Raw genomic sequence first — 72089 nt, forward strand, 5'->3', positions numbered from 1 at the left:
ATGTTCCATGGCGTGACATCGGACTTCGCTATGTTGCCATTTACCACACCTTCCAGCCAAACCTCTTTGTACTGGAGACCAGCTGAGACCATCTTGTTATCTGTCACTGGGGACACTTTCATGTTGATTAGGTGATGGGGGTCAAATATGGACCTTTCCAGGGGGCGCCGTGGAGCCATTTTTATTTCAACTTTGGTGAATCCCCCAAAATACATAATTTTACACCAGGATTGATGCGTGTGCAAATTTTTCTGACTTTTTGAATATGAATATTAATTTTTGTGTTTCTCTGGTATCTCACACTCCAGTCCAGTAGGTGGTGGTAATGCGCCTGCACGCTAGTTACTAACCAGAAAAACACTAATCGAAGAAGTAGAGAAAGAAAAAACAGTTGGGCTGTAATCTAAACGGAAGAAATGTGTGTTGTTTTCCTTTTGTTAGATCCAGTGAACGTTGCTTTGTAAGGATGAAGCCGCCTCCTCGTGCTCGAACTAAACGAGACTGGAGCTCTCGATCAGCTGCGCCGGAGGCCCGTAGGGAAACGGGCTGTAAGTGGGGACGGGCTGAGCTAAAAAAGCTACTAGGCGCACTAAAAGCTCTAAGTCAGACCACCGGAGGACTGGAAGAGGTTGACCATGTTGTCTTGAAGAAACGGATTCCTACTCGGACAGTTTCAGAGGTAACCCCGTGACTGAGTCTAATACTGTAAAACGGAAATGATAACACAACAACGGGCCCTTTCCAAAAACCTGTTGCCTTTTGTTGTTTCGACTCTGGTACTGTCATAGCTAAATGTTTTGGCTAAGACAGACACTTCGTGTTTCTGTGGTTTACTAAAGAGAAAGGTGTTTTAAGGGCGTTTATTTGCAGAAAAATAAAGGCAGCGGTCTTTATTTAAAGACGAGACCACTTTCAGTGCTGGCACCTTATGGCTTGCCGAATTTATATCTTAATCTTAAAAAAGGAGAATTTAATTTATTAAATTCTACTTTATGTGAACAGAATTTCTTAGATAAAGTAAAATGACGTAGAGTTTATTCAAAATAAATAATGTGTAAAGTACAAACAACTACAAACACATTTAAAGTAAAAACATGTTTTTTTGCAAAGTATACCCATAAAGTTTCTTCTATAACCTTTGGGAATAGTTTGTTAAAAATGTTCAAAAACTGTAAAACCTTTTAATTTAGGTGTAAAAAATAGAAAGTAAATTATCAGTAAAAGTCGGTTCAAAGTATAATTTTTTCAGTGCACAGCTTGCTTAAGGTATAAAAAACATTAGGCTGACATCTAGTGGTAGTTCTTGTAAACCGTTCTAAACCAGCTCAGATCCACCAGTATGGAGACCCATTGTGGGCATCCAAGGAATGATTATTTCTTAGTGTCTGGGTCAACTGTAAGTGCATTGCGAGGGCTAGAGCTGGGCCACACCCACTTTGCAAACTAGAATAGGCATGTTGTGTACTTTTTCTTAAATGCATGAAAGTGTTTTTAAAGTACAATGGTGATTTGCAGTTATGATTATTTAATTATGAATATTTATCAAAAGTTAGAATTTATCTAATAATTAATAATTAATCATTTCTAACCAAAATCATTCACATTGTTTAAATATTCAAAATATGCTATCATATTGTTTGGTTGCTAGCACCTATTAATTGGAATTATTATTTCACTATTAACAATAATCACCAAACATAACTGCATTGTGAGACAGTTAACCAAAGGCCCCGATATGAGCGCGGGCCTTTGGCCAGAAAATCACTTCTATACAAAATAAGCACAAAACACTTCTCTTTATATGCGTGTGAATTTATTACCTACAATATTTCAGCCTTACAGTCAAATATCCCAGTTAATGAAATTCTCCACCTAAAACTGGCAACACTCACTAAACTACCCAATAAAGGAGAAATAATAATAACAATAGAGGTAAAATGGAAGATTAATTAATTGATGAGTAATGGACAACTGGAAAAATTATGGATTAAGGCTTTGGATCAAATGTGGGGAACCATGAAGAATACTGATACCATGAATAACACTTTAGCATAAAATGATTATGTCAGTCAATACCATTAATTTATGGGTGAATGGGAAAATATTTGGAGTTTTGGACCAAATGAGAAAATGAGAAGCAACAACAGCCCCTTTTCCACTGAAAGCCTCCGGATTCAAAGCCCCCAGGATTAGTTTTACCCAGGTCAAAGGAATCCCAGGGAATTGTGTAGGTAATCTTTCCATTGATCAGCAGCGCCACTGACCATTTATTTAATTCAGCTTAATGTCATAAGGGAAAGTTGTGAAGAAAACAGCAATACACCTTCATTCCAAAAGAGGGAATTACTCCTTTTAAAAGATTCTATGCCAACAAATTTGTTTTTGTTTCAACTGATAAATACACTGCCTGGCCAAAAAAAAAGTCGCCACCAAAAAAAAAAAAAAAGGTCACAAACTAATATTTCGTTGGACCTCCTTAAGTTTTGATCACGGCATGCATTCGCTGTGGCATTGTTTCGATAAGCTTCTGCAATGTCACAAGATTTATTTCCACCCTGTGTTGCATTAATTTTTCACCAAGATCTTGGATTGATGATGGTAGTCTGACTGCTGCACAAAGCCTTTTCCAACACATCCCAAAGATTCTCAATGGGGTTAAGGTCTGGATTCTGTGGTGGCCAATCCATGTGTGAGAATTATGTCTCATGCTCCCTGAACCACTCTTTCACAATTTGTGCCCGATGAATCCTGGCATTGTCATCTTGGAATATGCCGTGCCATCAGAGAAGAAAAAATCCATTGATGGAATAACCTGGTCACTCAGTATATTCGGGTAGTCAGCTGACCTCATTCTTTGAACACATACTGTTGCTGAACCCAGACCTGACCAACTGCAGCAACCCCAGATCATAGCACTGCCCCCACAGGCTTGTACAGTAGGCACTAGGCATGATGGGTGCATCACTTCACCTGCCTCTCTTCTTACCCTGATGTGCCCATCACTCTGGAACAGGGTAAATCTGGACTCATCAGACTATATGAACGTCTTCCATTGCTCCAGAGTCCAATCTTTATGCTCCCTAGCAAACTGAAGCCTTTTTTCCGGTTAGCCTCACTGATTAGTGGTTTTCTTAAGGCTACACAGCTGTTCAGTTGTTGAGTTCCCTTCACATTGTGCGTGTGGAAATGCTCCTACGTTCACCATAAAACATAGCCCGGAGTTCTACTGTTGCTTTTCTTCTAATTGATTTCACCAAATGTTTAAGTGATTGTCAATCACGATCATTCAGGTTTTTTTTCCAGCCACATTTCTTCCTCGAAGACTATGGGTCCCCACTATCCTTCAAGTTTTTAATAATGCGTTGGACAGTTCTTAACCCAATGTTGGTAGTTTCTGCAATCTCTCTAAATGTTTTCTCTGCTTGATGCATGCCAATGATTTAACCCTTCTGAAACAGACTGACATCCTTTCCACGACCTCGGGATGTGTCTGTCGACGTGGTTGTTTAAGAAATAAGAAGCAATTCATTGCACCAGTTGGGGTTAAATAACTTGTTACCAGCTGAAACATAATTGCCCCTGCAGTAATTATCCAATGGATGGCTCGGACCTATTTGCTTAGTTAAATCCAGGTGGTGACTTTTTTTTTGGCCAGGCAGTGTAATAGATGATGAGTAGCTTTAGAGTAATACAGTTGATTAATTCCTTAAGTTGCACTGGATCCATAAGCAGAAGAAGTTTAAATCATTTTACATAAATGTTTCTACCAACATGCAACTGGCCAGAGCTGTTGTTTTATAACTGCAAGTTCATTTACAATAACTATTAAACACTGATTATCATACTTATTTATCAGAGAACTACAGAAAAACAGTTTTAATAAAAATTGTATTTATTAGAATAGAAAAAAATCAGATAATCAGTCCAAGGAATTGATGCCTCGACTTACAACATCCGTAGACAGTGGAGTAGACAGCGGCAGGACACAAGGGTAAAGAGGATCACTGGGAACTTCTGGGAAACTTCATTCAAACCTGGTACTGTGGTCTCTCCTCCTGCAGAGATGTCTGCAAAACCTATAAAAAAAAAAAATTTGAATAAAACCTTCAAGCTCCATTAAGTTAGGTTTACATGAACATACAGCAGTATTCACTCATGATGAGCATGCATATAGTGACAGTGGAAAGGAAAACTCCCCTTTTAACTGGAAGAAACCTCCAGCAGAACCAGGCTCAGTGTACCAGGCTCAGTGTGAGCGGCAATCTGCCATGACCGACCGGGGGTTTGAGAGTTAGGAGATAAAGACAGCTAAGCAGATGAACTTTGAGCCAGTTTTCAAGTTTAGAGTGTATGAAGGAGAGCACATACAGTTAGTCACAGTAAAAGCATAGCTATGTCTAGGAGAGATGGGGTTAACCCCGAAAGACAGGGCCAAATGTATCATCTGTAGAAGTAGAACATTAAGTTGTTGGCAGCAGCAGCTTGCTCCAACCTTCAAAGCTTGGTCAGCTTTGACGGTTGAAGCCAACAGTCTAAAAGAACACCAAAAATAACACAAAACAATACTGGATCATCCTATTTTAACATAAGTTTTATCTCTTAGTTCTCCGAAAGTCCACCATCATCTCCAGTCTTGAGTGTGTTAAGTTCCATGGGGTTCTGACCACACCAGAGTCTGTATGCAGACTCATCACTGTTCTGGATTCGACCAATAACAGTGGTGCCATCTGCAAACCTCAGGAGCTTCACAGACGGGTCCGCTGAGGTGCAGTCATTTGTGTAGAGGGAGAAGTGGGTAGAGAACACACCCCTGTGGGGTGCCAGGGCTGATGGTTCTTGTGCTGGAGAAGATGCTGCATAGCATCACCTGCTGCTCCCGGTCTTCAGGTAGCTGGTGATCCACTGACAGTTGGAGGCTGGGACTTTGAGCTGGATGAGCTTCTGGTGGAGGAGGTCTGGGTTGATGGTGTTGAAGGCCGAGCTGATGTCCACAAACCGGATCCTGCTGTACATCCTTAGGGGGTCGAGGTGTTGTAGGATGAAGCGTAGTCCCAACGTAATTGCATCCTCTGCCAACCTGTTTGCCTGGTAGAAAAACTGCAGGGGGTCCAGCAGGGGGCCTTTGATGTCCTTCAGGTGCTTCAACACCAGTCGCTCAAAGGATTTCATGATCACACACAGCAGGGCGACAGGCCTGTAGTCATTTAATCCTGTGATGGTGGGGTTTTTGGGTACTGGGATGATGGTGGAGTGATTGAAGCACGAGGGAACCTCACACAGCTCCAGTGACTTGTTGAAGAACTCAGAGAAGATGTGGGGCCAGTTGGTCTGCACAGGCTCTCAGGCATGATGGGGAGACTTTATCAGGTCCTGAGGCCTTCGTTGTTTGCAGGTGCTGAAAGATCATATTTACATCTTCCTCTGAGATCCTAAGTGCAGGGAGGGGGTCTGATGGTAGGGGGGTGGTTGGTGTATGGCAAGAATTTATGTGAATGGGATGTGGAGGAGTTGGGTTGAGATGTAAACTACTGCTTTTCATACTTGTAGTAGAAGCTATTCAGCTAAATTGCCAGGCGAGGATTCTGCTCAGAATTGGGGGAATGGCTCCTGTAGGCAGTCAGGTTTTTCAAACCATTCCAAACAGCAAAAGCGTCTCCATCTAAGAAGCTTTTCTTTAGCTTCACACTGTAGGTTCTCTTCACTGCGTTGATCTCCTTGGTCAGTTTGTTCCTGGCCTGCTTATATGGGCCCAGTCCCCACTGCTGTGAGCCTCTTTCTTATCCCTTTGCAGCTGCCTCAGATGACAAGTGAACCAAGGTTCATTGTTATTATATGTGCAGAAGGTCTTGGTCTGCACACACATGTCCTCATAGAAACTGATGTAAGATGTCACCACCTCAGTAAGTTGATTTAAATCAGTGGCTGAAATTTTAAAAACAGTCCAATCTGTGCAGTCAAAGCCAGCCTGTAACATCTATTTGGACTCATCAATCCACGTCATAACAGTCCAAACCAAGGTTTGGACGCTTTTAATTTATGTCTGTAGGTTGGGATGAGGTGGATCAGCCAGTTGTTTTTCAGCATCTACTTTCATTTCATTTCATACATTCCATTTCATTCACCGAAAGAGTGAATGAAACGGAATGTTAATTTATGAGAAATGACTCCAGGTCAGGACTACATGTCTTCTTCAACACTTTGATATCTCTGCACATACCTTTGTTTATCTAAGAGCAGATTCCGCCTCCTCGCTTTAGCCCCGATAAGTCCACGTTGCGGTCAGCTCTGAACAGCTGAAAGCCCAGTATCAGATGTGCACAGTCCAGGGTGTTCTCACTCAGCCAGGTTTCGGTAAAGCGGAGGGCAGCAGATCTGTGGAGGTCCGAGTTTTTACAGGTGAGGAGGGCCAGGGATTCACATTTGCCATGTGGATGGAAGGCAGGGGTGAGCGTAGTCCTTGCTGTCGGAGCTTCACGAGCACGCTGGCTCTCTTCCCTCTCTGCCATCTCCGGTGGTATAGCCCATAGAGAGTCGCCGGGTTTACCCCAGTGGATGAGAGGGTCGCTTCTCTGCGCCTTCGGGTTGGGGACAAGTCACTGTGTTGTTTCGGTCCACGGGCCCAATGTTAGTGCTGAGTACCGGGCCTTCTTGGCATCCCTGTCGGGAGTGCTGCATAGTGCCCCTCCTGGGGACTCCGTTATTCTGCTGGGGGATTTTAACTCCCACGTGTGAAATGACAGTGACACTTGGAGAGGCGCGACTGGGAATGAACGGCCTCCCCGATCTGAATCCGAGTGGTGTTTCATTATTTTGTCCATAATGAACACTATGTTCAAGCATAAGGGTGTTCATTCGCATGTTTTTGGAGACTCGGGTGAAGAAAGGGACTGAGCTGTCCACTGATCACCACCTGGTGGTTAGTTGGATCCCCTGGAAGAGAAGAAAGCTGGACAGACTTGGCTGGCCAAAGCGTATAGTGAGGGTCTGCTGGGAACGTCTGCCGCAGCCCTCGGCCAGGGATGTATTCAACTCCCACCACCAGGAGAGTTTGATCAGATTCTGAGAGAGGTTGGAGACAGAGAGTCCCAGTGGACTATGTTCTTCGCGTTTACTGTTAATGCTGCAGCCCGTACCTGTGGCCGCAAGGTCTGCGATGCCGCGGTGTGGCGTCGGCAGTTCTCGAACTCTGTAGTGGACACCAGCAGTAAGGGATGCTGCTAAGCTGAAAAAGTCCTGTCGACTGTGGTTGGCTTTTGGAACCCCTAAGGTGGCTGATGGGTACTGTGAGGCCAAGCGTGCCATGGCCCGGGCTGTGGCAGAGGCAAAAACCTGGGCCTGGGAGGAGTTCGGTGAGTCCATGGAGAAGGATTACCGGTTGGCCTCGAAGCGATTCTGACAAACCGCCGCCTCAGGAGGGAGTAGCAGTGCTTCGCCCACACTGTTTACAGTGGGGGTGGAGAGCTGCTGACCTTGACTGGGGACATTATCGGGCAGTGGAAGGAGTACTTTGAGGATCTCGATCAGTCCTGCCATCACGCATTCCCTGGTGAAGGCAGAGTGGGGTGACCCGGGGTTGGACTTTTTTATTACCCGGGCTGAAGTCAACGAGGTGGTTAAAAAGCTCTGGACTGGCAGACCTAGGTGACGGTCCCCCTTCATACGAAGGGTGACCAGAGGGTGTGATCCAACTATAATGGGATTATACTCCTCAGTCTCTATGGTAAGGCCTACGCCAAGGTATTGGAGATGAGAGTCCAACCTCGGCTTCAGGAGGAGCAGTGTGGTTTTGTCCTGGCTGTGGAACACTGGATCAGCTCTACACCCTCTGCAGGGTACTCGAGGATTCATGGGAGTTGGCCCAACCAATCCACATGTGTTTTGTGGACCTGGAGAAGGCATTCGACTGTGTCCTTCGTGGTGCCCTGTGGGGGGGCTCCAGGATTACGGAGTCAGGGGCCCTTTATTAGGGGCCATCCGGTCTCTGTACAAGCGGAGCAGGAGTTTGGTCCGCATTGCCGGCACTAAGTTGGACCTGTTCCTGGTGCATGTTGGACTCCGGCTGGGCTGCCCTTTGTCCTGTTCATAACTTTTATGGACAGGTTTTGTAGGTGCAGCCAAGGACCGGAGGGGGTCTGGCTTGGCGGCCAGTGGGTTTTGTCTCTTCTTTTTGCAGATGACATGGTCCTGTTGGTCCCTGCTAGCCAAGACCTACATCATGCACTGGGGAGGTTTGCAGCCGAGTGTGAAGCGGCTGGGACGTTGTGCTGGTCCGTTGTGGTCGGTCTACGTTCCTACCCTCACCTAAGTCCATGAACTTTGAGTCAAGAACGAAAGAACAAGATCCAGGATACAAGCGACTGAAATGAGCTTCCTGCGTAGGGAGGCTGGGCGCTCGCTTAGAGATGGGGTGCGGAGCTCGGCCATTCGGGAGGAGCTTGGAGTAGAGCCGCTGCTCCTCCACATCGAGGTGGCTCGGACATCTATACCGAATGCCTCCTGGACACCTCCCTTGGGAGGTGTTCCAGGCATGTCCCACCGGAAGGAGGCCCAGGGATATGGCCCAAGACATGCTGGAGGGACTATGTCTCTTGGCTGGCCTGGGAATGCCTTGGGCTTCCCCGTGAGGAGCTGGAGGACGTGTCTGGGGAGAGGGAAGTCTGGGTGTCTCTACTGAGTCTGCTGCCCTCGTATACTGGTCCCAGATAATGCGGAAGACGACGAGTACGAGTAGAAATGATTAAATAGTTTATACAAAGTGCTGTATTGGTCATTCTGGACTTACATGTGTATATTTATTACAAGGTAAAAAGTCTCCATCATGTGAGTTTAGCAGTCTGAACCTTTTCAGTGATTCTGTTCAATGTTCTGTTCTTACCAACATAATACCATAGTTAATTTTTCATTATTTGTTTATATTTTTAATTGTTTCAAATAATCTATGTTTTATTAATATGCTGCCATTAAATGGCTATAGTTGTGAATGGCATTAAACTTCAAGCTTACACTACTGGTTATGTCTACTACAACTAATTTTGTGCTGCTTCACAGATCAGTGTTATGGTGGACTCTCTGAAGAAAAAAGCAATAGCATCTGCAAGATTCCAACTGCATATGAAGAACTCGGAGGAGAAGCAGATCAGGAAGTCTATCGAAGAATGGACACACATGGCTTCTGCTCTTGCTGGGACTCTTGAAACACCAATATCTGCTGCCTTCATTCAGGTATGCTATGATAAGAGCAGCTGATTCAAGTGATTTGTCAACCTAAAGATAATTGACTTGTGATCTATACAAGAGCCCCTTTCAGATCATAGTACCTTAATAGAACCCTACTGATCACGTTGTCCTTTTACAACTTATCATGGGCCTCGTGCTCTTTCATAGCATGCAGTTGGGAGGAACCAAAGTGACATGGCTTACAAGCCATGTTCAAGCCCGTGAGAGTGAGCAAAGGTCACGTAAAGGCTGATAGTTTAACAGTGGTGTACTTTAACAAGGTCTTTTTAGGTAATAAAAAGTTTAACCGTGCTACACGACACTGTCATTGACAAAGGCCTTCCCTTGCTTTGTGCCTTAAATATCTTTAATCTGCATCTGATTGCGGCTCAGTATCATAAAAACACTGTCAGAATGACAGTGTTTTTATTCCCTGTTGAGTCTCTGTTGCTGTCCCTGTTGAACTTTCTTCAAGTCCCTGGCTCTGATGCTGCTACTCCAGCAGATGATGGCAAAGAGATTAAACTCTCCACAACAGACTTATAGAAGATATGCACCATCTTGCTGGAAACACTGAAGGACCTAAGCTTCCTCAGGAAGTACAGTCTGCTCTGTCCCTTCTTGTAGATGTCTTCACTGTTGCATCTCCACTCCAGTCTGTTGTCCAGGTGAACACAGAGGTATTTATACTCCTCCACCACCTCCACTTCTTCTCCCATGATGGAAATAGTGTTTGACCTATTCTTGTTTCCCTTAAAATTTACAATCATCTCCTGAGATGAATTTTTCCATACCATGCCACAAAGCAGTCCACCACCTTTCTGTGCTCAGCTTGTTGTCCATGTCTGGTCCACCCCATGACTGCAGAATCATCAGAGTATATCTGCTGATGACAGGAGTCTGTCTTGTACTGGAAATCTGGGGTGTACAGAGTGAAAAGGAATGGTGAGAGTACAGTCCTCTGTGGTGCTTCTGTGCTGCTGACTACCTGGTTAGACTCACAACCCTTCAGTCTCTCAAACTGTGGTGTGTTTGTCAGGTAGTCTTTGATCCAGGAGATTGTTGAGGCCTCCACCTGAGTCTTCTGGAGTTTCTGACAAAGCAAATCAGGTTGAATTGTATTAAATGCACTGGAGAAATCAAAGAACATGATCCTCACAGTAGAGGATGACATTTTTTCAAGAATCCCGTGGGATGGGAGACAGCATTAAATTCAAATCTTTCCAAGTCTCTTAACACTAGAACTCCCAGAGCCGTCAATTTGACGGTTTTGAAAGTTTGACATGCCATAACGCTGGTTTATTAAAACTCTTATCTTCCTGGCATCCTGACTTTTTCTAAACCTGTCTTGTGTATTCCTCTGTCTCTATTTAAAAAAAATGCCAAAGTAAATAAAAGATCTAAGTATTTCTACCTCTAACTACCACAGCCGCTATTTTGACGGCTTTATTATATACATAAATTTTTTTTCCCGCGGCTCAGTATACGCGCGAGCGTTGCCCAGCAACCGTCACTCTAGAAAGCTGTCTGAGAAGGAAATCGCTAGCATCCTACAAATGGCTTCCAGATGGAGATTTTCTGCTCAAGAGGCATTGAAAATGCTTCGAAAATTAGATGAGTGTGATTCTGGGGGCGAGAGGGATTTTGACGGCTCTTGGTCAGTATTCAGCAGTGACGGCGAGTCAGAGAGTGAGCCTCCCCCGGCAAAAAAAAAGACGAGTCGTCCCATCTGCAGGCGGTGGTGATTTATTCTTTCAAGGTAGTAAATGACTAGTCTATGTAAGGATTTATCATTTTAGGCTATAGTTTACAGATTAGTAAACTAATAATCTATATACTATTTATATAGCAAGAGTGCCACAATCAGTGGAGGTTCAGAGACAGGGAGACGAGCCAGACGCCCAGTCCCCAGCTATAAATCCAGCAATCCAGCTCACTGGCAGGAGAGAAAACACAAATCAAGGTACTGATAATGGACAAAGAAAAAAAAACAATAAGTTAGGCCGTAGATAGCTATAGTAGCCTAGTAACAACGCTCTATTCTGCGCTTTACAGCGTCTTCATCATAAGACGAACGCACACCTGAGAGGGAGGAGCAGATAGGAAAGGATGGCACTGTGTGGACAGTGGTAGGGGAGGAAGAAGAGCAAGAATATGTTGACAGAGGCAGAAGGACCCACCACATACGCAAAGCGCCAGATCCAAGATGCCCAGACCGCATTCCTCTGCTTGGTGGATGCCGAAATGCTCATCCACATTCAGCGCTGCACTGTAGCTGAGGCCCGCAAAGTTTTAGGTGATGATTCCTCCTGGGACATGAGTGTGGATGAGCTGAAGGCGTTTTTAGCGCTAGTTTATTTAAGCGGAGTGAAAGGGGGGCGTAACATGGAGCTGTCCAGCTTTTGGTCAGATGACTGGGGCTTTCCATACTTCCATGAAACCACGCCGATTCACAGATATAATGCGCTTTCTGCTCTTCGACAATAAAGAGAGCAGACACGCATGTCTCCAAATTACAAAGTTTGCTCTTGTGAATAAGGTGTGGGAATGTTTTGTCAACAATTGTATGAGCTGTTACAAACCTGGTGCTGATATCACCATTGATGAACAGCTCCTCCCGACCAAAGCGAGATGTGCCTTCCTCCAATATATGTCCAACAAATCTGACAAGTTTGCCATCAAGTTTTGGCTGGCAGTGGATGTCAACACAAAGTACATGTTGAACGGCGCTCCTTATCTGGGTAAGGATGAGACGTGAAATCCAGGTCAGCGTCTTGGAGACAGTGTGGTGTTGAAGTTGGTGGAGCCATTTACGGGAAAGGGGAGAAACGTCACAACAGACAACTTTTTTACATCAGTTGAACTGGCCAAGACACAAGACCAGTATCGTGGGTACAGTGAATAGAAGCAGACGCGAGCTTCCCCTGTGCGTAAAGGAGCAAATGCCGCTGTACTCAACCAGAGTCCTAAAAAACACCAACACCACCCTCAGTCTACCAGTGTAAAGCCCGAAAAAATATGTGTGTGTTGTGCACTGTGCACACTTCATCTGGCATCCTCAATGGCCCGAAGTCCAAACCCGAGCCCGTGGTTTACTATAACCATACCAAGGTTGTTGTGGATGTGCTTGACCAAATGTTAAAAAAAAATACTCCATCAAAGCTGCAACATGTAGATGGCCAGTGGCAGTTTTCTACAATGTCCTCGACATGGCTGCAATCAATTCGTGGATCTTGTACACAAAATGCCTCCATGAAAATATTCCACGGTGAGGTTTTATCTTGCAGCTTGCGAATAAACTTCTCTCCAGTTACATGCGCACCAAAAAGCAGCCACTGCCTTGTGAGCCAGCACCTGTTGAAGGCCTGCATGTTTTGGAAAGGAGACGGCAGTGCCAGGTATGCAAAAGTTTCTCCAAAAACCACTCAAAAGATGTTTGCTGTCTGTGCAAAAAAGTAGTGTGTGGACAATGCACTTGAAGTGTGACTGTCACATGCAAAAACTGTATATAGATTTCCGTTTCTCATCTTAATTTTTTCATGTTGTACATAGTTTTTAATAGTTCTTTCGTTTCCGCTATTGTCTCATTATTATTGTTATTATTATTATTATTATTATTACTATTATAGACTTGTTTATAGTTCTTGTTATTGTACAGTTTGAAATGAATGATTGAAAAATATTTATTAAATTTACTGTAATGTAATTTATTCAGCTCATATCAAATTTATCTATTAGGCAATAGTATTTCTGTAAATATAGATATAATAATAACCTATAATACAAGCCGTTTTTCTTCAAATGTTTGTAAAAATATTAATTATTGTATTTATTTCTTGTGTTCTTAAATGTTTGCCATAAAAGGTCTAATAAAAATGAATGATCCTCCAAATATTTAGTAAAGCTTTTTTTTAATTTACCCGCTCTGTGGTATTTTTCAATACTATTTATAATAATAAAACAATACGTTTTTGATTAAATACTATTATAAATCTTTGTCAAAAACCATAATTTTATAGCGTGCAAGAAAACCTTTAGTATTTTGGCCAAAGGAATGCGATGACGTCTTCACCACCCTCGCCTTCAGAATGCTTGCCGTCAAATTGACGGCCTTGGGAGTTCTAGTAGTGTTAGAATTCCGGGAGTTCTAGTGTTAAAGGGAAAGTGAAATCTTTGATGATAATAATAAAACGGATGTCAAAATCCTACTCATCAAATCTGATTGTCAATGCAGTCAGCAGATTTCATCCTCAGGCAATAGACGTGTTACTTCTTGTTTTTATAACGCGTTTCAGTCTTTTCTTCTTTACACTGGTGGTTGGGTGTTTTATTCGTGGTTATGGAGCACGACACATGATGCTTTAAAGCTGCGCCTTCAGGAGGTGTTCCCTTCAGCGGAGCAAAAGTGGTTCTATGGATATGCAACACACAACGTGCAGAGCCATGCGGAGCTGTTCCGGGCTGGCCAAATCGAGCCAGTGGAAAAGGGGCATATTTGGGCATATGCTAAAACTGCAGGCCAGACTCTGCGCACATGACCTCACTGGAATGAATTACAAAAGTGTGTGAGTGTTGTTTTCAGGTATGTATCTAATTGCAACAGACCTAATGATAGTTGAAGGCCTTGAGAATACAATTCTGCTCTGTTTAACAGCTCTGAGAAGATGTTAGGAATACAAAGAGAAGTTACATGAAATACCATAAAACTGACACATAAACAGATGCACAAACTGGCCAGTATACGTCTAGTTTCAGTTCAAAAACAGCTAATTACAAAATGTCGCTGGAGTTGGGGATATGATTCTGCAGCAATGTCTCAGTTAAACACATAATACTGGATGGTTCCTTTGTTGGGCTTGGAGTTCATCCAACTGGTTTCCCAACTATCTCGCATTGCCTATCATGATCAATGTGTAAGAGATGGTTTGAACTTCCTCCTTCTTTCTCTTCTCTTTGCTCCTGCTCTGCTTCCATGGAGCCTCCTTTTAACTCATCAGGGATTTGAGGTTGTAGTTGGAGCTTTTGAGATATTAATCAGGTGCTCCTGGTTGTAAAAAAGAAAAACACAATGTTGCCATGGTGACGTATCATAACAAATGTCCAAAAGTAAAAAGAAACAACAGCACAAATCCTTCCAGCTGCACAGCATGTGATACGGAAAGGATAGTCGTCCTATAAAATCAAATTTTAACCACCACAGAAGGAATTTGAGTCCTTAAAAAGAATTAATCAAAATGAAAAGTAAAAGAGCTACTCCAACCTGCTGCTACCTTGAGCAACCCAATTTTACTTGCTAGTGCTACACAGCACGATGTATTAATCTAACATTACATTAGTTAACATTATGATAAATGCTTAATAGTAAGCACGTTATTTACTTGCAAAACCATTCATAATCAATAAAGCGTATTCCGTTTTTATCAATGGCGTGTGCAGTTCTAAAAAGTACGTTCAGCTTTTCATGTTGGACTGTATTCAAGCTTCACAGTTCTCTCATAGCTGCGGTTTTCTCTGGAGCCTCATTTCCTTGAATGATGCATGTTACCTCCTTGTGGCATTTAGACGATTCATGGTCTGCTGGAGGGCCCATACCGCCGACAGTTGGAACAAAACATTGACTAGCTGCTCTCATCAAAAACGAGTTAGTCACGTAACTTGCCATTGTTAGTGGTTCTCTATTTTTCGCTAAAATAGCTGATAGCTGTTTAACTCTGGGTTCTTCCGTTGATTCTTCTTGACAAATGTTTTTGTTGGCTGTCAACCGCTTAACACAACAGATGTAACGGCACATTGCTAAAGTTACTGCTTAAGTTTTCTTTTACTAAATGTACATTCAGTAAAAACCAGATTAGCAGCAACCCAGTCACTGTTGTCCTCAACCAGTCAGTTGTACAAATTGAACGATGTTTTTTCTGTGTTGTTGCTAACACGCCATAGTGGCGCTACCGGTCCACATGTGTTTTGTGGACCTGGAGAAGGCATTCGACTGTGTCACTCGTGGTGCCCTTTGGGGGGGCTCCAGGAATACAGAGTCAGGGGCCGTTTATTAGGGGCCGTCCGGTCTCTGTACAGGTGGAGCAGGAGTTTGGTCCGCATTGCCGGCACTAAGTGGGACCTGTTCCTGGTGCATGTTGGACTCTGGCAGGGCTACCCTTTGTCACCGATCCTGTTCATAACTTTTATGGACAGGATTTCTAGGCGCAGCCAAGGGCCGGAGGGGGTCTGTTTTGGGGACCAGAGCATTTCTTCGTGGTCCTGCTGGCCCCCTCTAGCCAAGACCTACAGCATGCGCTGGGGTGGTTCGCAGCCGAGTGTGAAGCGGCTGGGATGAAGATCAGCTCCTCCAAGGCCATGGTTCTTGACCGGAAAAGGGTTGCTTGTCCTCTTCAGGTTGTGGGGGAGTTTCTGCCTCAAGTAGAGGAGTTCAAGTATCTCGGGGTCTTGTTCATGAGTGAGGGAAGAATGGAGCGGGAGATTGACAGCCGGACTGGTGCGGCTGCCGCAGTAATGGGGGCACTGTGCTGATACGTTGTGGTGAAGAGAAAGCTGAGCCAAAGAGCGAAGCTCTTGATTTACCGGTCGGTCTACGTTCCTACCCTCACATATGGCCATGAACGTTGGGTCATGACCAAAAGAACGAGATCCCGGATACAAGCGACTGAAATGAGCTTCCTCCGTAGGGTGGCCGGGCACTCCCTCGGCCATCCGGGAGGGGCTCGGAGTAGAGCTGCTGCGCCTCCACATCGAGAGGACCCAGTTGAGGTGGCTCGGGAATCTATACCGGATGCCTCCGGGATGGCTTCCTCAGGGGGTGCTCCAGACACGTCCCAGGAGGAGGCAGAGGACACACTGGAGGGACTATGTCTTTCGGCTGGCCTGGGAACGCCTTGGGCTCCCACCGGAGGAGTTGGAGGAGGTATCTGGGGAGAGGGACATCTGGGTGTCTCTGCTGAGTCTGCTGCCCCCGCAACCCGGTCCTGGATAAAGCGGAAGACAACGAGTACGAGAATATATTTTACATCCATTTAGCTGCCACAAACCTGGAAGAGGAAAATGACTGAGTGACTTGCTGAGACCAGGCTGTGGTTAGAGGGGAACACGCGCTCCAACTGCCTGCTCATCTTGCAGCCAGACCAGCTTGACAGTGAAGCTTTGCTTTTCTGAAAACTCTGGAGCACATTTCAAAGTATGCTCATTGTTTATGAACTGATTGCATAGATAAAGCTTTGAGGTCTACTTTCTCACCTAAAAATATCTTAAAACCACTTCTTGTGACAAATTAATAGTATGAAAACAGGAGATCTCTACACTCACCTTCTCTGTTTACTGCTGCTGGAGGCTCAATGCATTTTGGGTTATCTTGCTTCACATAGCCCTGCCCCTGTAACAGAGTTCAACATTTTTAAGATCAAAAATGGTTTGACAATGGTTACTGAGTAACTAGGGATTCAGAAATATATTGTCATTGAGCAGGTGAGTTTTATCCAGGTATCCAGGGTATCTCCTACAATCCAATAACAGAAACATCAGTTTAATTGTCATTCTGAGTGTGTGCATTGTTGGTTTGGTGTTGTGTGATGTTGTGGAAACAACAGTATTTAACAAAGTAAGAGATTGATGATCATCATTCAGTCAGCTTTATTAATTTAGCCTTGCAAGGGGGAAGCAGTCTTCAGCATGTGCCCAGGAGCTGTGGTGTAACTGTTCTGACCAGCTAAAATGAGACTCAGCATTGAAATTTCATTAACTGACGGTTACAAAAACAAAAAAATTAAATGAAGATGTTACAGCAATAGTAATGTACCCTGCCCTAAAGCAGGAAAAAAGTATGAATACATTAGTCCATATCTCAATAAATAAACTATTCAGAAGGTGAGTGCATCAAAAAGGACACACATACTACAGAAGTGAAAGGACTTGATGTTCCATAGAATCCTTTATTTTTAAACTGCCAGACATACATAACCTGCGTTTTTCAATATATCAGCATACAAAACAAGATATGAAACAGTGGGACAGCAGTTTAATAGCATAAAACAGCCAATTCAGTCACTAAAATCTGGGCTGCACACAGACATCCGCAGAGACCCTCAGTGTATCCTAGTGGGAGGGTAGAAATTACAACAATTTACAACACATAAGCTTTTCAGACAGCATAGCAGGCCTAAAGGTATGAATTAGGCTTAAGTGTTTTAAAAAATCCTGGCAGATGGCTGTGCTAACTCTGTGCTATATAAAACACTGTAGAATATAACTAGTCAAGTCAAGTTTATTTATAAAGTGCTTTTCAGCAACAAGGCACTCAAAGCGCTGTACATGAGGAAACACATTACAATGATACAGAACAAATCAAATGACACTAATAATCCTTGGGAGTTTACTGTTAAGAGCTGGTTCTAATCCAATCTTTCTAATAGAGGTAATTAGCTCATTAAGTCCTCTGTGGTAGGAATTCATCCGGTGCTAGAAGAAAAATTATAATATTAATCCTTGAGGTCGCTGGTATGAGGCAGTTGTGGTCCCATCATTCAAATAATCTGGGTCACTGGTATAAAACAGTTTTTAAATACTAATGATGTTTGGCTGTCACTGGTATGATATAGTTGTAATACAATCCTTTAAAGAAATCTAAAATTCTCTGGTCATTGGTGTAAAAACAGCTTTAGACCAAATCTTCAATTAATAATAATATTTGGCTTTCGCTGGTAATCCTTCTGAGAAATCTGAAAATCTATGAAATCCAACATTTAGATAGATGAGAAAAGAGACCACATTAGCTAAGAAGAGGGAAAAAATCTAATATCACACAGTTTGAGATTGCAAAAAAAAAAAACCTCAGCATAAAGAAGCAACATGTATACGAAACAACATGCAGGGGATCCGGTTAAGGCGTTGTCAAGGGGTGTATATGTTTATCCTGAGCATGTGTGTGTGCATGTGAGTGTGTGCAAAGTAAGTCCGTGAAGCACTGCCACAAAGGCCATTGTCCTTGATGATACGATGGAATGTTCATCAACCGGCCACACAGTTCTGAGCAAGTCCACAGATGTCCTCAGGGAAGGGAGGGGGCAGAGGGAGCAGAGTGTCATGTTTCCATAACTTCCAGGAGAAGTTGAAGATAACCAGCCATCAAGGCCGTACAGGGGAGCCAGATTCAGAAAAACAACCATTATTTGGGTTAGGCTGACTCTTAATTTTCCGTCAGCCTTGAGGGTCTCGCTGGTGCTTCTCAATGGCGAATCCAAACAGCCAAATTCCTGCCAAACTAGAAGATGGCATGGCTCCCAGCATCATCACTGTGTGTGGAAACTTCACACTGGACCTAAAGCAATTTGGATTCTGAAAGAAAACGTATTAATATTGAAGAAATTTGGCAGTAATTAACATTATATTAGGATTATTTCATTGTTAAATTTTACAAATCCAAAGTCACCCGGAAATAACATGAAAGGGGAACTCTCTGGTCATTTATTATGTGAGCCTCAATGATAAACTGTTCAGGTAGAAGCCAAGTTGCATTAAAAAATAGTTTTAATATGGAGAAAATGTGCATTGCTGGTGGTGGCAGCTATACTACAACAGCAGACGTTGGTCTGCACTAGTTTCCTGAAGTGAAGAGGAGCGAAGCTGCCTCGATCAGAACTGGAAAACTGAGGAGAGACAGATGGGTTGATCCGACCAAGCTCAGCCGCAGGCTTCTCAGCAAACTGCTTTGAACAATAAACCTCTGAATTTGCAAGATAAATTATGTCAGAGGTCGGGATATTTTATAGACGAAGAGGAATATTGAAAGCAGGCGTCTAAGCATGCTGTTCAGTGGATTTGATGTCAAAAGATTGCCAAAGAAAAGGATGTTGCTTGCTGTTACTAAATGAATCAAGGTTCAGTAAGGTATGTAAGTTTAGATATAGGCATTTACTGTTAATCATTAAAAATCTGAAATTATTATTTTATTAATAATAATTATTAAAATAAGATAAATTACACGCGCACAAAATATATTTAAATGTTTTTCTGAAGATTCTAATATAAAGTAAAAAAAATATGATACACCAGGTAGTGTCTTTAAATCTTGAATCATCCGTTGTGTCTGCTGCTATTGCTCCATGCAGCTCAGCTTCGCCTGCGGTTGTTTCACTCAGTGCGGTATTTACTGTAACCATGGATTTACACCTTATCTGCTCCGCTGGGATCCAGTCCAGCCGCAAACTTCTCCGCTCTTCTGATTTACATGTGCTCCGCTCCAGTCCGCTGTGAAGCCTGGAGGAGCCCCAAGAACCATATGCAGATGGCGCAATAAAAGCCAGTATTAAATGCTGTAGCCGATGAGTCTGAAACAACTCATTCTGTGGTAGTTAAACCAGTTAAAACCGCTTTGTTTTTGTTTTATGGATCTAGATATTTTCATGTGTTTTGTTTTACAAAGGATGAGTTTACTGAGTGCAGAGAAGCTATAGTTGTTGTTAGTTTGGTGCATTTAATGTTTAATTGCTCGGTTTAGATACCTTAGTGTATATAGCCCAGTAACTGATCTAATTGATGTAATATAAATAATTGCTAATATATACACGTCTGTATACAAATATATGCGTGTATTTATTGTAGTCCGTCTTTTGTGAATTATTTTGAAAATCCGGATGTTGTGCCCGTTCTGTTACCAGGTGGTGCGGTATGATTCATGCAGATTGACTCTTGTTGAATTGGATGGCCATCCGCATGTCACAGCACTTGTGCTCTGCCATCTGATGACCGCTGACTTCCTTCTTCTGACTCTGCCATGTCACTTTAACCCCCCACCCCCAGATGGAAAGACAGCTTTCAGCTTTCTTTCTGTGAAAAGTGATTTGAATTGAGGGGTATAACTCATTTGACCTAAACACAAAAACGCAAAGGACAGGTTTTTCATTCAATGTCCCTTTGAATCAGTGCTGGTTTTCTGGTCTCTGGTGGCTGTTAATGTTCAGTTTTGTTTCTTAAATAACATGGCACATTTTTGCGTGCCAATTTAAATTTGCCTTTCAAACGGGCTGAATATAGATGCAAAAACAATACCTGCAATCCAATTCAGGTTTTATAACTGCTTCGCATTGCAGGTGGTATAAGTAACTTAGGATCAGAAAGCAGGAGAGCAGCAGTCAGCTTCCACGAATCACTGAGGACAGAGAGACGAGTTAGTGGCTGAATAAAACTCAGGACTTGCAAAGAGTTAGATAAAGCCAGTAACCTTCTCAGTCTGGGGATGAGGCGCAGAATCCAGAAGAGGATGTGATCCGACAGTTAATGAGGAAGAATCCAACAGACTGAAGTCGGATTACTGACTGATCCAAATCCTCAGGGCAATCAGCTGAAGCTGTGACAGGAACACAGAGAGCAGTGATTGTCCTCTTGACAATAATTCCAGGCGGACTTGAGAGCCAGGCGGGCTCAGGCTGAATAAACCAGTGGCTTGGCTGCGGCGTAAATCCAGGGACAGAAACAGCGTCGAGTTCCAGGGCTAGAAGCGTCAGACAAGGGGCAGGCAGAGGCATGAAACCAGGGGCAGAAAACAGAGTCGAAATCCAATTCGTTAGACAAGGGGCAGGCAGGAAGGCAAAATCCGTGAGGCAAGGTCAGAGAACAAGATCAGTCAGGAAGGAATGCTGGATAACTACTCACAAATGTTTTCGAAAATCTGGCACTGTCAGATAGCTGTATATAACAGCAGTGAAACAGGTGCGTGGCATGACTGATTGCGGCCCAGCGCAGCAGCAAACAGTTGAAGCAGATGAGATGATTGCATGATGGCAGAGCAGGCAGACGGACCAGAATCATAACAGAAGGCAAACACGCAAAACGTTTGCGTCCACTGTTCACTTAATTTTGAACACGCAATTCAATTTGCACCTGGTTTGCAGATCAGCTTTGCCCACGCTACCCAGTTTGCACGTGATTTTGTACATGCAAACCTTCTTGAAGATCATGTCCATAACCCATAAGCATACTTGGGTTACGCAGCTAGACAGTCATCCAAAGCCCAACAAGAAATCCACAATCTACCACTGAATGACACCAACTACTTATGGAGTGGCCTCCAATTGTAGCCTTAAATAAAATCCAGATGCAATGGCATGACCAATGGCATACAATGGGCCTCCATCAGAACATTAATCTTTATTTAAGATTATTATCTGTGTCTGATATAAAAAGCCTTTTGACAAAAAGGAAAGAAATGCTTTCTTACAACTGGAGCGTTCTCCTGATTCACTCCAGTCAGCACTTTCAAGCTTCTTAGCATTCGAAGCCTATACCAAAGTATGTTATAATCTGAAATTTGAAATGTAAATAAAGTAGTGTGAACAGGAATCTGCGGTCTAATGAGAAGCAGAGAACCTCCTTTACTTACCACTATATAATCCACTACTCTCTGTTGCTAATGTTCTTATAAAAGCTGATGAGGTGCATCATTAGCTTGTTATTTCAGTAAATAAATAAATTCAGTAAATAAGGTTTGTTCAGATTACGTCATATTAGCTTCAGACTGTTATTACATGCTGTCATTAAGTAACCCTCTCAGATTTTGTGCCGGCTTCACTGTCCTGTTATTTGGAAAAGTGTGCTATTTTGATTCTTCTTTGATGTTTTTTGTGTTCTTCTGTTTCCTCCAAACTTTGCTTATTTGGTTTTTAACAGAGACTGTACAGTCATAAAAGAATTCAAGATTGTGAAAATAAAACAAACTGTACAACTCCTTTTATGACATGATTCTTCTCTGATTTTAACAAAAAAAATATTTTCATAAAACCAAACAAGTAAATATTCGCCCATCCTTTCTTTTCATTTTCTTTTAGATGCTGATTGTGTCATCGACAGAGCCCTGCACTCTGAGGAACTGTGACCCCTACCAGGACCCTAGATCCACTATTGGTCGTACTGTCCGAAGACCTGTGCCTCGCCTGCCAGTAAAAGGTATATCAATTGAGATTAATGCCTCAGGAAAGAGACTTCAACAGATCAGCCTTTGATTTTCTGTTCGTTGTCTGTTCAGACTACATTGAATGCATACAAGTTGTACATTAGGATGTTTATGTTATGTAATATATAATTAAATAACTATTCAGTCTGTCAAGTATTGTCCTAGGAATACCACCCCAATATGGTATTAGAGCAATAGATGAGAGTGATTTGAGCAATGGCATTCAGCTTCTCTCCAAAATATAATAATTTATTAACAGAAACCATTCTACTCCAAGTTAAACATATTTCAGTTAAAGGTCATATAAAGGAAATAGCCTTAAAACTAGAAATTATTTTGCATTAGTACAATCAATTTTGATTCAGATTATTCACAACAGTATTGAAAAAATATAAAAAACTAGAACTTTCAACCTGCTACGCCAAGGTCTAAAGCAGCGCTGAAAATCTGAGTCCTAGTTTCTAAAGTATATGGCTGTTGCTATGTGACATCACTTTTGGAGAAAAATATCTGGCTGCTAGCAGGTCCGTGTCTGACACGGAGTCCGATGTTGCTTCAGAGGTAAACATAAAAACTGTCCAGTTTGAACCTGTCATACAGAGTGGAGAATCTGCTACTCACACAAAAAGCTCTAAGGATGAAAAGGAAGAGGAAAGCATCCGTGACTGGAATGTATGGTGTGTATCTACATGCACACCCATCACAATTTATCTCTAGGTAGAATGCAAAATCTCCATTAATATGCAAAAACATTATAACAACCTTACTGTTACTGTCTGTCATTTTTGCAGAGGTTTGGTTCGCTTGTCTGCCCCCAGTTCAAACTGGATCAACTGTGTTAATGTTGACTGCTGGAAAGGAGGCGTGGTCCATTGTGGACCGCCGCCTGAGTGATAGCTGTCTAATTTGTTTTGGAGGAGCGAGTCAGGAAACGTTTTCCTCCACCAGTATCACGTAGTGACCTGGCCACTATCCTGCAAGAAGAATGGCTTAAAATCCCTCTGACCACTGTGCAGGACTTGTATATGTCATTCCCAAGACGAATTGACGCTGTATTGGCCGCAAAAGGAGGCCCTACACCATACTAATAAATTATTGTGGTCTAAAACCAGGTGTTTCAGTTTCATTGTCCAACCCCTGTATGTATATATATATATATATATATATATATATATATATATATATATATATATATATATATATATAAAGATATATAAAAATATTCGTTATTATTGAGAGCAAAGTGTGCTGCAGTCAAATTCCTTGTTAGTTTGTACAAACTTGGCAAAAGAGTACGATTCTGATTCTAAGTGAAGTTTTAGACTAGTGGTTCCTCCATCATGTACCCCTGATCTGCATGTTTTAGATGCCTTTCTGTTGCAGCACAGTTGTTTCAAATGATTGCGTGACCTCTTCTACAGCCATCAAATGTTGCAGAAACCTATTAATCAGTCATTCTCATAAGTCAGGTGTGTGGCAGCAAGGAAATACCGAAAACATGCAGGACAGTTGTACTTGAGAAACAGGGTTCACTTTTTTAGTCCACAGGTATCAAATCCCAGTCTTTGAGGCCTGTGCCCTGCGACTTGGCTATGCATCTCTCTCAACACATCTGAATCAAATAATTAGATGAATAACTGGACTCTGGAGAGCGTGACTGAATATTGAGCAGGTAATTCAGCCATTTGATTTAGATGTGCAGAAGCAGAGGTACATCTAACCCCTCATTCACACAGACCCTGTTATCGTGCATCCTCCATTCCATCTCAAATAGAGACCAATCTAGTTGGTACAGTAATTCCTGCTGGCTTCATTGTGCCATTGGGAATTACTGTATCAACTAGAATGGCTTCTATTTGCAATGTAATGGAGGATAACTGGGTCTGTGGAGCCGAGAGAAGGACCGAGGACACGCTGGAGGGACCATGTCTCACCATGAGTAAAACCTCTCAGGCTCTGCCTGCCTATGTTTTAAAAGGTTCTGTTCCTGTTTTTGATAGAATAGAGGTTTAAATAGCTTTACCTAGCTTTTCATATCATCTGGCTTTTTATTTGATTCCAATGAATTTGTTTTTTATTTTTGTGCAACTCTCACCCAGTGTTCTCTGGTGAGCATTTAATTTTTATGCCTTTCTCTGTTGCTGATGTTCATAAAGCCCTTCAAACTTTTTTTTTTTCTGTCTCTGTCCTGTCTGACAGAGTAGTACTCAGAATTGTAGTCTGAGTGAAAAGAAAAAGCCCAACAGATTTACTTTCACAAAGTAAATCTGTTTGATATTTCAAAAAAAAAAAACTTTATTAGAAACTGCTTTCAGATTATTTCAATTGCTACAGACACAGAGACAGGAATGAAAGGGAAAAAAAAGCACAAAAGAGGGAGAAGTGGGGCAAAAAGGGAAAAGGCAGAGAAGGAGAAAAGAATGGAGGAAAGAAAGAAGGATGAGGAGAATACAAGATAACACTCTGCTTGCTTCTACACCTGCAGAAACATTCATATTAGCAGCTTTTTTAGCAAAAATGCACAGTACTTATGAATGCAAGATGTATTTAGTGGTAAATGCGGCTCAATATAGAGTATTTATATATCTGTTTACACTTGAATCTAAATACCTGTGGGTCTGAGTGTGAGTATGCTTATGTGTACATGGTTTCTCCATAAAAATATAGCAATAGCCAGTGTGAGGAGCCATAGACCTGCCCCCCTGGACCTAGGACAGATACGGAGGAGATCCGAGCCACAGACAGCCAAGGCACCCCCCCCCCCCAAGAGCATAGGAACCCCAGAAGAACCACCGCAACCCCCGCCAGAGAAGAGCAGGGGAGAGTCCCAGGGGAGAGTCCCAGGGGAACCACCCAGCAGCCACAGTGCAGAAGCCCCAGGGAGCTGCAGTGACAACCCCACTGGCCCTGCTAGCAGCCGTCTACGCCCAAGCAGATCCAGCCATTGACCCAGAGACCCCGGGACATATCACTCCCCAAGCAGAGACCCGACAGAGCCCAGGGGTCCAGGCCCCGGCAAGCAGCCACCGGGAGTGAGCCAACACTCACCAAATCACCACGCCCCGGACACCAAGAACCACAAGTACACCAGCGGGCAGAGACACCAACCACCGGAAAGTAGTGTGGCGGGGAGGAAATAAGCCCCACATTTGATGGGGGGCTTAAACTGATCCAGGAGAGGGAGCAGTCCAAGACCCAACCTGACACATAAAACACTCACACCCACGCACCCAGTGTAAAGACGCACAACAATGGACGTCGTACACTAACTCACACTCCCCATACATACTCTATACTCTTAGGTCCAGGTGCCGACACCCCAGTGGGGCAACCAGCCCTGGGACCCAGGAGGTGGTCCCCTTCCCTCCGGGGTGGAGACAGGCAGACCGCCCCAACATCAGCCCAGACTTGTGCCGGCACAGCCTGAACCCGAGCGACCCCGGCCCAGCTCTGACCCTCCGTCCCCATCCGGAGAGGGGGCTATACACAAAAGAGGGGTCAACCAAGATGAAACATTCCCAGCACCCTAATAAATTCCGATCTCAACACCATGAGCCCCGAACCCCAACATGAATCTCTCAAATCTGGTGACCCCACATCCTAAAAGAGGACACAACACGCCCCACCCTACATGCTGCCTCTCCTCCACGCCACCCTCCAGCCCACCCCAGTGCAGTCTTGCAGGCACAAGACATGCTCTATCGCCCCACCCACCCGACTGCCAACAGCAGCCCAGCACCCCGCCAGGGGCCAGGGCCAAAGAAGGAAGCCCAAGCCAAGGACCAGGCACCCTGCCAACCCCACACCCAAACCCCAGAGGTGCCCCAGCATGCTGGCCACCCAAACACACGCACAGCACACCCTGCTGCACAAAGCAGACCGGCCGGTTGGCTGGCCAGCCCCTCCACCAAAGCGTAGATACATCTCAATCCACGCCGCACACTGTCTGGCCAAGACCCCCTTGCCGGAGCCTGGCACCCACCAACTGACGGAAATAGCACCGAAGCCAGGGACTAAGATCCAAGAAAATCCAAGCGATCCCGAGAGAGCCGAAACGCCAGCCCCAGACAACCCCCAAGACCCAAACTCCAGCCCAGATCCCGACCAGAAGGCCTGTTCCCTCTCCTGGCCTCAGACCCCAGACGGCAAACAGTGACAGGGTTGTGAAATGAAAGCAAAAGCTTTTGCTTTGATTCCAAATGGCCGACTTCCTACTGAGTTTAGACAATGGGCCGAAGAGACTTTGTAGGTCCTGAAAGTTATATATGTGTACCAAATTTTATAATCCTCAGTCCAAGCATGGTTGAGGCTGTTTTTTTTTTTATATTCTAGGGGGCACTGTAGAGAAATTAGGCCATGCCCACCAATTATTTCACTGGATGTCTTTTGGGGGCTGGACTAATATTAGTCATATTGAATTGAATCAGATGAAAAAATGTGAAAATTGGAGCCAAACGTGAGCACAACCTCCAACCAAAGCCCTCAGTACTGGAGACCAACTTATACCATCTTGTTGCTATAACAGGAGCTATAACAGTTTGATTGTTTTTAGTGAGTCCTCAAAGTTTGAGTTGTGGCTCCGCCCCTTCAAAATGCTCAAAAACTAACAATTTTGATAACTTTAGATTCCCCATCCCTTCTGAGCAAATTAACCAAATTTCAAATCAATCGATCAAAATCTCTAGGAGGAGTTCGATCAAATATAGAGGGTATAAACAGCAAAATTGCGGTCAAAATCGCAAATTCAATCCAAGGTGGCTCACTTCCTGTTTGTTATAGAACATGGTTGCAAGAGTTTTATGTAGGGCTCGGGGAGTTCTACCTGTACGATAAAGTAAGGTTAACGAGGGGGGGCGCCTTGGAGCCATTTTTATAGCGATTTTGGCAAAATACGTAATTTTATAGCAGGATTGATGAGTGTGCAAATTTGGCTGACTTTGTGAATATGATGAAGCCTCTAAAAAAGCAATTTATTTGACAGATAAATAATAAGATATGGAGGGATGGCAATATCTTTTCGCAGCGCTTTGCTGCTTGGGCCTAATTCCTTTCCCTTTGGGATTAATAAAGTATTTTTGAATTGAAATGAATTTGACTTGGATTGAATGCTTTAATACTTACTCTCCAGCAACTGAAGCATTCTCTTGAGTCAACAGGACACAGTCAACTATCCCGACTAAAAGCTCCATCTATACCAAGTCTGCAACGTGCCTAACTTCTTTAGCAACAACATGACAGAAGTTAGCCACTGCTAGCAGCTCCTTTTCAAAACTACAGGTCCTTCTCAAAATATTAGCATATTGTGATAAAGTTCATTATTTTTCATAATGTCATGATGAAAATGTAACATTCATATATTTTAGATTCATTGCACAGTAACTGAAATATTTCAGGTCTTTTATTGCCTTAATATGGATGATTTTGGCATACAGCTCATGAAAACCCAAAATTCCTATCTCACAAAATTAGCATATTTCATCCGACCAATAAAAGAAAAGTGTTTTTAATACAAAAAACGTCAACCTTCAAATAATCATGTAATCATGTACAGTTATGCACTCAATACTTGGTCGGGAATCCTTTTCCAGAAATGACTGCTTCAATGCGGCGTGGCATGGAGGCAATCAGCCTGTGGCACTGCTGAGGTCTTATGGAGGCCCAGGATGCTTCCATAGCGGCCTTTAGCTCATCCAGAGTGTTGGGTCTTGAGTCTCTCAACGTTCTCTTCACAATATCCCACAGATTCTCTACGGGGTTCAGGTCAGGAGAGTTGGCAGGCCAATTGAGCACAGTGATACCATGGTCAGTAAACCATTTACCAGTGGTTTTGGCACTGTGAGCAGGTGCCAGGTCGTGCTGAAAAATGAAATCTTCATCTCCATAAAGCTTTTCAGCAGATGGAAGCATGAAGTGCTCCAAAATCTCCTGATAGCTAGCTGCATTGACCCTGCCCTTGATAAAACACAGTGGACCAACACCAGCAGCTGACACGGCACCCCAGACCATCACTGACTGTGGGTACTTGACACTGGACTTCTGGCATTTTGGCATTTCCTTCTCCCCAGTCTTCCTCCAGACTCTGGCACCTTGATTTCCAAATGACATGCAGAATTTGCTTTCATCCGAAAAAAGTACTTTGGACCACTGAGCAACAGTCCAGTGCTGCTTCTCTGTAGCCCAGGTCAGGCGCTTCTGCCGCTGTTTCTGGTTCAAAAGTGGCTTGACCTGGGGAATGCGGCACCTGTAGCCCATTTCCTGCACATGCCTGTGCACGGTGGCTCTGGATGTTTCTACTCCAGACTCAGTCCACTGCTTCCGCAGGTCCCCCAAGGTCTGGATTCGGCCCTTCTCCACAATCTTCCTCAGGGTCCGGTCACCTCTTCTCGTTGTGCAGCGTTTTCTGCCACACTTTTTCCTTCCCACTGAGGTGCCTTGATACAGCACTCTGGGAACAGCCTATTTGTTCAGAAATTTCTTTCTGTGTCTTACCCTCTTGCTTGAGAGTGTCAATAGTGGCCTTCTGGACAGCAGTCAGGTCGGCAGTCTTACCCATGATGGGGTTTTGAGTGATGAACCAGGCTGGGAGTTTTAAAGGCCTCAGGAATCTTTTGCAGGTGTTTAGAGTTAACTCGTTGATTCAGATGATTAGGTTCATAGCTCGTTTAGAGACCCTTTTAATGATATGCTAATTTTGTGAGATAGGAATTTTGGGTTTTCATGAGCTGTATGCCAAAATCATCCATATTAAGACAATAAAAGACCTGAAATATTTCAGTTAGTGTGCAATGAATCTAAAATATATGAATGTAAAATTTTCATGATGACATTATGGAAAATAATGAACTTTATCACAATATGCTAATATTTTGAGAAGGACCTGTAGGCAGCGATAATGAGGCTCAGCACTGACTTCCTAGAGGCTTTATCTCAGTCAAGAGGCGAGAGGCTGAGGTGGCGATACTGTTGAGACTGAAAAGACAATGCAGCGACCAAGGAATTAAAAAACTAATGACAAAGCTAGATGGGCCAGGGAAATCCAGAAAAAGAATAAAAGAGGTATATTAGAGGAGAAAATATATCTGTGTTTAGGAATTAAAAAAACAGTAAAAAGAGTGATATATTTTTGAGAATAAGGCATATTTTAAATATACTTGGGTGGTAATAAATATGAAAGAAATAAAAGGGCTAGGAAAACTGAAACAGCAAGAAATTCAAACTAAGTAAAAATAGAGTTCAAGAAAAAAGTCTGATTGAAACTTAGTGGCAAAATGAGCAGTTAAAACATTAAAATTGAAATATATATTTTCTATATCTGATTTATTTGATCAATTATTGACTAAATCTCTTACTATTATTTTGTTGCATTTAACGACAGACTGATTTATACACTACTGGTCAAAAGTTTTAGATACACTTTTTCACTTAATGGGTCTCTTTATATTTATGTTTGTCTATTTATGTCTATTTTGTTCTATTTATGTCTCTCCAAAGGCACCAAAACTGTGATTGAACACACATGATATTATATAGTAAACAAAAGGTATGAAACAACTTTAAACATTTTTATATTTTGGATTATTCAAAATAGCCACCCTTTGCTTTAATTACTGCTTTGCTTCCTTAGCATTATTTCCAAGAGCTTTATGAGGTGGTGACCTGAAATAGCTTTCCGAAGAGTCTTGAAAGCCAAAAGCCCTGTCCCAATACTCGCACTTCCACCCTGTGTCCCTCAATTGTGCGTTCCCCTTGTTGGGTTCGAGGGCGTAGTGTGTCCCAATTCTCCAGAGTGGTCTTTGGCTCCGCCCCCTTTGCGCCCTCAATCCACATTTCGGCTAAGCGTGCATCCAAAGGTATTCATTGGTGCATGTGACGTTTTGAGCAAAAACCAATCACAACCGTCAATGTAACCAACCATCAGATCAGAATAATAAGACCTGCTTAAACTTTACACAGCAAGTCGACGATGTGTATTTTATTTTTATTTATTTATTTATTTTTTTTGTGGTTTTCCAGGCTCAACATTTTAAGATGCCACTGGCTTCAGGGTGATTCCAGGCAGTCAGTAGCCCATTACATTGACATTACCTTACGAACAAACACCTCTGCCGTGGCGAGTCTGGTGCATACGCCTCCTTTCGATTCCTGCGCTTTCTACTCCTCAAAACAATTGCTTGTTGCAGTTTTTAAATATTTTTTAACAGCAAGACCGCAAAAACAGCGATGGGTCCCACCATTTTTGATGTTGCAGTTACGGCGCAGAGGTGCAAGTCGATGATGTATCCCCAACTGTCCCAATGCTCCTATTTTGCACACTTGTAACCTCCGTATTTCAACCCATACGTGCACTTTTACAAAGTACACACTTCATAGAGGGGTGTAGTATAGGAATTGGGAGAAGGCCAGAGTTTAATATTTCAGTCATCGCAGCAAAGGGTGACTACTTTAAGGAATCTAAAATAAACATATTTAAAGACCTTTTGCAATTTTTTGTTTGCTGCATAATTCCATGTTTGTTCATTCACAGTTTTGATGCCTTTAGTGAGAATCTTTTGGCCCATGAAGTATTTTATAAAGCCATTTATTTAGGTATGTTTTCTTAATTATGGATGGATTGGTCCTTCACACTACAGTGGAGGTTAGTTTTGAAGCATAAGTTGATGGTGATAGACCTAGGTAGAACTAGCTTGATACTGAAAAGTCTAAACTGAACATGATGTTACCCCATAAAGTCGATAATTCTGCTTGATAGCCATGTAACCTGGTCAGCAACTGGTCTAATATGCTATAAAAGTTAAACACCATCAATTGAAGCAGCACTGAATGTGTTGCTTTAAGGAAAATCAAAGTAATTTAGAGCAAATTGTCTTAGTTTATGTATAGTTGTACAACATGTCCTTAAGTTGTGTTAAGATCCTCATTCATTCAGTTTGAAATTATTAGTCTTTTTTTAATTTAAAAAACAAAATTCTAGCCTTGAATAAGTAATATTTTATCTGCCTAGGTGAGGATCCTGCCAGAGTTTCTCCTGCCATGTTGCTCATCACTCCAGCACCAACCATGTCAGGAACCAGAAGACTTCCAGCACCATCTAAAGTTGTTAGAGTGCAAACCAACAAAATCCTTACACCTCAAAAAACCTTCTCACCTTCTCCCACTGTTGGTACTTCCACTGCTGCCATCTCCACCTCTCAGACTAGATGTGCAGACACCAGTTCACAAAGTGTAAGCACTGCAGACAAGACTGTCCAGCTGATCTCAAAGAAATGTGCTGCATCCGTGACTTCCAGTTCTCCAAAGTCTCTCAGTCCATCTGCTTCTTATATATCCCCTGTCACAGCAGCAGCACAGTCTGTTGTTGCATCACATTGTTTACCCATCTCCAGTTTTTCCTCTTCCTCTTTCCCCTCCACAGTCCCACTCTCCAACACAGCTTCTGAGCTGCATGGTAAATTTGGACAAACCAGTAAACATGCAACAATAGACAGCTCAAGGACATTTGGAGTTAAATTTGTCGTGAACTTTGAAAAGATCTACAAATTCTTAAGTGCTATCCAGAAGCCCAGTGAGGATTGTCATCTAACACCCATGGGTGAGTTATTGTTAAACTGTTTGGCAAATGCTTAGGTCGTCTTTATACCATCTGATTACTAAAGGAAAGCTTTATGTATTCTGAACACATCCATAACATTCGAATTAGATTACTCTTACAAACTTTTAGGTTTAGTTAGTTTGTGCAAAAATATTTATTACTGACTACATTTTCTACAAGTGTGGCATTGGTGCACGTTTTAGTCCATAGACTTGAATGGGGTAAGAACGTTGTCAAAAACAATGTGTATGTAGAGACGGAAATGTGTGGATATTAGTCAATAGTTGTGCATAAGTAAAATCCAAAAGAGGTATTGTATATTTTCTCTGTAAGAATACAAAATAAAATGTTACAGCTTCAAGAAATTACAAACACAAAGTTCAAGTTTAAAGTTGTGGTTTATTCTTTATGAATACAATATGCTATAATAGTTTGTGAATACGATTTCTTTTCTTTGAGAATACGAATTTACATTAGCGACTTGGTGTCATGTGATCTCAGGCTGGTTAGTGGAGCATAGTTAGTCGATTCGCATTGCGCATGCGCTGTCACACTCCTCACCGCCAGTAAACGTAGTGCCGGAATGGGAGGTAATTCAATCTAAAAGGAATATTAGGAACAGAGGGGAGATAGGGGGAAATCAAGAGTATTATAAATAAAGCATTGTTCTTATTTTTATGAAATACAAAACTAAAACATAGAATATAGTGGGTGGAGTTATACAATGCTGTACAGTAGGTGGCAGTATGCACCTCTGAATTTGTTGCAAACTGCCAGCAGAAGAAGAGAAGAAGCAGCAGCAGCACTAGCGCCAAAGAACGGACCAAGAAACTACGGTACAAAGCCAGGTAATGTTAAAAAGTTTATATATGTCTTAATGTCGTTAATATATGCTCTTGGTCCGTCATCTTGGGGCTAGTGCTGCTGCTTCTTCTTCTCTTCTTCTGTTGGCGGTTCACAACAAATTCAGAGGTGCATACTGCCACCTACTGTACATCATTGTATAACTCCACCCACTATATTCTATGTTTTAGTTTTGTATTTCATAAAAATAAGAACAATGCTTTATTTATAATGCTCTTGATTTCCTCCCTATCTTGCCTCTCTTCCTAATATTCCTTTTAGACTGAATTACCTCCCATTCTGGCACTATGTTTACTGGCAGTGAGGAGTGTGACAGTGCATGCGCAACGCGAATCAACTAACTCTGTGCTCCACTAACCAGCCTGAGATCATGTGATGCCAAGACGCTGATGTTAATTCGTATTCTCAAAGAAAAGAAATCGTATTCACAAACAGTTGTGGTTTATTCATAAAGCATAAACCACAACTTTAAACTTGAACTTTGTGTTTGTAATTTCTTGAAGTTGTAACATTTTATTTTGTATTCTTACAGAGAAAATATACAATACCTCTTTTGGATTTTACTTATGCACAACTATTGACTAATATGCACACATTTTCGTCTTTACATATACATTGTTTTTGACAGCATTCTTAGCCCATAGACTTGTCCAATTCACTGGACTTACTTAGCATTGGCTATTCATGCAAGAAGAGAAAAAAGAGACAATGCAGATTTCTCTGTAATGTTCTATGTTTTTATCTTGCACTAAATAGTGGGTATCTACATGATATCCTTGCCTAAAGTGAAACCTAAAGTTCCAGATCCTTCAGGTTTTGGGGCTGTCGCTATGCAATACAGACTTTCAGTCTGGAGACTGGCTAGGCCACTCCAGGACCTTGAGATACTTCTTACAGAGCTACTCCGTAGTCCCTCTGGCTGTGTGCTTCGGGTCGTTGTCATGCAGGAAGACCCAACCACAACCCATCTTCAATGCCCTGTTGAAGCACCCCCCCGAGGGGTCTTCTTGCGTGTTCGTTTATTCACCGTAAGCTGAAAGAATTCACACTTATTGAAATAACACACTCAGACACCGTTATATTGAATGTAAGTACATGGCCCAGGGGAAGCTCTCTCATGTGGTAACACAACACACACCGAGACAACTTCAGAGCTTCTCCCTGGGGCCATTGCTTTTATTGAAACACACATGAAAATGAACAGCCCCTGTTTACAGTTTTTTTCACACATATGATTTCATACAGACTCTTCCGGCTTACCATATTTGGACAGCTATTGTCCTGCACCTAGATTCTGCTTTTCTGCTGATATGAGAAGGAAGTACTTGGCCAGTTAATCTTCTCGCATTCTTTTCCCACCATTACAGTTCTACAGTCTTTCTCTACTTCACCACACTCAAGGCCAAGTTGGTGCAACAACACTTCTGCAGGCCACAATGTCTTACACAGGTTATACATTTTATTTCCCACACTGGTTATGAACATAATAATTAATGCACACACATAATATATCTCCACAGCCCTTACTGAGGGAACGAGGTTTGTTGGCTGTCCTGATCCATGGCCCCATCCATCTTCCCCTCAATACAGTGCATTCATCCTGTTCCCTTTGCAGAAAAGCTTGGTCAAAGCATGATGTTTCCACCTACATGCTTCATGGTAGGCATGGTGTTTTTGGGGCTGTACTCATCCTTCTTCCTCCAAACATGACAAGTGGAGTTTAGACCTAAAAGCTCTATTTTTGTCTCATCAGACCACATGACCTCCCATTCCTCCTGTGGAGCATCCAGATGGTCATTGGCAAACTTCAGACGGGCCTGGAAATGTGCTGGCTTGAGCAGGGGGACCTTGCGTGCGTTGCAGGATTTTAATCCATGGCAGCGTAATGTGTTACTAATGGTCTTCTTTAAGACTGTGGTCCCAGCTCTCTTCAGGTCATTGACTAGGTCCTACCGTGTAGTTCTGGGAAAATCAATCACATTCCTCATGATCATTGATGCCCCGCGAGGTGAGATCTTGCATGGAGCCCCAGATCGAGGGAGACTGACCGTCATCTTGAACTTCTTCCATTTTCTTATAATTGCTCCAACAGTGTTGCCTTCTCACGAAGTTGCTTGGCTATTTTTCTGTAGCCCATCCCAGCCTTGTGCAGGTCTACTATTTTATCCCTGATGTTCTTACACAGCTCTCTGGTCTTGGCCATTGTAGAGAGGTTGGAGTGTGTTTGATTGAGTGTGTGGACAGGTGTCTTTTATACAGATAATGAGGTCAAACAGTTGCAGTTAATACAGGTAATGAGTGGAGAACAGTAAGGCTTCGTAGGATAAATAACAGGCCTGTGAGGGCCGGAATATTTACTGGTTGGTAGGTAATCAAATACTTACGCATGCAATAAATTGCAAATTGATTACTTAAAAATCACATAATGTGATTTTCTGGATTTTTATTTTAGATTCCATCACTCACAGTTGAAGAGTACCTTTGATAAATCAGCAGTGTATGAAATAATTGTTCTCCTCACTGTATATACACCAATATCATTCCAAGAGAATTTGAAAAATTCCAGTTATTCCATAATTTCCAAGTCATTTTTTAGGAAATTTGTTGGATAGCTTTATCAAGTTTTTGAATCTGCAACTCCTCTTCCATTAGTTGTTTCAAATTTTCATCAAGGACCTTTTTTCATACCACAGATTCTGCTTAAGAAGCTACAACAATCAAGCAATGAAAAATGGTTCTCTGTGATAGTGCAAATATTATTCACTTTAAAAAAAAATTTCTAGGTTTGTATTTGTAAAAAAAGAAATTGGGATTTTTCACCCACTACAATCCAGCAAGTTCGTGCTGGAATAAATGCCCATTTCGTTTTTTCAAGATAAATGTTGTCAAGTCGAGACTAAGCGATTACTAAGCTCTCCATATTCCTCCAATGTTATCAGTTTTAGAACACAGTTTATTAATATTACTAATTAGATTTTGTTGTTTTTGATATTGGGTTGGTTTTTGATCTTTTGATCTTTGATCTAAATTGCTGTCTCCTTAAGTTTAAACCATTCTCACTTACTGGATGGTGACATATCCAGACTTTCCATGTCCTGTAAAAACTGTTTCACTTTATTGCAAAAAAATTTAACTATTATGAACAGTATTAATCATAATAATAGATATTAGCTAATAATCCACTCTTAAACATTGACCATTAAAAAGCAAGTAAATTGCCTTTTAATGGGATTTTTAATTTCCCATTAATCAGTCAAACTGCAATTGTTTATAAAATTTTCAAAACAGTAGAAAATTGTTCAAGATGGTTAAATAGAAAAATAAATGTTTCTAGGACTAAAAAATTATCCTTTTTCATTAAGAGCCTGCACAAGCACGTCGGCTCATTCTGCCATGTTTTTAACGTCCCTCCCACCATAAAACATTTAGTCTCTTTCTCTCTCTCTATATATATATATTATAGGGTAAAAAGTGAAGGTTTTGGAGTGACCTAGGCAAAGCTTTGCCTACATGAAAATTAAGCCAACATTTTTAATTTTTGGCAACATAAAAATTAAGATGTTGCAGCATTTGTGGACACCAAGGTCAGTAGTTAGGTATAGGGAGCAGCAATATTTATATAGGGCTAGGCTGGTTTGGATAGCTTTTTTGTGAATAAATAAAACTTTTATTATTTTTATTTAGTCATTAATTTGTTATGATTTATTTATATTTTTTAACATGTCCTGTCTGGTAGAGTAGCACTCAGATTTGTTGTCTGTGTACCAAGAAGAAGCCTAGCAGATTTACTTTTACAAGTGGAGCATTATGACTGAAGCTATAATGCTCCGCTTTATATATATATATATATATATATAAACTTGATTAGAAACTGCTTTGGGATCATTTCGAATGCAGTGGGTGTAGAGAAGAAAACGAAAAGGGGGAAAATGGCAAGAAAGAGAGAGAAGTTGGGCAAACAGGGAAAAGGGAGAGAAGGAGAAAAGAATAGAGAAGAGAAAGAAGGATGAAGAGAATAAAAGATACTAGAAAACTGCTTCTTCACCTGCAGGAACATATATAATAACAACAGCAATGTTACCGCAAAGTGCATTGTACTAATGAATGCAAGGTATATTTAGTGGTAACTGCGACTCAATATAGAACATCTCTGCATCTGTGAACACCGGAATCCAAACACCGGTGGGTGTAAATGTGAGTGCACTTGTGTATATAAGGTTTCTCCATAAAAATATGCAATAGCGAATGTGAGGAGCCACAGACCTGCACCTCTGGACCCGAGACAGATACGGAGATCTGACAGACATCCAAGCCCCTGAGAAAAATAGGTGGGGAGAAAATAGGCCCCACATTTGATGGGGGGACTAAACTGATCCTGGAGAGGGAGCAGCAACCTGACACTAAAACAAGCCCACACAGTCACAATCGCACATTCACACCCTCATTCCTACACATAAAAAACCCACACACCCAATGTAAAGACACACAACAATGGATGTTGTGCGCTCACTCACACTCCCCATACATACTCTATGCTCCCAGATCCAGGTACCAATACTACCTGAGGGCCAACCAGCCCCCGAACTCAGCAAGTGGTCCCCTTCATTCCGGGGTGGAGACAGGCAGTGCGCCCCAGACTAGTGCCGGCACCGCCCGAACCCGAACGACCCTGGCCCAGATTCCCCCGTCCCCACATCTGGAGATGGGGCCACGATCAAACGAGGGGTCCACCTGGTCCAAACATGCCCGTCAACCAGAGCCGTCCCAGGACGAAACAGTCCCCAACCACCCAATGAGTTCTGTTCCCCACGCCTCCCCATGAACCCCAATGTAAACTTCCCCACAGGGCCACCCCCAAACAGGACACAGATATTGAACACATGCCCCCGAACCCAAACACCATAAATCCCCTCCCCACAGGGGCACATGCCCCACAGATAAGCTCTACTCCAAAAAGCTGATGAAGACTCATCCACATAGTGCAAGCTCCACACACAGCCATCACTACTCAGCCGATCCAAATGCCGTTGACCACACATTGAATAAAAGAGGTTGTTGCCTGTTGTTGTGTGCATTCAAAAAGAAATTCAGGTAGGGGAAGAACCCTTAGAAATGGGCGCAGGCACCAGGGTGAGGTTACTATTAAGCGTGCTTACTCCAAAGGCCCGGTGCGTGTCACAAAAATGTTATAGGTGAGAGTGTTTAAGATATACATTAAAATTGGGGCCCATGCTGCCATAGCACTGCGGAGATGGAAAACCCTCAAGGCACTCCAATGATGCACCTGCACTCCAAGGCCCTACATGAGTGGTAGAGTGATGGAGCGAGCGGAGGAAGGTATCCAGGGATGGGGAGGGAAAGCAGTGGGGGCAAAATGCTTTCCCAGGGAGACAGTCCCCCTGCTGACCCCAATCTGCATCCCTGTTCATAAAAGGAAGGCACAGGCACATCCACAGGGCCCAAGGCTAGGGACAGGCACCGGGCCCAGAGTACCAACCAAAAACCGGGACCAACAGCCCCATCCCTCCTGGAACCGCCCGAACCCCGAAACATCAATCCCCAGTCCCGACATCGGGTCCCCTGCCAGAACAAGTCACCGACCCCTAACGAAGAGGATTCAGTCAGAAGCACGCAAGCGCGACCAAGAGTATGACCCCAATCGGGGAAAAAAAAGAGCAGACCGGCCAGCTCAGTGCAATAAGAATACGCCACACAAAGGAGGGCACACAACCCACATGCCTAACCACCCACAGAGCAGAGCCAATAGAGTGCCCAGTCCCCAATGTCCCCCAGCCCGGCACTGGACACCAGCCACAAGCAGGACAACGGATCTTTCTCATTGCATCAATGTATGCAAAATTGTTTTTAAGATAACCACAGTTGGGCAGGATAGAGAGGTTTGCAAAGCCTCTTTTACTGGAACTGAACTGAAGCTAAACTTGTAAAGACATGTAATGGTCTTTACCTGAGCATAAACATTGCCTGAATATATCATCATTCATTAGATCAGTCATAAAATGACCGAGGTATTTCACTTTTTTATAAACTTCCAAAACATTGTTGGGACAGTTCAAACACAGGGAAATTTAGTCATGTAACGATATTGAAGTTTATATCATATTGCACACCATATATATACCATATTACTGCTGTAAACCAGCAATACTTGGGCTGAAGACCACATCATCTGCATACATCAGATAGCTTATCAGTTTGCTGCATGGACAGATCATCAACATTAGATAAAACGGGGCAAGATTTCACCCTTTCTTACGACATTGCTAACACCAAAAGGGGAGGAGATACTGCTCAATGGAAGAGATAAACACACTTACTCTATCAAACAGAATTCTTTTTCTAACATTTGATAAGATACTGGGTAGTGCAATTGGCCTATAATTATCTGGACAACAATTTTTTTCCAGCTTTGTCCTAAATAACTGGGACATGGAAAATACAAAACATATCCTGTATTTTGCCATGGGACAGAACACTAGAAAATGAGATAGATTTAAACTGGCATTTTTTTAAATGATATTCATAAATGTGATCCAAACCATAGGCTTTCATTATAGGGTAATTTATCAATGGCTTCGTAAACCTTGTGTGTGTGGGTTCATCACCCATGTTGGAGTCATCCTTGTATGGTTCACTTTTTATACAGTTGAACAAAGTACTGTAATGCTGTCTTCATGAAGCTGCTATATTATCTGACTCTGAAACACCTAGATACTCAAGCCATGGCCCAAAGTTCATAAGCTACCTGAGCTTCTTCCTTCTAGTCAGACCTGATTGGAGGTTTTTCTTATGGTGTACATTAAATGATTTACCACTTTCATATAGGGCAGCTACTATATCAACATACATGAAACAATGTTTCAGTATATGCTCCACATTCTTACATTTTAAATCCTTGTAGAATGTAGTTGCTTTAGTCAAATAAATGTTTTTAGGTATTTGTCTGTATTATTATTATTATAGGCCAAGAAGCCACCTTCCATGAATGCTACCAGTCTACACTGGTAGGATTCACATTTATAGTAAAAGAAAAAGTATATGATCTGACATTGCTACCCCATTTGTAATGGTTATATTCTCTAAGGCTGCAGGCCACCAGCTGTACTGTTGCCATGGTCCAGCCAGGATGTTCTGTGTCAAGATGATCTTATGTATGTGTAGCTGTCTGTGGGCTGTAACACTTTACTTGACACAATCAAATTATTTATAGTTAGCAAACACAGAATTGTCTGAAATATTGGCAATGAAAGTACCCACAACATATATACTGTAAGTATGGTTATAATAAACACATTAATAAAAGTCAGCCTCATAAGATGTTTTGCCTCTTATAGACATTGATACTAGCAAAACAGCTGTTATTCTATGTATAATGTATACCAATACACCAATCTACAACTATCCTAATTGGCTTTATCTCAGCATCCAAATTGTTTTGTCCCGGAATACAGCCACCCCGCTGGTATTTCGGCCTCTGACTATACAGTGGCTTGTAAAAGTATTCATACCCCTTGAACTTTTCCACATATTGTCACATTACAACCACAAACATAAATATAGTCATTTTCTACCGCTTCTTCCATACTGGATCATGGGGAAGCTGGTGCCTATCTCCAGCAGTCTATGGGTGGGAGGCGGGGTACACCCTGGACAGGTCGCCAGTCCATCGCAGGGCACTACAGACACACACAGGACAAACCACCACTTACACACTCATTCACACCCAAGGGCAATTTAGAGAAGCCAGTTAACAGTCATGTTTTGGGACTGTGGGAGGAAGAGAACCCGGAGAGAACCCACGCATGCACGGGGAGAACCCAGGATCTTCTTGCTGCAAGGCAACAGTGCTACCAACCGTGCCACAGTCCAGCCCAAACATAAATACACTGCTCAAAAAAATAAAGGGAACACTTAAACAACACAATATAACTCCAAGTAAATCAAACTTCTGTGAAATCAAACTGTCCACTTAGGAAGCAACACTGATTGACAATCAATTTCACATGATGTTGTGCAAATGGAATAGACACCAGGGGGAAATCTTTGGCGATTAGCAAGACACACTCAATAAAGGAGTGGTTCTGCAGGTGGGGACCACAGACCACTTCTCAGTACCTATGCTTTCTGGCTGATGTTTTGGTCACTTTTGAATGTTGGTGGTGCTTTCACACTCGTGGTAGCATGAGACGGACTCTACAACCCACACAAGTGGCTCAGGTAGTGCAGCTCATCCAGGATGGCACATCAATGCGAGCTGTGGCAAGAAGGTTTGCTGTGTCTGTCAGCGTAGTGTCCAGAGCCTGGAGGCATTATCAGGAGACAGGCCAGTACACCAGGAGACGTGGAGGAGGCCACAGGAGGGCAACAACCCAGCAGCAGGACCACTACCTCCGCCTTTGTGCAAGGAGGAACACGAGGAGCACTGCCAGAGCCCGGCAAAATGACCTCCAGCAGGCCACAAATGTGCACCAACAATAAGAAACCGACTCCATAAGGATGGTATGAGGGCCTGACGTCCACAAATGGGGGTTGTGCTCACAGCCCAACAACGTGCAGGATGCTTGGCATTTGCCAGAGAACATCAGGATTGGCAAATTCGCCACTGGCGCCCTGTGCTCTTCACAGATGAAAGCAGGTTCATGAACCACATGTGACAGACGTGACAGAGTGTGGAGAGACCGTGGAGAGCAATCTGCTGCCTGCAACATCCTTCAGCATGACTGGTTTGGCAGTGGGTCAGTAATGGTGTGGGGTGGTATTTCTTTGGAGGGCCGCATGGCCCTCCATGTGCTCGCCAGAGGTAGCCTGACTGCCATTAGGTACCGAGATTAGATCCTCAGACCCCTTGTGAGACCATATGCTGGTGCGGTTGACCCTGGGTTCCTCCTAATGCAGGACAATGCTAGACCTCATGTGGCTGGACTGTGTCAGTAGTTCCTGCAAGATGAAGACATTGAAGCTATGGACTGGCCCGTTCCCCAGACCTGAATCCGATTGAGCACATCTGGGACATCATGTCTCGCTCCATCCACCAACGTCAGGTTGCACCACAGACTGTCCAGGAGTTGGCGGATGCTTTAGTCCAGGTCTGGGAGGAGATCCCTCAGGAGACCATCCGCTGTCTCATCAGGAGCATGACCAGGCGTTGTAGGGAGGTCATACAGGCACGTGGAGGCCACACACAATACTGAGCCTCATTTTGACTTGTTTTAAGGACATTACATCAAAGTTTGATCAGCCTGTAGTGTGTTTTTCCACTTTAATTTTGTGTGTGACTCCAAATCCAGGCCTCCATTGGTTAATAAATTTGATTTCCATTGATGATTTTTGTGTGATTTTGTTGTCAGCACATTCAACTTTGTACAGAACAAAGTATTCAATGAGAATATTTCATTCATTCAAATCTAGGATGTGTCATTTTAGTGTTCCCTTTATTTTTTTGAGCAGTGTATATTTTATTGGAATTTTATGTGAAAGTACAACACAGTTGTATATAATTGTTAAGTGGATGAAAACTATACATGATTTAAAACATTTTTTACAAATAAAAAAACTGAAAAGGGCATTGACTGAGATTTTTGCCCATTCTTCTTTGCAAAACAGATCCAGCTCAGTCAGATTAGATGGAGAGTGTTTGTGAAAGTAGTTTGCAGATCTTGCCACAGATTCTCGATCAGGTTTAGGTCTGGACTTTGACTGGGCCATTCTAACACATTAATATGTTTTGTTTTAAACCATTCCACTGTAGCACTGGCTTTATGTTTAAAGCTAGGGTTGTTGTCCTGCTGGAAGGTGAACCTGCCCCTCAGTCTCAAGTCTTTTGCAGACTCCCAACAGGTTTTCTTCCAAGATTTGGCTCCATGCATCTTCCCATCAACTCCGACCACCTTCCCTGTCTCTGCTGAAGAGAAGCACCCTCAGAGCATGATGCTGCCACCACCATATTTGTCCTGTGTACAGATTTCCCCACCTGAGCTGTAGATCTCTGCAGTTCCTCTAGAGTCACCATGGGCCTCTTGGCTGCATCTCTGATCAGTGCTCTCCTTGTTCGGCCTGTAAGTTTATGTGGACGGCCTTGTCTTGGTAGGTTTACAGTTGTGCCATACTCTTTCCATTTCCGGATGATGGATTGAACAGAGCTCCCTGAGATGTTCAAAGCTTGGGATATCTTGTTATAGGTCAAGCCTGCTTTAAACTTCTCCACAACTTTATCCCTGATCTGTCTGGTGTGTTCCTTGGACTTCATGATGCTGTTTGCTCCCCAATATCTTGTTAAGCAACCTCTGAGGCCGTCAGAGAGCAGCTGTATTTGTACTGAGATTAGATTACACACAGGTGGACTCTATTTAGTCATTACCCATCATCAGGCTACGTATGAAGGCAATTGGTTGCACTCAGAGTAAAGGGGCTGAGTACTTTTGCACACCGCACGTTTCAGTGTTTTATTTGTAAAAAACAAGAATTGTATAATTTCGTTCCACATCACATGGTGTATACCATTTGTGTAGGTTTTTCACATAAAAATGTATTTTTGTGGTTGTAATGTGACTATGTGAAAAGGTTCAAAGGGTTTGAATACTTTTAAAAGCCACAGTAGCTGTGCTGAAATTAGATTATCTTCATATTTAAACTTATTTGAGGATCTGAAACATGAAACACAGCACTGGCAACAAAGCAAAAACTGACGAAACCTGTAAAGGGCAAATGTTTCATTGGCATGTTTCACGTAGCATTTTCTCGAAAGTGACTTTGCTGTTCAAAGTTATGTGTCGTAAATCTCATAAGAACTGTAGGTAATCTATCTTTTTTGTCTTTTGCCATCCAGAGTGTGCTATAGTCTTGGACCTGCTGATGTCTCTTCCAGAAGAGTTACCTTATCTGGACTGCAAAAACCTGCACACGCATCTGATCCAAGTAGGTTCTGCTGGTTATTGTTATTTTCTGGTTTATGTTTTAAACATGCCACAGTGTATGAATTATTTTGTTTAATTTATTCAACCCTAAACCTTTATTTTTTGGATCTTTGTCATGTGGCCTGCTGTTTCTTACCTGGTGCAGGTGGATAGCTGCTTCAAACAAAAAATAATAAAACTAGGTGTTGTGCAATGAAGCCACTCTAACCCCTCTATAAAGTCTTATTTTTTATTTTATTTATTTCAGACAATGATTTCAGACAATGACAAACAGTAAATAAATAAATCAATTTCAGAAATGCTTATAACAAACAAACAAATATCCAAATACAATACGAAGAAGTGTTTGGTAAACATTAAATTAAATTAAATTTCCAGTTCCAAATAAATTAAATTAACTTAAACATAAATAGAAACTAGTAAAATAAACATTTTCCATTAAGTAAACTTGTCAGTATATTTAACCTGAGATCTGACATTGATTATCAATTAATATAAATTGTCTGAAAAGGGGTATGAAGAAGTAAAACTTATTTTTCATACCCCTTCTCCCTCTAATAGCATTTAAATTAACTTTAAGTAACCTTCCTAATTAACATCTATGTTTTTGATCCAGAATTCACAAACCAAAACAATAATAAATAAATATATATACACAACTACAGGTCCTTCTCAAAAAGTTCATTATTTTCCATAATGTAATGATGAAAATTTAACATTCATATATTTTAGATTCATTGCACACTAACTGAAATATTTCAGGTCTTTTATTATCTTAATACGGATGATTTTGGCATACAGCTCATGAAACCCCAAAATTCCTATCTCACAAAATTAGCATATTTCATCCGACCAATAAAAGAAAAGTGTTTTTAATACAAAAAACGTCAACCTTCAAATAATCATGTACAGTTATGCACTCAATACTTGGTCGGGAATCCTTTTGCAGAAGTGACTGCTTCAATGCGGCGTGGCATGGAGGCAATCAGCCTGTGGCACTGCTGAGGTCTTATGGAGGCCCAGGATGCTTCCATAGCGGCCTTTAGCTCATCCAGAGTGTTGGGTCTTGAGTCTCTCAACGTTCTCTTCACAATATCCCACAGATTCTCTATGGGGTTCAGGTCAGGAGAGTTGGCAGGCCAATTGAGCACAGTGATACCATGGTCAGTAAACCATTTACCAGTGGTTTTGGCACTGTGAGCAGGTGCCAGGTCGTGCTGAAAAATGAAATCTTCATCTCCATAAAGCTTTTCAGCAGATGGAAGCATGAAGTGCTCCAAAATCTCCTGATAGCTAGCTGCATTGACCCTGCCCTTGATAAAACACAGTGGACCAACACCAGCAGCTGACACGGCACCCCAGACCATCACTGACTGTGGGTACTTGACACTGGACTTCTGACATTTTGGCATTTCCTTCTCCCCAGTCTTCCTCCAGACTCTGGCACCTTGATTTCCGAATGACATGCAGAATTTGCTTTCATCCGAAAAAAGTACTTTGGACCACTGAGCAATAGTCCAGTGCTGCTTCTCTGTAGCCCAGGTCAGGCGCTTCTGCCGCTGTTTCTGGTTCAAAAGTGGCTTGACCTGGGTAATGCGGCACCTGTAGCCCATTTCCTGCACACGCCTGTGCACGATGGCTCTGGATGTTTCTACTCCAGACTCAGTCCACTGCTTCCGGAGGTCCCCCAAGGTCTGGAATCGGCCCTTCTCCACAATCTTCCTCAGGGTCCGGTCACCTCTTCTCGTTGTGCAGCGTTTTCTGCCACACTTTTTCCTTCCCACAGACTTCCCACTGAGGTGTCTTACTTCTGGATATTTATGTTTGAATGTATTTTATATGAGGTTTCCAGCAGATCTTATTGTCTATCATTACTCCCAAAAACTTAATTTCCTTAACTCTCTCTTACTGTCATATTATCTATTAGGATCTGAACATTTGTACTTCTTCCGCAGTTTACAAACAACATAAACTTGGTTTTATCCAAATTTAATGATAATTTGTTAACATCAAACCATATCTTGAGTTGACATAACTCTAAGTTGATTTCAACCATAAGCTGACCCAAATTATCACCTGTACAAAAGATATTAGTATCATCTGCAAACAAAACAAATTTAAGTATTTTAGAAACTTTACAGATGTCATTAATGTAAAGAATAAACAATTTTGGCCCCAGTACTGACCCCTGGGGGACACCACAAAAAATGTCCAAGCATGGTGACTGGCAGTCACCCATTTGCACAAATTGTTGCCTGTTGCTTATATAACTTTCCATCCAGTGCAGGACTACTCCCCGAATGCCATAGCGCTCCAATTTCTTAATTAATATTTCATGATTTATTGTGTCAAAAGCAGATTTCTTATTATCTAAGGCGCCGGTGACTTCCTCTATCAATTCCATGACTGCCATTGCTGTAGATCTTTGTGATCTGAATCCATACTGACTTTCAGAAAGCAGATTATGTTTATTAATGAATATATCTAATCTAGTCACAAATAATTTCTCCAAAATTTTGGAAAACTGGAAGTAGAGAAACAGTCCTATAATTTGTGAAATGGTGTCCGTCCCCATTTTTATAAGAGTGGAATAACTTTGGCAATTTTCATCTTTTCTGGAAATTTACCCGATTGAAGTGACAGATTACAGATGTAAGTCAGAGGCTGGATAATTTCCTCAATTACCTTCTTGATTATTGTCATATCAATACCATCACAATCAGTTGACCTTTTGCTTTTACATTTATTGACGATATCTATAATTTCTTTTCTTCCCACTGCAGTGGGAAACATAGAAAAAGGATTTCTACTGATTAATGTTTCATTAAGAGCTCCAGTTATATGATCAGGGATTTTTTCTGCCAGTTTGGGTCCCACAGTCACCAAAAAGTTATTGGAATTATGAACAACGTCATTACTCTCCTCCAATTTGCCATCATTATTTATAAAAAACTGCGGAAAATTTATTTTTCCCCAGTTTTTCTTGATAATATTATTTAATACATTCCAAATCCCTTTGATATTTATCTTATTTCTATCTAATATTTTACTGTAGTAATCCTGTTTAGCTATTCGTAGTATAGCAGTTAACTTATTCTTATATTTCTTATATTTATTCTCCACCTCTAAGGATCTATACTTTATGAAATCTCTATAAAGTTTGTTCTTTTTTTTGCAGGCATTTTGCAAACCCTTTGTCATCCATGGAGCTTCTGAGTATTTGTTTTTGTGACAGTACATTAATAATGGACAGTTTTTATCATATAATACTTTAAAGGTGCTTAGAAAATTTTCATATGCTATATCAACATTATCTTCTTGCAAAACAGACTCCCAGTTGTGTTTCAGTAAATCATCTTTGAAAGATATGAGTGATTCCTCTGTTCTTACTCTTTTAAAGTGTGGATTACTTTTATCCTTATTTTTGATATAGAAATTGTCACTAACAACAAAGACTGGAAGATGATCACTAATATGCTGAATAATTAATCCACTTATTGTATTATTATCTAAGATATTAGGTAATATATTATCTATTAATGTGGCACTGTTCAGTGTGATCCTGCTGGGTCTAGTGATTTTGGGAAAAAGGCTCAAACTGTACATTGTGTTAATGAACTCTTCAGTAGGTTTATGATTATTTGAGTTAAGCAGATCAATATTAAAGTCCCCACAGATGAAAAAGACCTTCTGAGATGTAGCTGTGTATGTTTGCTCAAACCATTCTCTATATATTTCCATATTGGAACCAGGAGCTCTGTAAACACAACTGACAATGACATTTTTTGACTTTTCCATATATATTTCAGCAGTTATACACTCAAATACATCTTTAGTCACTCTGGTCATGTTTTCTACTATTTTATACTTTAAGTTTATATCAACATACACAGCTACTCCTCCTCCAGGTTTCCCTTCTCTGCTGATATAATTGAACTCATAACCCTCCAGCTCAAAGTCAGCTCCCTTCTCATGACTGATCCCGGTTTCAGAGATGGCTATGATGCTGAATGGCTGTTTAAACTGGCTCAGACAGTTTTTGATGCTGTTAAAGTTTGCATATAAACTTCTGTTATTGAAATGTATGATTGAAAGCATATTAACTACTGGAACTTCCATGTTGTATTGATCCGTTGTGTAGTAGCAGCAGTTATCAACCATATCATTAAAGAAGTTATCTGGATCCACATCCTCTTCCATGTCCTGACTTTTATAATCCGTATAGCTGAATGTCTTCAGCTCCAAGTTATCGGCACTAACAGTTGTACAGGTCCTTCTCAAAATATTAGCATATTGTGATAAAGTTCATTATTTTCCATAATGTCATGATGAAAATTTAACATTCATATATTTTAGATTCATGGCACACTAACTGAAATATTTCAGGTCTTTTATTGTCTTAATACGGATGATTTTGGCTTACAGCTCATGAAAACCCAAAATTCCTATCTCACAAAATTAGCATATCATTAAAAGGGTCTCTAAACGAGCTATGAACCTAATCATCTGAATCAACGAGTTAACTCTAAACACCTGCAAAAGATTCCTGAGGCCTTTAAAACTCCCAGCCTGGTTCATCACTCAAAACCCCAATCATGGGTAAGACTGCCAACCTGACTGCTGTCCAGAAGGCCACTATTGACACCCTCAAGCAAGAGGGTAAGACACAGAAAGAAATTTCTGAACGAATAGGCTGTTCCCAGAGTGCTGTATCAAGGCACCTCAGTGGGAAGTCTGTGGGAAGGAAAAGGTGTATCAGAAAACGCTGCACAACGAGAAGAGGTGACCGGACCCTGAGGAAGATTGTGGAGAAGGGCCGATTCCAGACCTTGGGGGACCTGCGGAAGCAGTGGACTGAGTCTGGAGTAGAAACATCCAGAGCCACCGTGCACAGGCATGTGCAGGAAATGGGCTACAGGTGCCGCATTCCCCAGGTCAAGCCACTTTTGAACCAGAAACAGCGGCAGAAGCGCCTAACCTGGGCTACAGAGAAGCAGCACTGGACTATTGCTCAGTGGTCCAAAGTACTTTTTTCAGATGAAAGCAAATTCTGCATGTCATTCGGAAATCAAGGTGCCAGAGTATGGTGGAAGACTGGGGAGAAGGAAATGCCAAAATGCTAGAAGTCCAGTGTCAAGTACCCACAGTCAGTGATGGTCTGGGGTGCCGTGTCAGCTGCTGGTGTTGGTCCACTGTGTTTTATCAAGGGCAGGGTCAATGCAGCTAGCTATCAGGAGATTTTGGAGCACTTCATGCTTCCATCTGCTGAAAAGCTTTATGGAGATGAAGATTTCATTTTTCAGCACGACCTGGCACCTGCTCACAGTGCCAAAACCACTGGGAAATGGTTTACTGACCATGGTATCACTGTGTTCAATTGGCCTGCCAACTCTCCTGACCTGAACCCCATAGAGAATCTGTGGGATATTGTGAAAAGAACGTTGAGAGACTCAAGACCCAACACTCTGGATGAGCTAAAGGCCGCTATCGAAGCATCCTGGGCCTCCATAAGACCTCAGCAGTGCCACAGGTTGATTGCCTCCATGCCACGCCGCATTGAAGCAGTCATTTCTGCAAAAGGATTCCCGACCAAGTATTGAGTGCATAACTGTACATGATTATTTGAAGGTTGATGTTTTTTGTATTAAAAACACTTTTCATTTATTGGTCGGATGAAATATGCTAATTTTGTGAGATAGGAATTTTGGGTTTTCATGAGCTGTATGCCAAAATCATCCGTATTAAGACAATAAAAGTTCTGAAATATTTCAGTTAGTGTGCAATGAATCTAAAATATATGAATGTTAAATTTTCATCATGACATTATGGAAAATAATGAACTTTATCACAATATGCTAATATTTTGAGAAGGACCTGTAGGTGTTAGTGTTGTGTTCATGTGAAGAAGAAGTTCCTGTAACTTGTGACATGGTGAAGTGAGTCGTGCGTGATATCACCTGTGCTCAAACAATCCTCAGATAGTTCAGTCATATTTATCCAACTCCGTGATGTCCCGAACGACCAGAACCTTCGCCTCCTCCGGTGTTCCGATCAGCTTAATGAAGACTTTACAGTTCGTGGTCCATGTGGACTGGATCTTCTTCTGCCTCCTCAGGAACCGGGCCTTCCTTGCGATGTCGGCGTTTTTCTTGGTCAGGTGCTCGTTAATGAACACGTCTGACCCCTTCAGCAACCTGCCCTGTTTCAGCCGAGCAGATTTGTGTTTCTGCTTGCTGAACCTCATGATGATTGCCGGTCTGTCGTTGTTACCTCGTCTCAGGAGAGGGTGGCATGCTTCCACGGAGTCACAGTCCAGCTTTGTCCCCTTGGACAAGAGGAAAGAGGCCACCTGTTCCTCCGTGGACTCCTTCACGCGAGGTGACGGCTCACCAGCCGGACAGGGCCCTGCCACTACGCCGGCGTGAGAGTGGGGCCTGACACGCAGTCCGGTGATGATCACTTCGTTCATCCTGGTGTACTGTTCCAAATCTGCCACGTGATTCTCCAGAACGGCGATCCGCTTATCCTTTTCTTCATTAAGAAGTTGCAAAGCTCTCACCTCTTCAACCAAATCCAGGATGTACTTTTGCTGGAGTCGGATGGCCGAGGTTTCTCCTGAAAGAAAATCCAATGCTTTCCTTATCTCCTCAAAATCCTCCAAGGCTGGATTCTTCTTTGGGCCCATGGTGGCTTTAAATTGTTTGTATGTGTGGGTTGCCTACTAAGGATTGTTGACAGTTTTGTGATTTTTCTAAAAGCTTGACCTGCAGGTTTTAATCAAAGCATTTGCTCTGTCCTTCTGCAACTTCCAGGCTTACAGCCAAACAAGCTTTCATTAAGCTACTCACTTAATGCCGTCGGTATATTAGTTAGTCTGGTTTCTGTCTTCGATGCTGGTTCATAAAATTGTCTTCATGCTTTGTCTCCATGTACCATGCTTCGTCTTGTCCCCGCTTAGTGAACCTAGTTTCGTTCAAGTCTTTAGTTTAGTGTTTTGTTTTTGACCAGGAGTTTTTGATGTGCTGCTGCTACCCTGCCTCCCTGCTGTGAGTTTATGTACAAGTCTGGATATTAATAAATCTTCGTTTGCCTCTTCATGAAGTCTTCTCTCCCGTCTATGCGCTTTCGTCCGAAACAAACCCAACCGCAGAACTGCAGACTGGTTCTGCATGAGGTTTTTTCCTGTTGAAGAACCTGTCTTCATAAATTTTTCTAGCGGTAAAGCAAGAATAGTAGTTAATATTTGCAAAACAACATACATTTCAAAGTTGAGCATTCATCCAGACTCATTCAGATGTTCAGACGGCACAAAGCCGAACACAGGGCACAGCAAAGGTAAAATCCTCTGAAGAAAAAAGGTCCAGCCCAGCTGTGATTTATAGCAAAAAGTCTAAAACCAATAATTTACAAGAGATGATTGTTTTACAGCACCTCTAAATCATATGTAAAGTCTGGTGAAAGGTGCAACTGTAGTAAATTTCAGATTTATTTCATGTAGGCGTAGTTCTTTTTACACTCCTAATTCTGGCAGTGAAGCTGATCAGGATCACAACCCAGTGTTCTGAAACATTAAATGTTAACCTCCAAATCTTTTACAACTGTTACATAATTAACATTCCTTTACCTCCAAGGACACTAGTACTATTAACAGGTAGGTAACTCAAGTTTATAAATGTTCAAAGCATGAATTATTTAAAACACTTTGACAAAACCCTATAATATTACTTTGTTGGTAACATTCTTTACCAACAAAGTTCCACCCCCAAGGTTCATGCTATTCCCAATAGTACTACCTCCCCACCAGGGCCTTTTCTGTGGTACATTTTTTACAACAGTTATCTGTTTCAGATGTTGAGCTAATTCCTAGTTTCTGGAAAAGGTTCCTTAGGTGGAAACACACCTTATTACAATAATAAGAATGGAAGACCTGTCGACTATTTTTGTCCTGAATGTAATTATTAGAGAACATGAAAATTGGTTTGTAATTTGTAAGTAGAAACACAAAGCAAGACAGAGTCCTCATGGATGATCAGAAGTTTAGGATTACAAAAAAATCTTTTTATTTTGTTTTCTTAGTTTGCATTAACCTGCGGCCTTCTCTCTTCTGATGTTTTTTTTTTAGATGCATCAGTGTCTCTCAGCTCCTGTCGACTCCAGGCCTGCAAAACAACTATTGTCAAAGCTGAAAAACATGCACCATGCTCAAAGAGAGCCACCTACAGCTCATGATCCCAACCTGACAGGCAGTCAGAAGGCTGAAACTGCTGGTACTGATGACAGCTCTTTGGGCCAATCTGAGGATCCAGACGTGTTGGATTTCGGCCCACCACTTAATCCTTTCCTGGTTCCCCTGAATTTGTTGATGCGAAGGCAAAGTTAGGAATAACACATTGTGAACTACTTTAGTCCGCTTACATGTGTGGGAACATTGGCCTAATTTTATAAGTTAGGCACACTTTTAGTTAAATGTTTTGCAGTTGCAGCTGCAGCTAATTGAATCTAAAATTAGATTTTCATCAAATGTTACCTCAGACTCATTGTATTTTTTTAGTTTTAAAAATTATTTTGCAAGTTTGAATGCAGTCCTTCAGCAAAGGTTGTACCCAGCACAAGCCCCCTGTCATCCCACGCCACCATCCGCTTGCCGACACACCACGACCCTATGCCCCTCCAAAGATTAAGTGTGTATAGAGGATTGCTGAACGTTTCTTTTATTTGATGTCACATTAAATACCGATACTTTGAGAAATTTGGCTTTTTATTTGCTTACTACTTTGTTTTATCCTGTTTCAGTATTGCTGTAGCAGCTGCGCCACGACTGCCTACACACAGAAATATGCCAGTTACTCTCTGCATCTCTGTAGATTAGTTTATTTGAATTTGATAAAGTATTTAATTGAATTTTATTCGATTCAGGTTATTCACATAGAGATGATTTACAGAAGTATTTAGTCAATTCAATCCAGTCACATAGTTTTTTTTTTTTCTATTTTAAATATTTTTTTTGCAGCACTAGAGACTTTATTTTTCAAGAGCAGGTAGACAGGAAAGAGGGGGAGACATAAGGCAAAGGTTGCGGGGTCTGGGACTCGAACCCGAGACAGCTGCATCGAGAACTAAAGCCTCTGCACAGGTTTGCGCGCTTAACCCCTACACCACCAGCGCCGCACCCCCATTCACATAGTTACATCCAAGGTCAAGCTCAGTTCATTATACCAATTAGTTAAAACTTGTATCTATGGAAAGCCAGCTGGTTGTTGTGAGTCACTAACCTTTTTACAATCTGTTCTCCTAAATGAACATGTCGACAGTAAGGTTTATAGACCTCAAATTTATCGACCATCAACAATAGGCTGTGCCCTTCAACAGCTGTTTTTCAAGGGTCCTGTTTTTTTTTTTTTTTTTGGCCTACAGTTTATGGGCAAAACAATCAGGCGTAGCCTACTTGACTCAGCGGACGTGCCTGCGGAGGCGTGCAGACTCAAACTGGATGTCCGCCAGACATTTACGACCACGTACACAGTGTCACACAAAATATAAGAAACTAACAAGTACAACTCTTTATCATAATCATTCTTATCTTTATAGGCTAAATATGTGTAAACATCTATTGCTACCTATCTAATACATCGGTCAAACGTTTTTCAGATATTCAGAGTATGGGCTTTATCAAGCTTACATTGTTTCAATGCACCTTTCAAAATAAAAATTTAATTTTTAAATGCCACAATAACCAGAAATGTTCAAGAAATGACATTTTGTGAATAAATTTTTTTTGCCAATGTAATAAAATTATTAATTCAAAAATCTATTAATTCTATTTGTAGACTGAAACTTATTTTAAAAGTTAAAGGGGAACAGTAAGATATTTTTACAAGCTATCCAGTGTTGGAAAGCAGTCCAGAAGATTTCTCACATGAATAAAAAATATGCTCAACTGTTTTAATGTCAGCATTGCAAAAGGTTCATGTGTTGATACTAATATTAAAATTGTGTAGAAAGTTATTAGATCGATAAATTGTATTCAACATTTTAAGATTTTTCACAGTAGTTTTAGTGAGGTAGCGTCCATTAGCTTTGCATCTAGCAGTCAAAGTCTGTCAGTGTAATGTTGTTATCGACTTCCCACACACATACGCTGGCCAGTTGATGTTATACGTTTATATTCACACAGCTGTTTACTCAGTAAGGACGTGGACAGCTTTTAAATCTTTTAAGAAGATTTGAGGGCTGTTGAAACTCATATACTTCCACCGTGGCAGTATTTTTTTGTACTTCTTAAAAAAGATTCTGTCCCGACAAACCCTAGCCGTTTTGCATGCCTCTTTCAGGGTGGTTGCTTTTACACATTTGGACAAAATTGTTGGTACCCCTCGGTTAATAAAAGAAAAACCCACAATGGTCACAGAAATAACTTGAATCTGACAAAGGTAATAATGAATAAAAATTCTATGAAAATGAACAAATAAAAGTCAGACATTGCTTTTCAAACATGCTTCAACAGAATTATTTAGAAAAAGTAAACTCATGAAACAGGCCTGGACAAAAATAATGATACCCCTGAAAATAATGTGACCAAAGGAACATGTTAAATCAAGGTGTGTCTATTAATTAGCATCATAGGTGTCTACATTCCTGTATTCAGTCAGTGGGCCTATATATAGGGCTACAGGTAGTCACTGTGCTCTTTGGTGACATGGTTTGTACCACACTCAACATGGACCAGAGGAAGCGAAGGAAAGAGTTGTTTCAGGAGATTAGAAAGAAAATTATACAGAAGCATGTTGAAGGTAAAGGTTTTAAGATCATCTCCAAGCAGTTTCATGTTCCTGTGACTACAGTTGCACATATTATTCAGAAATTTAAGATCCATGGGACTGTAGCCAACCTCCCTGGACGTGGCTGCAGGAGGAAAATTGATGACAAAACAAAGAGACGAACGGTAACAAAAGAGCCCGAAAAACCTCTAAAGAGATTAAATGTGAACTTCAAGCTCAAGGCACACCAGTGTCAGATTGGACCATTCAACGTTATTTGAGGCAAAGTGGATTTAATGCGAGACAACCAAGTAGAACACCATTGTTGAAAACAAATAATAAAAAGGGCAAACTGGAATTTGCCAAACTACATGTTGACAAGCTACAAAACGTCTGGGAGAATGTCCTATGGACAGATGAGACAAAAATTGAACTTTTTGGCAAGGGACATCAGCTCTATGTTCATAGATGGAAAAATGAAGCATATGAAGAGAAGAACACTGTCCCTACTATAAAACATGGAGGAGGCTCTGTTATGTTCTGGGACTGCTTTGCTGCATCTGGCACAGGGTGTCTTGAATCTGTGCAGGGTATAATGAAATCTCAAGACTGCCAAGGGATTCTAGAGAGAAATGTCCTGCCCAGTGTCAGAAAGATTGGTCTCAGTCACAGGTCATGGGTCTTGCAACAGGATAATGACCCAAAACACACAGCTAAAAACACCCAAGAATGGCTAAGAGGAAAACAGTAGACTATTCTGAAGTGGCCTTCTATGAGCCCTGACCTAAATCCTATTGAGCATCTTTGGAAGGAGCTGAAACATGCTGTCTGGAAAAGGCACCCTTCAAACCTGAGACAACTGGAGCAGTTTGCTCATGAGGAGTGGGCCAAAATACCTGCTGAGAGGTGCAGAAGTCTCATTGACAGTTATAGGAATCATTTGATTGCAGTGATTGCCTCAAAAGGTTGTGCAACAAAATATTAAGTTAAGGTACCATCATTTTTGTCCAGGCCTGTTTCATGAGTTTATTTTTTTAAATAATTCTGTTGAATCATGTTTGAAAAGCAATGTCTGACTTTCAGTTGTTCATTTTCACAGAATTCTTATTCATTATTACCTTTGTCAGATTCAAGTTTCTGTGACCATTGTGGGTTTTTCTTTCATTAACCGAGGGGTACCAACAATTTTGTCCAAGTGTGTATAATCAGTGTGAGGGAAAGCTATCTTTCCTCACATGCAATAAAGGAACTACAAACCTACTTCCCTTAAGATTACAGTATATTTCAGAGGGTCGGACCTTCCCCTCCAGGACTCATCACCGGGGCAATCGGACTGCTATCGCACATGTCTTATATTCCTAATCAGATTTCTCTTTCTTTGGAAAATCTCCCTAAAAACCATTCTGAACCATTTCTCTGCCTCCAAAGATACAAAATACTCCAGTGCACTCAACAACACAGCCAAAGTGTTTTTAGGAAAAAACACTGGAGATTTTTAAGAGGAATCTCCTCACCTCATAATGTGCGGACACAGGCTGTGATATCCAGTTTGTTTGTGGCAACTAGCCAGAAGTGGAAGACTCTTCCAGGGCATGGGTGGAAACACCAATTTGTCCAAGCCGCACCCTGTTATCTGTTAGTGTGTGTAATAGCAGGTGTCCAAACCTGCTGGCTGCAGCATTCTAATCAACCCGGTTAAAGTCTGTCCTCCAATGAAACTCAATGTACTAAACTTTGTCAAACTGTAGGTCATTTGTCCTCATAAGGTCAGTGAGGATTCTTATCCTTTTCTAACAAAAGTGAAAACATTAGCATTATACGTTATCATTATGGTGTGTGTGTGAAAGCTCATCTGTAAGTTACAGTTAGCAAAATTGTTCCTAACGAGTCCTTTGCTTGCCCAATAAGCGGCACACTGCTTTAGTTTCATCCTGTTATTTAAGTCTTTTATCCGGGTTAAAGCCAAAGCATTCTGAAATAGGCGACTTGGTATTGTTTCGATAACTATTTCCTCCATTTTTGGACATTTGCATTCTAAATTAGTCCGCGGCTATTTACATTGCTCCTCCCACAAAAAGTCCAAACATCATATGCGCGGATATATTGCTCTTCGTCATTTGTTGGACTGACGAATATCGGTTGGAAAAGTGTTACATATTGCCCATCCTTATCCTTCATATTTAGATTTGAGCTCCAAACGCAATCGACCCGACCTTCATTTAGCAGTTGCCGACTGCACACCTATAGCTTATAGGAACGTCAATCTAGGGCAAGCTACTAAACAGCGCAGCTATCAACATTTATCACTTCCAAACCTCCATACCTGATCTAATTATAACTTCCACTGGAAAAGATACACAGCAAAGTTTCAACAGAAACCGTCTGTTAGCGGCATTAGGACAGAGGACACAGAGATGACAGAAGTACAGGAGTAGGTGACAGTCAACTGTAGAGCAAAACAAGGGTAGGCTGTTCCTGTGGCTTGAAACATGTTCGTCAGGTGCCAGACACGGTACTATTTCTATGTATCAAAGGGATGGAGTGGCTGCCTGACCCAGAGTGAAGCTGGGTATTTTCCTGTATCTGCATGTAGTGCATCATTGTATTTTAATAAACTCAAAGTAAGAAGTTGTCAGCAGCCAAATGTAATTGTAAATGTAATTTCATGCTATTAGTTTACTTTGCATGTGAGAACATTAAACTGAGATTTAACATGAGTGACCCTTGAGGAGAGATCACAGCAGAGGTCACAATGGCACAAGGGTGAAACAGAGGTTAGAGAGTTCTCAACAGCTGCAAGCAGTAAAAGCTGGCTGTAGGGACAATAAAGCAATAAAGGTCAACTTAGATACCACAAAGGAGCTTGGCTGATTTACAACACCAGACGGCAAAAGGGGAAGGCACAGTCAGTGAGCTTTGAACTAGATGGTATAAAAATGTTCTTGCAGCTGTGATGAGAGACATCTGGGTAAAGACAGCCATGCTTCGCTGAAAACCTGCGATCTCTCCATAAGGGCCCTTATGTAATATTCTTACTTTGTGTTATTCTGTATGTATTCATTTTGCATTAGAAATCATTGGATTTATTATCATCCAAATTAAACTTGTGTTAATCTTAATTTCCTGCTCTTCATCTGTTCTTTCTCACAACATCTGGACTGGGAGAGGTTGAGGCCGCAAGGATATCAGTGATAGAATTATTTTTCCTCAACAATTTATGTAACTTAAATATAAATATTACATGTATATTTATTAGTAGGCCTATGTTCTGGACCATAATTTCTTAGTTGGAGGCAGGCGCGTAGTTAGACCCGGGCTTCCAACCTGAATGCTGACTCGGAATGGGCTAATTGTAAGTTACAGTTAATCACTGATTCACCCAGCAAGACATGAGGTGGAGGTTCACTCTAATGAGCATCATCAGGGTCATGATGAGGGACTTTCACCTGAGCTACAGCTAAAGTTAAATGATCTGTCTGTGACAAAACAGCAGCAACCTTCTCTGTGAGCTTCTAGCTGGATCTGCATCATAATGTGAAAATATCTGGTCCTTTACTTCAGTCAAAATAAAAGCATTTAATCTTAACGTAGCTGAACACATTAAAAGGTCCTTCAGATCAACACATTGATTGCTGCAGCCGGTCTTATAGTCTAGTTCTACATGTAGATAGAACCAGGTGTTGCTCAATAAACCAGGAAAATATCTCCTGGTTCCAGTAAGACGTGGTAGAAAGTGTGAAGGTAAGCCTCCCTCTTCTCTTTCATATCTTCTGTGCTGATTCTAAACATAGAGCTCTGGGTTTAAAGATGCAGTATAATTAAGAAATAAATCATAGCAATTAATAACAGGTGGACCATTGATTAGTTAACTTTTATTTTTCTCAATTACACATGTAATATTATATAAACTAAACTAATTAAACAAGGATACAGTTTTACTGAAGGTGAGACATACATACCATGAGTATACAGTTATTAATAACTGTAATATTAGTACTGATAAGGTGCAGGATCAGGCTTTATGCTATATTTTTAACACCACAACTTAACACCCTTTTCTCTCAAAGTGTTTAATAGAAAGAACTGCACTAATGTCTCACATGCTCAATGCAGAACAAAACACTGCGTTGTAAAATGTTTCATTTATTATTTTTGGCATACCAAATTTCTTCAGAAGTGGAATGAAGGGCTGAAAAGATGGCGATAAAAGAGAACAGGTTCATAAAAGAAGGAACAATTTTAATATAATATTTCAAAAGCTCTTGGCATAGTAAAATAAATGTGTTTTAGGATTTTTACCATTTGACTAAGATTTTGGAAAATCAACTTTATACCACTTTCCTTTTTTGAAATATAAGAATAAAGACAATAGAGCCTCAGGAGTGGAACACTTTGATGACAATGTAACATTTAAAAAGGTAATTTATGTAGATGACAAAAGAAGCACATTTATCTGGCCCATAGTAAACATCTCTGAGTTTAAGAAAAACATTTGTCAGCAAAAATTCAGATAAAGTTCTTTTTGAAATACCTCAAAATGTGTCAATATTTGCTTCAGCAAAATGGTCATCAGGCCTAAACTCTGTTTCTCCTTGTCCTTCATTCAGCTTCTAACAAAAATAAAAAGTAAAATTATTGCAAACCTTTTTTGTTTGATTTACAATAATTTACATTCAGTCTAAAACCAGCCAAGACAGAACTGGTACAATATGTCCTATATTATTTTAATTTTAAATTACCTATAAATTGTCTTGTTGAAATCTAAATATTTTGGATTTGGGCTAAAGCCCCCAATGTTTTGAGACCCTAAAAATGCCCCTGGTTGGAGGGGCCCAGTTCTGGGCTTAGGACAACTGAAATCCTGGCATAGATGGCATTTTTCCCACATGCAATAAAATGGTGTGCAGGGCATGTGTTTACATGTTATCTGTGAACTGGCAGACAAACTATGCAAAAGCTGCAGAAATGAAACTGGGTTTATAGTGAAGTCTTCCCTGATTAATCTCTTACACAAAAGTAGTGATCTGAAAAGCTGTTCTTTCATTCTTACATATGAGGTCAGTTTGAAGTGATAATGACTGCTCCATTTTTCAGATGTACGAATTGCTAACAAAAGAAGACAATGATTGGAAGAAGTTACTCTGCTAATCAGATCAAGAGAAAGCTGGACTCACAGTTCATCTGTGCAGATACAATGACTACTGAAATGAAGTCAGCTGATCAGTGTATGGATTTCTATTAGTTAAAAACTATACTTTTTAAATTTATAAAAGCTCTTCGCAATTATTGGATCACAGTGTGCTTTAAACTTAAAACAATTGGTATTTTTCTCTCAAAAATTTAACTGCAAACTTAAAACACAGCTCATGAATCAACGCCAAACCTTTTGTACGAAAAAATTGCTTCTTATTCTTGGAAATGATTCTATTTAAAGTGTCCTAAGTCGGTCCTCGACGGCTGGCATCTTGCTTGTTTTAGATGCTTCCCTGCTTCAGCACACCTGATTTAGATGACTACAGTTCAGCAAAAGGTTGTTAATCAGCCATCAATGCAAATTGGGTGTGCTGAGGCAGGAAAACATTTAAAACATGCAGGAGGCCAGCCCTCGAGGACCGATGTTGGACACCCCTGGTTTAAAGTAATCTAATTTATGGTGTTGTTGGGACTAATGGTGTTGCCATATACACGCTCAGAGTTTTTTGCAGAATTAACAGCTTGATGAAATCAACTGTCCACTGCAGGACTAACACAAGCCTTAAATAAAGATTTAGAATAACTAGTAAGTATTAAAACCCCAAAAATGCCACTATCTAATACATTTAAAAAGTCCCAAAATGTATATTTATAAATGTGAATATTATGACAGGAGCTCTATGAGTCAAATACTATGGAGAGCCGTTTCATTCAAAATAAAATAAATAAATAAATACTGCTATTGATAAATTATTAATAAAGCAAAATAATGTTAAAAGAAATGTTCCTCTTATTTTATTTAATTCATTTCAAGATTTATTTAATTTACTTAAAGATTTATTTAATTTAATTATTTATTTATCTATTTCATCATGCAGTTTTATTTTGTGACTCTTTTATTTTGTAAAGCTACTGTTAAGGTTTATGCTCCCAGTTGTATAAATATGTGTAAGCTTTTATTTCCATAAGTCAGTAGAGGAAGTGATATGTTAATTGAATAGCCAATAAAGCATGTTGTTGTTCTGTGACGTGCGATAGTTAATAAAATGGAGTGAAAGCAGAAGGGATCTCTCTCCTTCTCCACTCTAAGCTGAAGTTCGTGTCTGTATGAAGTTATTTCTCTGTCAGATAAAGATCGAATAACGGGTCAAAGTACCGCTGTGAAGTTAAATCTGCTAACAGATTATGGGGCCAGTCCCGCACCAAGACCCAAGCATAAGCCAGAGTGAGTACCAGAAGCTTATTAAGCGCTCCCAAGGAAAGTTGCAACGTACTGCGTGTCCAGTGGGGATTAGGTTGCCAAAGCTAAAGACAGAATGAGCAGGAGAGCAACTGAAACGAGTAACCGCTGGTCACGGTTAGTTTTTGACGAGATGCGGAGAAGTACAAACTGTGGGAGACAAAATTTTTAGGCCACCTTCGTTTGCAAGGCTTAAAAGACATAATATTAAAGCCCGAAGAGGAAGGCGAGGAAGAAGATGAGGACGACACAAAAAATGCAGAGGCATACGCAGAGTTTATTCATTTCCTGGATGACATGTGTTTATCGCTAGTAATGCATGAAGCTGCTGATGACAGATGGAAGGCTCTGCGGATATTAAGATACTTTTATGCGGGAAAGGGTAAGCCTCGTGTTATTAGTCTATATACAGAACTGACCTCACTACAGAAGATTAACAGTGAGAGTGTAACGGACTATGTTTTAAGAGCGGAAGGCGGCATTACAGCACTATGAAACGCTGGTGAAACTTTGAGTGATGGTCTGCTCATTGCTATGACTTTGAAAGGACTACCAGAGTCATACAAACCATTTATCATCCATGTAACACAAAGTGAAGCCTCAATGACTTTTAGTGACTTTAAAGGTAAATTGAGAAGTTATGAAGATACTGAAAAAATGCACGCGGCAGTAACAGAGGATAACATCATGAAGAAACGGGCCCAGTCAAGAACAAAGTATGCAAATACGTGTGTGGGTGACCAGAGAGCAAGCGGTGTCGACCTGGTGTGCTTCAGATGCGGACAAAAGGGACTCAAAGCTAAAGTGTGTCACTGCAAGAAATGGTGCAACTTCTGCAAAAGCACCACACATCGAGAGGAAATGTGCAGGAGGAAACAAAGGCAGGACGAGGTGCGGAAAGTTGCTGAAGAAGAGGATGGCAAAGAATATGCTTTCCGGCTGAGCGATATGGATCAGGATATCAAGAGGAGCAGTGGAATCAAAGCAAAAGGTTTGATGGCGGACACCGGTGCGACCTCGCACATCATCACTGACCTGGAAAGGTTTAAGAAATTTGACGACAACTTCAAACCTGAGAAGCATTGTATAGAGCTAGCAGATGGCACCAGGTACAACGGAGTAGCAAAAAGACGGGAAGAGGCAGAAGTGACTTTGATGGACAGCAAAGGGCGACCTCACAAGACAACCCTGAAGCAGGCGTTGTACATCCCCTCTTATCCACAAAATATCTTAGCAGTGAAAGCGGCTACCAGTAATGGTGCAACAGTGATTTTCAAACAGGGAGAAGATGTTTTGGAGCACATAGATGGAACAAAGTTCCCCATCAAAGAGTACAATAGATTGTACTATCTGCAAACCGTGAGTAATGAATGGGACGATCAGTGCAAAGGTTCATATGATATTCAAACATGGCACGAAATTTTGGGGCATTGTAACTATGCTGACATACAAAATTTACAGGGTGTTGTAGAAGGAATGAACATTAAGGGTAAAAATGATAAACAAAACAATTTGAAGTGTGTCTTAAAGGAAAATTCACCCAATTAAGAAACAGGAAACCAGATAAGAGAGCTAAAGCAGCATTAGAACTGGTTCACACAGATTTAGCTAGACCAATAGACCCAGAGTCTACAGAGGACTACAGGTCTGTGTTGTCGTTCACTGACGACTTTTCTGGTGTGGTTTTTGTGAACTTTCTGAAACACAAGAGTGACACTGTGCAGGCAACAGAAAAGATTTTCGCAGACACAGCGCCATACGGCAAAATCAAGTGCATACAATCTGATAATGGTACAGAGTTTACTGGGAAGTGTTATCAAACGCTACTAAACAAGAACTGTATCAGATATGAGACGTCAGCCCCATACTTGCCACACCAGAATGGCACTGCTGAACGAAACTGGCGCACACTTTTCGACATGGCGAGGTGTATGCTAATAGAGTAACTTACCTAAAGCAGTGTGGGTTTACGCAGTTCAAACATCAGCCGCAATAAGAAACAGATGTTTTAACAGATGTACAGGACAAACTCCTTATCAAATGATGAGTGGGAAAAGACCAAATTTATCAAGGATGAAGAAGTTTGGTTCAGCCTGTTACACTTACAAACAAGAAAAGGGAAAACTTGACTCAAAATGTGAGGAGGGAATTTTTGTAGGATATGACAAAAATTGCCCAGCCTACTTAATCTATTTTCCTCACAAAGATAAAATCCAAAAACACAGGCTAGTGCAGTTTGTATCCAAAAAGATGGTAGAGCAATAGACACAAACTGATGTGATAATAGAGGATGATTTTGACTTATCTAACAGGATAAGAAACAAGCCAGATGAGTCAGAAATACCTGAGCAGAGTCAGGATCCAGCCACTTTTTTGGAAGCGAACAGCAAAACGGACACTGTCTGTGATGCAGACCAAAACACAACAAGTTACCCCTCTAGGATCAGGAAAAAGCCAAGTTATCTGAATGAATATGTAACGGATGAGGAAATCGAAGACCAAGTATTGACAAATATTGATTATTGTTACAGACTTCTATGTGATGTACCTCTAACATTTGAAGAAGCTGTACATTCTCAAAACTCAAAAGAATGGAAAAGAGCAATGGATGAGGAAATGTTATCACTTAGAGAAAACAACAAATTTACTCTTACAACCCTTCCTGAAGGCAAGCAGGTAGTGGGGGTGAAAATGGGTTCATGCTGTGAAAAAGAATGCAGATGGAACTGATAACTTCAAAGCTAGATTTGTGGCAAAGGGGTATAGTCAGAAGAAGGGAACCGATAATGAAGAGACTTTCTCTCCAACTGTGAATTTAACTAGCATTAGAGTTCTGATGCAGAAAGTGGCACAGGAAAACCTTATCCTCCACCAAATGGACGTTAAAACCGCTTATCTTCATGCACCTATAGACTACGAAATATGCTTGGAACAACCAGAAGGTTATAAAGAGGAATCAAATGACAATGAACAGTTTGTGTATAAATTGAACAGATCATTATATGGTCTGAAAAAGGCTGGGAGAAATTGGAACAATACCCTGCATGATTACTTGTGGGAAAACAATTTTGTACAAAATCCAGCAGATTACTGTGGCTCAGTAGGAAGAGTAGTTGTCTTGCAATCAAAAGGTTGTGGGTTTGATTCCAGCTTCCTCCTGCCATAGGTCGATGTGCCCCTGGGCAAGGCACTTAACCTCAAGTTGCCTACCGATGCGTATCGGTGTGTGAATGTGTGAGCGTTAGTGAGTGCAATTGGGTGAATGTGGCTCTAGTGTAAAGCGCTTTGAGCGGTCTGTATGACTGGAAAAGCGCTATATAAGTTCAGTCCATTTACCATTTACACCAAGCAGGCAGGAAATGATAAGGTCATACTTGTGGTATGGGTGGACGATCTGATCATTGCTGCCACTGATGAAAAAGTAATGAATGATGTCAAAGAGGTTCTAACAGCGAGGTTCAAAATGAAGGACTTGGGAAAACAAAGATATTTCCTTGGTATCGATTTTGAACAGAGTGAAAACTGTGCAAAAATGTCTCAAATGAGGTATGTAAAGAAAATACTCCAGAGGTTTGATATGCAGGACTGCAAACCTAGAGCTACGCCTTGTGAACAAAAACTGGACTATAATGATGATGCAGAAAAAATGGACAATGTCAAAAAATACAGAGAAGCTGTTAGCAGTCTTATTTATTTGACTACCTGTACAAGACCTGACTTAACCCTTTATCGCCATTTGTATCATTTTTGCTACATAAGTTTCTGGGACCTCTTTTTTTTCGACATGATCAGTATTTATCCTAACAACCAGTTGTATATAATTTGAGACATGTATTCTGGCCCTTACTGAATTATCATTGCACTACAGGCAATGGAACAGCTTTTTTCCCCCTTTTCAAAATGTCTGCTCCCATTATATTGGTCACACGTTTTTTTTCAAGAAGGTTTTTGCCAGTTTTAGAGAAGTTAAGGTAAGAATAGCATATACATTGTTATTAAATTTTTTAGATCAATACTTTATGTTTCGAGACAATGCACCATTACCTAAAAATGTATTCTTTATTTCAACCTGGAAAGACTCACATAATGGAGAAACAACAGGAAGACGGTTAAAGAGTTTATCATTGAAAGATTATTTCTTTGGCGCTCGGACCCCTGAGGGAGACGTGAACGCTGAGGATGACAATAAGTTTGAATAAACATCTTATGATTATTATTAGGCACGTCTTCCCCCCAAAAGGGCTGAGGCCAGGCGAGGCTGAACTGAAGGAAAACGGAGATTAGTTATGGATGATCTGTGATGAGCAGGGAGTAAAGACTCAGACCAAAATTTTTTAATGGATTAGACTTGAATGGGCTTACCCTGAGTTATATCTGAAGATGCGTGGATGGCCGCTGCCAGGTCGGATGAAGATGGACTGCACCTGACCGGCGTCAAGGTGGCTAGATGAATGCCTGACAAGGCATAGGATTGAGATGCCTGCCAAGGCATGTTTGTAAATGCCTGCCAATGGCGTGTGAGAGCCCGACGGCTGAATGAAATGCCTGCCAGTGGTTGAAATCGTGAAAGCCTAACTATTTGAATGGGAATTCCTGCCATGGCATGATTGAAAATGCCTGAATATGGCGGAGATAGAGAAGACTAACCATCTAGATTGAGATGCCTATAAAGGCATGAATGAAACGCCTGCCAATGGCGTAAGTTAGCCCGACGGCTGATTGAAATGCCTGCCAATGGCGTGTGTGAGCCCGATGGCTGATTGAAACGCCTGCCAATGGCGTGTGTGAGCCCGACGGCTGAATGAAATGCCTGGCAACGGCGTAGATAGTGATGAGCCTAAAGAGGCAGGATTGCTATGCCTGCCAAGGCATATTTTGATATGCTTGTCAATAGCGTAGACTGATGGACCTGAAAAGGCTGAATGAGGAGCATGACAAGGCTTGGTTGGATGTGCCTGCCAGTGGCGAAGATCCAGGTGCATCTGAAAGAGAAAAAGATAAAATAAAACTGTCTAAAAACGTGGTAAATGAATTGAAATAGGAGAATAGGCAAATTTAAAAAGGTTAGATCTGAGAGCCAGGAATAGAGAAGGAAGATTAATAATTGATCTATCTAGAGGAAAGGATTGGATAAGGCCGACCACCACCAGTAATTGTGAGAGTTCTTACCTAAGAACTGATAAATCGTTGTGCGAATAAGACAGATAGGAGGTCAGGACGGACATACAAAAAGAACGCTGATGAGGACCAGTGAAGCTGTCGAAACCCCTAGTGAGGCGGCTGTAGTGGCCACCCCGATTCGAAATGAGTGACCTGACAACTGACTCCGGGGAAGATTGCCTGAACTAAAATTAATCTCAGATGGTTGAGGAACCAAGAAGCAGTCATGGGAACTCCTCCCATGTAGGGAAGAGGGGCAAGGAGGTTGGAAAGAGTTTGTGGCGTTTGATGGAGAATTTAGACATGGCATGAAAAGGGCAGAATGGAATGTTTAAATGAGCAATGAAGATGAAGAAAGGACCTTTTCCTTTGTAATGTTTAAGATAAATTTTAAAATGATCTGGATAGAACTTTAGATCAGAAATAGTTAGGTCTCTAGCAGGATCAAATGAGCTTGATTGGTAGTAAATTCCCCTATTCTGAGGAAGCCATAAAAAGCTAAAAGCCAGGTGCTGGAGAGAATAAATTTAGGTAGGATGAAGAAGGGCCTGAACGGAGCTCTAGGAGGAGATCTTTTAAGATGGAAAGAGTTATAGGTCTCCTGGAATCTGGCTCAGGAATGCTATAATTTTTTTAGACCTTTGAGTAAAAGTTTGATAGATAGTTTGAGAAAGGCTTGGGGGGGGGTTCAAAAAGTGGCCTTTAGAAAATAAATTTATGCCGGCTAAGAAACTCTTAATATAAGGGAGTTTGAAATGCCGGAAATCAAAGCAATAAGTCATAAGCTAAGACGGTAGGAATGAAAATGGGATAAAGAGGAGTATTATGAGCTACGCAGATTTTGAAAAGTTGGCCAAGAAAGAAATAAGACCTGAGAGTGGAGGGAGCCAAGCCTGAATTATATTAATAATTGGCTGATTGGAGTAAAGGAATGAGGGATGAGATTAGTCTATTATCAGGTCTTTGAGAGGTGGTAACTGTGTTGGATGACGTTGGCTGAAGGGCAGAGACGACGGAAGACCTGGAATTTTGAAAGAGCATTGAAAGTGAGTTAAGATGACCAGGAATATTGCGGGCAGTAATGATAAATTGTGAGATACAGCTGCCAGGTGATGCGGCACATGATTGACTAGAAGAGGAGCGGCCTTTATTTATTACTTTGACTACGGCTGCATTGTCGCATAAAGCGGCTATGCGTTTTCTTTTTCATTGTTTGCCCCAGACACAGCATGCAATAGTGATGGGAATTATTTCATAAGAGGCTGATGAATTGGATTGGGGAAAGAAAGGTGGCCTGATGCCAGCGAACCATGCACCCTGAAGAAATCCCCCAAAACCCACGGACGGAGCTGCGTCCGTAAAAACTGAATGGAATCTGCTGACATGACAACAACATCATAGAAGAAAGATATTTTGCTGAGGCAGTAATGCAGTTAATGCTTAGAATGAAAACACTTAATTCGGGAACCTGCTATAAATCTCGTCTCGTCTCGTCGTCTTCCGCTTTTCCGGGACCGGGTCGCGGGGGCAGCAGACTCAGCAGAGACACCCAGATGTCCCTCTCGCCAGACACCTCCTCCAGCTCCTCCAGGGGGAGCCCAAGGCATTCCCAGGACAGCCGAGAGACATAGTCCCTCCAGCGTGTCCTGGGCCGTCCCCTAGGCCTCCCGGTGGGACGTGCCTGGAACACCTCCCGAGGAAGGCGTCCAGGAGGCATCCGGTATAGATGCCCGAGCCACCTCAACTGGCTCCTCTTGATGTGGAGGAGCAGCGGCTCTACTCCGAGCCCCTCCCGGATGGCCGAGCTCCTCACCCTATCTCTAAGGGAGTGCCCGGCCACCCTACGGAGGAAGCTCATTTCAGCCGCTTGTATCCGGGATCTCGTTCTTTCGGTCATGACCCAAAGTTCATGGCCAGAGGTGAGGGTAGGAACGTAGACCGACCGGTAAATTGAGAGCTTTGCTTTTCGGCTCAGCTCTCTCTTCACCACAACGGACCGGCACAGTGCCCCCATTACTGTGGCAGCCGCACCGATCCGTCTGTCGATCTCCCGCTCCATTCTTCCCTCACACGTGAACAAGTCCCCTAGATACTTAAGGCCACTTGAGGCAGGAACTCCCCTCCAACCAGAAGAGGACAAGCCACCCTTTTCTGGTCGAGTACCATGGCCTCGGACTTGGAGGAGCTGATCCTCATCCCAGCCGCTTCACACTCGGCTGCGAACCGCCACAGCGCATGCTGTAGGTCTTGGCTAGTGGGGGCCAGCAGGACCACGTCATCCGCAAAAAGAAGAGACGAAATCCACTGGTCCCCAAACCAGACCCCCTCCGGCCCTTGGCTGTGTCTAGAAATCCTGTCCATAAAAGTTATGAACAGGACCGGTGACAAAGAGCAGCCCTGCCGGAGTCCAACATGCACCGGGAACAGGTCCGACTTAGTACCGGCAATGCGGACCAAACTCCTGCTCCGCTCGTACAGGGACCGGATGGCCCTTAATAAAGGGTCCCCGATCCCATACTCCTGGAGCACCCCCCACAGAGCATCACGAGGGACACAGTCGAATGCCTTCTCCAGGTCCACAAAAGACATGTGGACCGGTTGGGCAAACTCCCATGTGTTGGAATAATTGAATATAGATTTATCTTATATTTTCTCCTATTCTTAAACTTGACTATTTGATCTCATAACCTTTCATAATGTATGTGTGAGTAAAGGATGTGTGAGTTTGTCTGCAGGCAAAGATCATAAATAGGAGCTGAACTAGCAGAGAAGGAAGCAGTCCAGTTGAGGAGGTCATAAAGATGAAGGCTGATTACACTCAACAAAAGGCACAACTGACCCTACAAGTTGGAGGAGACTGTGGGAAATTTGTTGTTAAAAGATAAAGCTGTTTGTGACCTGTTTACGATGCAGTTGTTGTTTTCCCCCATCCTTTAGAGAACAAAGTTTTTGTAAACTAGGGACCCCCGAAAGACAATAAAAAGAGGAGGCGGACAGATGCTGTTCATAGCGGTGCGAGATCTGTAACTGAGCAAATCTTGACCGTTTCTCCTCGCAAAGCGAGTAAAAGGAACTAATACTTTGTCTCTCTTTTCTTTTTGTGTTGTTATAAGTATTGTTAGGTTGGTTAAACCTGACACCATGAACCCTCGAGCACCCTGTAGAGGGTATAGAGCTGCTATAAATCGATTGTCTCAAACGCAGCGCCGACCCGATATGCAGACAGAAAGTGTGCTCCACCATTAGACGGGATAAGACAGATAAGATGTATATTAAAACAGTAAATGGTTCCTTAGCACCTGGTTAATAAAGGCAGAAAGTTGGTATAAATGTTCGAATGCGTAAATTAATATTTTGATATTCTACAGAGCAAACAGATTGCCTTTTAAAGTACATCCCTCTAGTAGAGGGAGCTAATACGAAGGTTTATTAGTTTTAATATAATAAACTAAGTAAAGTCGGACAATACAAATAATTTGCGTTGCATTAATTTATTGTACGGAGGAAATTTAATAAATATACGTGGTAAAGCACTCAGGGAAAAGACTATCAAGGATAAACGGGGGTTGTAAATATTTAAGGTCAATAATTCAATTATGGTAAATAATAAGGCAAAAGATTTAAAGTAGCATATTGTTAGTTACTGAAGGTATTTATGTTCTGTATATTTTTTAGCTATAATGATGTGTTCACATGCAAGGCTCTGACAATGAAAGGATTGAGAACCATCTTGAGAGACCCTCTTTTTAACCAAGATGCTACAGACCGTAAAGAACTGAAACAAGGCCAATTGAGCCACAGGAATCAGAGGTAGCTGACAAAATTCAGTGAGGAGAATAAACCAGTTTAGGCAAACTCCTGATTGAGCGAGTTTGGATGCAGCTTTGGCAGAGAAGGATTTGTGATATGATAGAAAAATCTGGAAGCCATGTTTGAAAAGAAGGTCCACAATGAGAGAGGAATAGGTATCGTGCTTATTCTATGCTCAGATAACAGAGCAGAAGCTGTCTCTGAAATGCTTAAAGGCAGCCGAAAGCGCGGCGAAGGGGATTCTTAAAAAGGTGGGGAGTAGATCATTTAAACATGCCATTAAAGCCATCAGTAAAGTGAAACAGTGATCAACCTCGGGACATAGTAAATGAGAGAAACCAGATGAATAAGCTGCCCCTGCAGGATTTGGAGCGGCACCTGAGTGAGATGTTAGAATGCATGGAAGTATATGATCTACCTGGATGTAAACAAGGAGTGGGAAACACAGCGTGCTTAAAGGGCATATGAATGAGGAAACAATTCAGAAAAGAGAAAGGAGTGATGCATCTCACCCTTATCACACCGAATGCAGATTCTGCGATAGGAGCAACCGATTTACATGTTATCCCTATGAAGAGGCGCGTTCAGGAGCAGAGTGACGCGGTGCGAAGGAGACGAAGGACGCGGTGCAGAAGGCGCGCCGAGCAAAGCGGGAGCGGAGCGATGTGAGTTAAAAAATCGGAACTTTTTCCTAAATTCGCATCGCGTCAATCAATCAGGGACTGGATGTGGCTGTGACATAGGGTGAAAGACCGCAGCGGAGAAGAAGCAGTTGTCAGTGAAGATGGAGGACCAGATCATAGTGGCGGTGTGTGGCAAGCCAGAGTTGTATGACTCAACTAATTACTTTTACCGAGACAGGTACAGAAAGGACCTGGCCTGGTTATGTTTAGGCACAAATATCTTATATTTAGGAGATGTGGACATTAAAAATCAGCAGTTTTTTTACTGAACTGAGATTTATTTACTCACCGAAGACAGATGGACAGGCGTTCAGCAGCGGGGATACACCGCCGGTAGTTGGTGTGCCGGAGGCCGATTCGTCTCCCAACGCGGGACAGCAGATCTTCGAACTGGGTCCTGGATAGACGGAAGTACCGCTGAAATCGACTGTCATCCAGACGCAGCTCCTGGAGTAAGTGGTGGTACTCTCCGAACTGTTCCCGTCCCTGAAGAATCTGGTGAATCCAGGGACGTCGACATCGGCAGCGTTTTTCGGCTCTCCACAAGTGAAACACCGTAATTAGGTCCGTGAAATCCATGTCCGCCATGTTCAGATGAAACCAGCAAGCAGCAGATAGAAGCTCCTCCTATTTGATGACGTGGCGAAGCGTTGCCGCTTGTTGCCAAATGGCAACGCGGAGTTCTCGCGGAATGTCAAGCGGGCAAAAGCGCACATATGACGCAAAATATTCGCAGAATCCGCGTTCGGTGTGAACGCACTCTTAGAGATGAGCCAGGAAGAGCGTTGCGATGCTGAATGTGGGAGGAGCCAGGAGCGAATTGATCATTATCTGAGCGGAGAAAATGCTGATGTGGCAGAATTGGAGGCGAACTTCTGGAGGAGTTGAGTAAAGAAGATATGAAGCTCCGGAGAAATCCATGGATGAGATGAATGAAGCAGGGAAGATTGTGAGATGACCGGAGTAGAAGAAGACGTCGGAGCCTGGGGTGCGGGAAGATCGGATTGAGAGTCGAGATCGGAGGAGAACCGCTGCAGAAGCCGGGCCGGTGATGCGGCGGCGGTAGCCGGGGTGAAGGCAGGGTGGCCTCGGCGACGCTTAGTAGGAGGATTGGAGGAGTTCTTAAGGCACTTTCCACATGCCGGAGCTGAGATGAGGGGAAAAGGGGCCATCAAGGCAGGAGGCCAGTTGAATGCTCCTACAAGCAGAGGAGGAGGAAGGAGGGCAGAATTCGACACAAACAGTGCGAGGAACCACCAAGTCTTCAGAAACTAGTCGGACATGTCGCAGCTGATCGTCGAACCTCAGCAGAAGAGTGGTGTCTTCCATGCAGAAGGTCTTTAAAAGTGATGCCCTGGGAGATGATTGGCCGTGGAGAAGTGCGGACCTGCCGTTGATTGGAGCAGCCAGTGAGGAGTGATTGGATGAAACAGGGTGGTGAGTCTTCCATGTTGAATTTTCGTTTAAACTCCATATTACAGTTAAATCGTGTTAAAATGTCAGTCAGTCATTTTCTACCACTTATTCCATAGTGGGTCACAGGGTAGCTGGTGCCTATCTCCAGCAGTCTATGGGTGAGAGGCAGGGTACACCCTGGACAGGTCGCCAGTCCATCGCAGGGCAACACACATACAACCATGCACACACTCATTCATACACCTAAGGGAAATTTAGAGTTACCAATTAACCTAACA

At 41.9% G+C, this 72089-nt stretch overlaps 1 protein-coding gene and 1 long non-coding RNA gene across 2 annotated transcripts; both read left to right on the plus strand.

Annotated features, from left to right (window-relative positions):
- The first annotated feature begins 339 nt into the window (after nt 1–339).
- Nucleotides 340–52301, plus strand: snapc2 (small nuclear RNA activating complex, polypeptide 2). The gene is made up of 6 exons (XM_047386559.1): nt 340–679; nt 9049–9222; nt 22044–22161; nt 31170–31757; nt 43465–43553; nt 51675–52301. The coding sequence occupies exons 1-6, from the start codon at nt 467–469 to the stop codon at nt 51930–51932; spliced, it is 1440 nt and encodes a 479-aa protein (XP_047242515.1). The 5' UTR covers nt 340–466; the 3' UTR covers nt 51933–52301.
- On the plus strand, nt 10294–12948 carry LOC124881068. The gene is made up of 3 exons (XR_007041520.1): nt 10294–10975; nt 11066–11179; nt 11272–12948. It is a non-coding gene; the product is annotated as an uncharacterized LOC124881068 (long non-coding RNA).
- Nucleotides 52302–72089: the final 19788 nt, after the last annotated feature.

This window comes from Girardinichthys multiradiatus, chromosome 14 (assembly GCF_021462225.1).
Source record: "Girardinichthys multiradiatus isolate DD_20200921_A chromosome 14, DD_fGirMul_XY1, whole genome shotgun sequence".
NCBI classification, from domain to species: domain Eukaryota; kingdom Metazoa; phylum Chordata; class Actinopteri; order Cyprinodontiformes; family Goodeidae; genus Girardinichthys; species Girardinichthys multiradiatus.

Excerpts from the sequence above, each read along its gene's own strand:
- snapc2 (XM_047386559.1), top strand. The coding sequence starts at position 467 with ATGAAGCCGCCTCCTCGTGCTCGAACTAAACGAGACTGGAGCTCTCGA. Across the intron at positions 22,162-31,169 it reads GCCTCGCCTGCCAGTAAAAG|GTGAGGATCCTGCCAGAGTT; the intron begins GTATATCAATTG and ends TTATCTGCCTAG. Across the intron at positions 31,758-43,464 it reads TTGTCATCTAACACCCATGG|AGTGTGCTATAGTCTTGGAC; the intron begins GTGAGTTATTGT and ends TTTGCCATCCAG.